Genomic DNA, 70,123 nt, shown 5'->3' on the forward strand with positions numbered 1-70,123 from the left:
GTGTCAACACACCCACCTAACCACACAATGACCCCTAGAGGGAAAGGGCTACCCCCAAAGCCTTTATCTTCAGAAGAACTCTATCTGAGGGCTTAAAAGAAAAGAAAGTGAAACTCAACATCCAGACAATGAGATCTGGCTACATGGAGAGTTCAGAATCTGCCACTTAGGAAATGCTGCCAGAGCCCCTGGCAGGTGCAAAGATGGCAAAGAGGGAATCCATTCAGCACAATGCAGAGTCCCACAGGCTTTCATTTACCTGGCCTTTTCCTTCTCTAGGGCATTGACAGAAGCCTGCAATTCTGAATTTTGCGGTGCCACTTCTTCCCATTGACTCCTTTCCCTCTCCATGTTCTGCAGATGCACTTGAAGCTCCTTGTTCTGATGTTGTGCCTCCTCCAGCAGCTTCTGGGTCTGCTCAAGCTCCAACAGCTTCTGCCTGGACTCTTCCTGGGCCTCCCTCACATCTTGCTGGGCTCTCTGTGCAGTCCTTTCCTGGCACTCTTGGGAGGCTGCCAGCTGAGATGTCAACTCTGCCACCTCCAGTCAAACAGAACAAAGCAGTCAGAGGCTACAGCCACAGCTTCTCACACTCAGCCACAGCACAGGCTGTGAGCAAAGGTAAAGGACAACTTTCCACTCCTCCCTGTCCTGAGAGTACCAGATTCACAAAGGATATGGACAACTTGTTTCACTCTCTAAGTGGCCCACCCGCAAGGGCACCTGAGAAAGCACCTGCCAAAGCAAGGCTAGCAAGAAGAGGCCAGCAGGAATCCATGCTGCTGCTTGCTGGCCAGCAGCACAGAGGACTAGCCCAGCTGTCCAGAGCAGCAGCTGACATTCAGCAGAGCCCTGAGTGTCCTTCAGAGCAGCTGCCATGGAGCCCCCAGAGCACGAGACAGCCCCAGGGCTCACCCCAGCAGCTGCTGCTCTGCCATGGAAAAGCAAGAAGGCCACAGACCCCTCGCTGCATGACTGCAGTGCCACTGCTCTTTCCCTCACCTGCTTTTCTAGAGCCTCCCTCTGCTCAAGGAGGAGATTCCTTTCCTCTTTGAGGCCTTGTAGCTCTTCCTCATGCCTCCTCTGAGCTGCCTGGGCTTCACTGTGTGCTTCCTGCAGCTCATCTTGCAGATTTGCCTTGATGGTCTGGCAACAAAACACAGAGCAACTTCCTGGGACCTGCCCTCAGGCTCAGCTTTTTCCACTTGCTGCCTCAAAATGCCATTCCCTCAGCTGCTTCTTTTGGCTGCTCTACCCAGCTCTGCTTCCACTGCAAGCCTTCCTTCCTGGGGCTGAGCTCTGGAGCTTACCAGGCTCTGTGCTCCCAGGGCCTGAAGCAGCCCTTGCTTCCTCAGTCCCAGGAGCTGCCTTTTGTGCCCTTGTCACTGCCCTGCCCTCTGTTGCCTGCCTACTCACACTTACCTGCCCCTTCTCCTGCTGCTCTGTCACCTCCTGCCTGAGCTGCTGCACCTGCTGGCGGGCTCGGCTGAGCTCTCCCTGAGTTTGGAGCAGTGCCTCTGATAAAGCATTCTTCTCCTTCTGCTCTTCCAGCAGGACCTGCACAGGAGGAAAGAGCAGAGGGCTTCACGCTCCTCCTGCAGCATCCGTGTGGCAATGGGCAAAGACTGATGGGCTCACGTGCTCTCAGAGCACTTGGCTGCTGCTCCCCTGGGCCACTGCCTGCCCTGGGGGAGACACAGCTTCCCAGGAAGTGACTTAAAACACAGCCCAGAAGACATCTCTGCGTTACTGTTCAGAAATACTCCAGGCAAGCCTTTTAAAAGATTTTTCTCTTGTCAGCGTTCCTGCTGCACCCTTCCCATGCCCACAAAAGAAAAGTCCTACAAACTCACCTTGGCCATGAACATCTACCAGTACACACCAAAAGGGCAGCAGAAGGAGAACAGTGAAGATACCCTGAGGTGCATCTTAGAACAACAGAGCACAAGAGCAGCACAAAAATCTCAGCTGACAGCTGATGTTTCTGCCTGGCTTCCTATGAGAGGGCTCATTCCTGGGGCCAAAGACAGCCCTGTTCAGCTTTCACCTCCCCTAATTCAATGCAGGAGACACGGAGGGCATGCTCCACACAGCCCCCTATCCTGCCATCTCCCACAGCTCCAGCCTTGCAAAAAATCACACCAGCTCTCCTCTCACAATCATTACCTCTTGCTTGGCATTCTCAAATCTCTTTAGCTCTTCTTGTTGGGCCAGCAGGGTGGCAACTTTCTGCCTCATCTCAAACAGCACCTTCTTGTGCTCCTGCTCTCTCTCTGCCTTCTCTTTTTCCCATTGCTCCAGCGTCTCCTCCATTTCTGCACGGTGCCTTTCACGCTCACTTGCCTGAGGAGGGGAGGAAAAATTTGCAAGATGAAGCCCCAGGCAAGCTCCTGGCTGAAAGATGTGAAGCTCCATCCCTCCCACAACCCCCAACTGGAAAAGACAACAGCACTGGCTTTCTGCACTCCAGAAGCTGTGTCCTGTCAGGGAATTCAAAAGGAGGCTCAGCAGGTGCAAGAATCACAGACTTGTGGAACCTCTTCTGCTGGCAAAGACCTTCCCAAGCACCGAGTCCAAGCACTCAGAGGAGGAGGTGTCACCTTCCCCTCTCTGATGCCCCAGTCACAAGGACTGAAGGACCAGGAACAAGGGGCCTGTTCCATTTGCTTCCAGCCCAAAGCTAATCCCTCTGTCCACCATGGAAGCACAGGGAGAAAGGAAACGAGTTCCCACGCCTGCAGCCAGCAGCACTGTTGGCATCTGCTCCACGCTGGCATCTGCTCTGTGGCAGGTGGCACTCGGGGATGATCCTGCCCTGGGCTGCCACGCTTTGGGTTGGCACTGCCCAACCTGCTCTGGAACTCCTCTTACACCCTCACTGAAGCCATGGCTGCATTTACTGTCCCAGCACCATCCTGGGGGCCTTCACACTCCTCCAAGTCTCAGCTGCTGGCTCTGCTGCCCGGCCAGGCAGCGGGAGGCCTCTGGCAGAGGATTGCTGCCCTTTCACACCCTCAGCCTCTGCTTGTGCTGCACCAACCCACAGGGCTGGCTTGGACAATTCAGAAGCATATGGTCCCCTACCAGGTCTTGCAGGAGCTTCTTTATTTCCAGTTGCTGAGCAGTTCCCTGAAGCCTGAGGCGTTCCTGATGCTGCTGCTCTGCCTGCAAGAGCTGTTGAGCTGTGTCTTCCTGTTCCTGCCTCCTGAGAGCTCTCTCTGCTTCCAGCTCACCTTGCAGGCACTTCACTTCTCCTGCAAACATGACCAACAGCAAGATTCACATTCTTGACTGACTTTACTGACCACAGGCCCTTTCAGTGCCTCCAGCCCCACTACTCCTCAGAAGTTCTGTGGACAGAGACAGCTTTACAGGGTGCTCAGCTTCTCTAGTCAGGGGCAGCAGCACAAACAAAGCACACGAGGTTCTCACCTTCTATCACCACTTTGTCCTGTGTGACTGTGAGCACTCGAGCTTCCAGATGGTTCCTGGTGATCTCCAGCTGTGATATCTGCTGCTGAGCAGCAAACAGCCTGGATTGCAGGCTCTCCTTTGCTGACCTACAAGTTGCAAAGATGGACAGACATGAGTTGCTTGCTCCAGACACCCACAGCCGGTTATTCCAGGACGACGTGGCTCAAGATCCCCACGCCTGAGGATGGAAAATGGCTCAGCTGGAAACTCGTCCAGCGAAGGCACATCTGGGCCATTTCCAGAGCAGAGCAGGGCCTGTGAGGGACTGCCCAGGCCTTCCTTATGGCCTGCCCTAGCACAGACAGCCCAGCCCAACTTGGCCTCAACAGCCAAACCTTCACTTGCTGCTCCTGACCTATGACTCTGGGTAGCTGTGCCCAAACAGGCTGGAGCAACAAGCAAAAGCCCAGCCCCTGCTCACAGCCCTTCTCTCATCAGCACTTCCAAGCTGCTCTGCAGGGGGACAGAACAGACTCTTGTCCTGGCTGACTCCTGACATTTTAATGCTCTTGATAATGGACAGAAAGGTACATCATCTTCCAGACACCCGGGATTTAACGAGGCTTCAGAACTACTTGGCAGATACAGTAAAATCTCATGGTCGTGGCAGCACCTGTGAAAAATCAGATCACCCTTTTTTCTGAGCAACAACTACCTGAATGCAGAGACTGCAGTTTCAACTCTTGCAAGGTCCAGGAGTAGACTTGCTGCCTTTATTTGAGTGTTGCTGAACAAGCAGGCAGTAGCCCAAGGGACTTGTCCTTCTTTACACAGTGAGAGGGACCATGCAAAGGCACCTTGGCAGGTTTGGTAGCTGGGTGCCCACCAACAATCAGCAAGAATGCCCAGAGGCTGTTGAGAATTCCAGAGAGCTTTCCCTGCTGCTCTCTAACCAGCTCTACATCCTGTCCCACACTTCTCAAGAGTGTGCTTGGAAGCAGAAATGCCTCAAGATGGTCAGCAGGAGCCTCTGGCTTCACCCTGAATGGCAGCGTGCTACTCCCAACGGGCCAAGGTAAGAGCCTGGAATGCTGAAGATGAGGCTTCCTGGTCTGAAGATCAGGATCATGTCAAGCGACTCAGAAAGGAACGAGGGATGTTCAATGCCCAGAACGAGGAACCAAACCCAAGAGAAACTTGAGGTTTCACTCAGCATCTGCATGGTTCAACTACTCCTCAGTTCAGGGCTGGCTGGATTGCTTTTGACATCCCACAGGAGTGTGCTCGGTGGCACAAACAGGAGCCCAAGGCTCACGAGAGCTTTGCTGGCTTCACATGACAGAAAAACAACCCTCACATTGTGGCTTTTTTTTTTTTTTTCCCTGAGACACTTCCATATTGTGTCCACGGATTGTAAAACCATCTGAAAAGATTCAACTCCCTGCCTTTACCTGGTCTCCTCCAGCTGCCTGGCAAGGTCTTGTCGGAGCCACTCGGTGGCTGCCAGTCGGCCCTCAAGGTCAGCCTTCTGGGCCAGCAGCTCCTCCTCTCGCCACGCCTGGGCCACTTCATGCCCTTGGCCAGAGGCTTCCTGGCTCAGCAGCTCCAGAGACCAGCTCGATGACTCTTCTTCCTCGGAAACCTGCAAGTGGGACAAGGTACAGCTGGAGCCCTTCCTCGGGAGCCCTGTGCAGAGCCAGCCAGTGCCACCTCACAGGCAGCCAGAGGACAAAGAGCACCTGTGCCCTGGCCTCAAAGTTTCACAGCATCTGCCCCATGCAGCTCTGATAGCCTGGCCTGCCAAAAGCTTCTGGCACTGTTCCCTTGGAAGTGCTGTGGCAGGCCCTGCTGCCTTGCCCGGGCCCAGACAGCTCCTTCCCAACAAACATCCCTACTGCAAACTCTGTGTTGCCACCCAAAACCACTGCATCTTCCACAACCGCCAATATAATTGACTCTAAGTACCAGCTGTGCTGAACATTTTCAGCCATTACTCCAAAACTCAACTGGCATTAGTCCATCACTCTGCTCACCGGCTCCATTCCTTCCCACACCCAATCCAAACCCCCATGTGTTGCCTCTTCATGTGTGGGCACAGGAGAAGCAGCTCCCCATGCCCAGCTTTTGGCCTGGAGCTGCTTTGAACAGCAAGCTCCAGAGCTGGATCAGTCATTCTGGGTGTGCCAGGAATCAATCTGGCAGTCAGTGGCCTCTGGCTGGAGCCAGGCAGACAGACAAGGCTCTTTACCCAAGCAGGCCTGCACTGACAGGGATAGAGACCCACCTCTTCATGGGAAACATCAATGAAATATTTCAGGGGCACTGGAGTGGACTGAAGGACAATGCCAGTGTCTGCCGGGATCTTTTCCTGCAGGATGTCCAAGTGTTGCTTCAGAACCCCTTTGGCAAGTTCACTCTTGTTCAGTGCAGCACTCAGTACTTGAGTCTTGTCCCTCGATTTCTTCAAAGCAGCAGCCCCATGCTCCAAATCTTCTTGCAACTCTTCCCTCTCCACTTGTAATTCTTGATTATTTCCCTTATGATTGCTCATCTCAGGTGCATGCATTTGATTCTTCTTTTCCAGATATCTCATCTGCTGCTGGTACAATTCCCTTTCATGCTGCCAAAACAGGGAGAAAAAGGATCACTCATTCCCTCTCTTGCTTTGCTTTTCATACCAGATCTGGACTCCTGCTGCAGGGGCAGGCACAGGCTGCCCCTCTCTCTCAGCCTCTCAGCATGCTGCAGAGATTTGCTGGGCCCCCCTCCCCTTGATGCTGCATCTTTCCCAGCTCACTCAGCCCATCCCAGCTTCCCTTCTGCCCTTGCCTGACCTCCTGCAGCTCCACTCCAGGGCTCCTTTGGGGAGGAGCTGCCAGAACTGCAGCCAGGATTTCAAGTGCCCGCTGAGCAGGATTCAGGCAGTGCCACGAGGATGTGCTCTCCATCAGGGAGGAAGGGAAGAGCAAACAGCCGCAGCCTTTCATTCCCTGGGGCTGGGCTGACAGCAGTGCTTTTCCACCTCTCCTGTGTAGAGTTCCCATGGCTCCATGCCCCAGAGCCCCTCTGCCCTCTCTGGGAGCAGCAATGGCCAGATCAGTCTGTCATTCTCTGCTGCCACTCAGGACCAGTTCTCCCCTTGCAGGCACACGTCCTGCTGGGGATCAGACCTTGGCTTTCCTCTCCTCTCTCCCCACTGGCTGCTCTCCCATGGCCAAGGCCAAACACCTTTCTATTAACAGCAAACTTTGTGTTCTCCTCCCTCTTTCCACATCCAGATATTTAGAAAGCTGAACATGGCATTGGACACCAGGAATTCCCCAAACCATGCAATGTCAATAGGGACACTGAGGACATTGAGAACTAAAGGTTCTAGAGCACAGAAGCCCAGCAGGGAGGAAAATCAGCAGCCTCAGCATTAACTGGCTTTGCCATGACTACAACATCTTCTCCTCTTTTTTCAGAAAAATGAAATTGGAAAAGTTAAAATGGAAAAGGATGCTTCTTAGAAATATGGACACAAGGCCCAACCCTAGGTATAAAATGGCGCTCTGTGGCATCTGCCAATCTCACCAGCACATCTTTCCTTTCCTCCTGCAGGCTCTGCAATTCATTCTCCAGAGAATGACGAAGAACCAAATCCTCTTCCTTCACAGCAATGGCATCTTTCTTCTGGGAATTTTCATGAGAGATTTTCTGGTGTTCTGCCCTCAACATTGCTGGAGGAGGGGATGGGAAGGAGGAGGGGAAAAGAAAAGTCAAGTTAAACTGATGTGCATCCTGCAGAGACAACAGCACTGTCTTCTCTACCTGCCTGTGTTTGCCAGGCCCTAAGCCCACAAAGGCTCCAAAGCGGACAGAAATGAAGGAAACTTCCGGGCAGAGAAAAAGGCAGGAATGAAAGGGGCAAGGATAAGAGGGATAGAAAAGTGTGTTTGCTCTTGGCCTTGTGCAGAGTGAGCAATCTAAGAGAGACAAAGCACAGGGGATGCCTGTGCAGCCCTGCTCCAGAGAGGCCAATAGCCTGGAGGCTCTGGCAGGGCCTGGAGTTTGGGGGGAATGGAGCTGAGGCATCCAGCTACAGCTCCTTAGCACAGACACGGAGCCTGAGAGGCACCAGCTGTGCACGGGATCAGCCCTAGCACAGCCAGAGGGCACTGCCAGCCACAGCACCTTTCTCAAGAGAAAACTTTCACTGGCACGTGGATGGAGAAATCTCCTGCTGGCTGTTTTTCTCCTCTGCCATCTCTGGGCACTTTTCCTCTGCGAGGCATCAGTGAGATCCCCACAGGTCAGACAGCATGGGGCAGTGGATGGGAGAGGAGAAGCTGTACCTTGCTCACTTTGCTCCACCTGTTTCAGCAGCTCCTTATTGCGAGCCCTGAGATTGTCTCTCTGAGCCTGTCTCTTCCTCAGCTCCAGCTCCATGGCCTTACACTCTGTGGCCATGGCCTCTGCTCTTTCCTCAGAGCTCTGGAGCCTCACACGCAGCTCAGACTCCTCAGTTTCCAATTGCTTCTGTCGAGTTTCCAAGAAAGCTGCCTTCTCCTTCACTGCCTCCAGCAGGGCCCAGGCCTGGAAGATGGATGCACAGAGCCTCAGGGACAGGGCTGCTCCTGAGGCTGCACAGCGGGCCACAGGGAGAGCAACGAAGGAGAAATGACTTCAAGCCAAACGCAGAAGGCACAGAAGCAAGGATGCCAATGGAGACAGATGGAGAGAAAACAGGGAAAGGGAGGCAATGGGCATCCTTGGGCTGCAGCTCTGAACAGCGGCTGAACTGGCTGTGCTGGAAGTGCCCTGCCCAGCCTGCCACAGCCACCTCTGTGTCCCCACATTGCTCAGTGCCTGGCACAGGCACCAACTCTGTCTGGGACAACACTGCCAACAGAGGGACAGAGAAGCTCCAGAGGAGTCTGCTGCTGCTTCTCCTCCCACATTTCCTGCTGGGACCCAGGAGAGGATGGGGGAAAACTTCTGCAGCAGAGACCAGATTCAGGCTCAGCCTCAGGGTGCAGCAGCAGCCCCGGGCAGAACACGACAGCTGTGGATGCTGCTGGCAGGGGAAAGAGGCTGGGGCCTGCAAGGCAAAGGTGCTGTTGTGTGTCCCTGGAGAAGAGGATGCCACTGCACAGCTTACCTGTGTGTTGAGCCCCAGCAGTTCTCTTCTATGCTCAGAATAGAGCTGCTCTGTCTCCTGAAGAGCAGATTGACACTGAGACACCTGATTTTGCAGTGCCAAGTTCTGCTCTTCCAGTGTCCTGAGGCACACATTCTTTTCTTCAAGAGACAGAATCAGCCTAGAAGGAAAGCAAGCAACACATTACTAAATGATATCACCTTTTATCAACTCTTAGGACTCACACCACCTCAGGGGGAAACTGCTCTGCCTGATGAGGTTTCTCTCAACAATATGGCTGTTTAGACTTGACTGTTCCCCCTGCAGTCCCTGACCAGCATGTGCCTACTCTGCTTTTGTCCCAGAATGAACAGCGAGTTCCTGCCTGCATGCCATACGTTCTTTCTGAGATGGGAATGTGAATACAAACCTAACAAAGTCTTGCAATGCAGACATTAGGGGAGAGGAACAATTTTCTTCTGACTAACCAGGCTCCAAAGCAGGGAGGCTTGGTCAGCATGGAAGAGACATTTCCTTCCCCCATCTTACACATCCAGGTAGCAGGAGCAGCACCCTAGAGCCAGGGAATCTCTGGCAAGTTCCCGAAGATTTACCAGCACCCATCCTACTTTCAGCTGGAGAAACAAAGGCCAAAAGGGCAACTGAGGCTTGGAGCACAACCTGATGGAAGATGCAGAAGGCTCCAGGCAAGCAGGAGTGCCCTGCATTTGCTTTGTCTTCTTCTTGGAGGAAGAATCCTGTGGCACTGAAGCCTGGCAGGACTTGATCGGCTACATGAGCCCCCCATAGCTTGGTCCTGTTCCTTGCATTCTTTGCACAGTCAGAAATGCCTGTGACTGTGCAGGGTGGCAGGGACCCTGCTTGACCCCCTGCAGGCAGCGGGGGACATTGGATGAGGAACCATGCAACAGAGACATTCTTGTTTCTGGGCTGCCTCCAAGGCCAAGCTGGCCTAGAGCAGCACTCAGGGCCTTAAGATGGTTCTGCCCAGAAAAAGCATCAGATGCCAGGCTGATCCAGACCCCAAAGGCTTCAAGTTACAGGATCCAAGGTAGAGCTGATGGATGTATGCAGCTCCTTACAGTGCACCTCGGGCAGTGTCAACACACCCACCTAACCACACAATAACCCCTAGAGGGAAAGGGCTTCCCCAGAAGACTTTGTCTTCAGAAAAACTCTATCTGAAGGCTTGAAAGAAAAGAAAATGAAACTCAGCATTCAGATAATGAGACGTGTCTGCACGGGGAGTGCAGAACCTGCCATGTAGGAAATGCTGCCAGAGTCCCTGGCAGGTGCAAAGATGGCAAAGAGGGAATCCATTCAGCACAATGCAGAGTCCCACAGGCTTTCATTTACCTGGCCTTTTCCTTCTCTAGAGCATTGACAGAAGCCTGCAATTCTGAATTTTGCTGTGCCACTTCTTCCCATTGAATCCATTCCCTCTCCAAGTAGTCCAGATGCACTTGCAGCTCCTTGTTCTGATGTTGTGCCTCCTCCAGCATCTTCTGGATCTTCTCAAGCTCCAACAGCTTCTGCCTGGACTCTTCCTGTGTCTCCCTCACATCTTGCTGGGCTCTCTGTGCAGTCCTTTCCTGGCACTCTTGGGAGGCTGCCAGCTGAGATGTCAACTCTGCCACCTCCAGTCAAACAGAACAAAGCAGTCAGAGGCTACAGCCACAGCTTCTCACACTCAGCCACAGCACAGGCTGTGAGCAAAGGTAAAGGACAACTTTCCACTCCTCCCTGTCCTGAGAGCACCAGATTCACAAAGGACATGGACAACTTGTTTCACTCTCTAAGTGGCCCACCCGCAAGGGCACCTGAGAAAGCACCTGCCAAAGCAAGGCTAGCAAGAAGAGGCCAGCAGGAATCCATGCTGCTGCTTGCTGGCCAGCAGCACAGAGGACTAGCCCAGCTGTCCAGAGCAGCAGCTGACATTCAGCAGAGCCCTGAGTGTCCTTCAGAGCAGCTGCCATGGAGCCCCCAGAGCACGAGACAGCCCCAGGGCTCACCCCAGCAGCTGCTGCTCTGCCATGGAAAAGCAAGAAGGCCACAGACCCCTTGCTGCATGACTGCAGTGCCACTGCTCTTTCCCTCACCTGCTTTTCTAGAGCCTCCCTCTGCTCAAGGAGGAGATTCCTTTCCTCTTTGAGGCCTTGTAGCTCTTCCTCGTGCCTCCTCTGCGCTGCCTGGGCTTCTCTGCGAGCTCCCTGCAGCTCCCCTTGCAGCTCTGCCTCCACACGCTTCCAGGTCATCTCCAGCTGAGCCATCTGCTGGTGAGCAGCAAACAGCCTGGATTGCAGGCTCTCCTTTGCTGACCTACAAGTTGCAAAGATGGACAGACGTGAGTTGCTTGCTCCAGACACCCACAGCCGGTTATTCCAGGACGACGTGGCTCAAGATCCCCACGCCTGAGGATGGAAAATGGGTCAGCTGGAAACTCGTCCAGAGAAGGCACATCTGGGCCATTTCCAGAGCAGAGCAGGGCTTCTGAGGGACTGCCCAGGCCTTCCTTATGGCCTGCCATAGCACAGGCAGCCCAGCCCAACTTGGCCTCAACAGCCAAACCTTCACTTGCTGCTCCTGACCTATGACTCTGGCTAGCTGTGCCCAAACAGGCTGGAGCAACAAGCAAAAGCCCAGTCCCTGCTCACAGCCCTTCTCTCATCAGCACTTCCAAGCTGCTCTGCAGGGGGACAGAACAGACTCTTGTCCTGGCTGACTCCTGACTTTTTAATGCTCTTGATAATGGACAGAAAGGTACATCATCTTCCAGACACCCGGGATTTAACGAGGCTTCAGAACTACTTTGCAGATACAGTAAAATCTCATGGTCGTGGCAGCACCTGTGAAAAATCAGATCACCCTTTTGTCTGAACAACAACTACCTCGATGCAGAGACTGCAGTCTCAACTCTTGCAAGGTCCAGGAGTAGACTTGCTGCCTTTATTTGAGTGTTGCTGAACAAGCAGGCAGTAGCCCAAGGGACTTGTCCTTCTTTACACAGTGAGAGGGACCATGCAAAGGCACCTTGGCAGGTTTGGCAGCTGGGTGCCCACCAACAATCAGCAAGAATGCCCAGAGGCTGTTGAGAATTCCAGAGAGCTTTCCCTGCTGCTCTCTAACCAGCTCTACATCCTGTCCCACACTTCTCAAGAGTGTGCTTGGAAGCAGAAATGCCTCAAGATGGTCAGCAGGAGCCTCTGGCTTCACCCTGAATGGCAGCATGCTACTCCCAATGGGCCAAGGTAAGAGCCTGGAATGCTGAAGATGAGGCTTCCTGGTCTGAAGATCAGGATCATGTCAAGCGACTCAGAAAGGAACGAGGGATGTTCAATGCCCAGAACGAGGAACCAAACCCAAGAGAAACTTGAGGTTTCACTCAGCATCTGCATGGTTCAACTACTCCTCAGTTCAGGGCTGGCTGGATTGCTTTTGACATCCCACAGGAGTGTGCTCGGTGGCACAAACAGGAGCCCAAGGCTGACGAGAGCTTTGCTGGTTTTCGGTGCAAGAAAAACAACCTTCACATTGTGGCATTTATATTTTTTCCTTGAGACGCTTCCACATATTGTGTCCACGGAATGTAAAACCATCTGAAAAGTTTCAACTCCCGGCCTTTACCTGGTCTCCTCCAGCTGCCTGGCAAGGTCTTGTCGGAGCCACTCGGTGGCTGCCAGTCGGCCCTCAAGGTCAGCCTTCTGGGCCAGCAGCTCCTCCTCTCGCCACGCCTGGGCCACTTCATGTCCTTGGTCAGAGGATTCCTGGCTCAGCAGCTCCAGAGACCAGCTCGATGACTCTTCTTCCTCGGAAACCTGCAAGTGGGACAAGGTACAGCTGGAGCCCTTCCTCGGGAGCCCTGTGCAGAGCCAGCCAGTGCCACCTCTCAGGCAGCCAGAGGACAAGGAGCACCTGTGCCCTGGCCTCAAAGTTTCACAGCATCTGCCCCATGCAGCTCTGATAGCCTGGCCTGCCAAAAGCTTCTGGCAGTGTTCCCTTGGAAGTGCTGTGGCAGGCCCTGCTGCCTTGCCCGGGCCCAGACAGCTCCTTCCCAACAAACATCCCTACTGCAAACTCTGTGTTGCCACCCAAAACCACTGCATCTTCCATAACTGCCAATATAATTGACTCTAAGCACCAGCTGTGCTGAACATTTTCAGCCATTAGTCCAAAACTCAACTGGCATTAGTCCATCACTCTGCTCACCGGCTCCATTCCTTCCCACACCCAATCCAAACCCCCATGTGTTGCCTCCCCTTTTGTGGGCACAGGAGAAGCAGCTCCCCATGCCCAGCTTTTGGCCTGGAGCTGCTTTGAACAGCAAGCTCCAGAGCTGGATCAGTCATTCTGGGTGTGCCAGGAATCAGTCTGGCAGTCAGTGGCCTCTGGCTGGAGCCAGGCAGACAGACAAGGCTCTTTACCCAAGCAGGCCTGCACTGACAGGGATAGAGACCCACCTCTTCATGGGAAAAATCACTTGAATAATTCAGGGACACTGGAGTGGACTGAAGGTCAATGTCTCTGCCTGCCTGGATACAAATCTTTCCCTTCAGGGAGCCCAAGTGTTTCTTCAGAGACCCTCTGGCAAGTTCACTCTTGTTCAGTGCAGCACTCAGTACTTGAGTCTTGTCCCTCGATTTCTTCAAAGCAGCAGCCCCATGCTCCAAATCTTCTTGCAACTCTTCCCTCTCCACTTGTAATTCTTGATTATTTCCCTTATGATTGCTCATCTCAGGTGCATGCATTTGATTCTTCTTTTCCAGATATCTCATCTGCTGCTGGTACAATTCCCTTTCATGCTGCCAAAACAGGGAGAAAAAGGATCACTCATTCCCTCTCTTGCTTTGCTTTTCATACCAGATCTGGACTCCTCCTGCAGGGGCAGGCACAGACTGCCCCTCTCTCTCAGCCTCTCAGCATGCTGCAGAGCTTTGCTGGGCCCCCCTCCCCTTGATGCTGCATCTTTCCCAGCTCACTCAGCCCATCCCAGCTTCCCTTCTGCCCTTGCCTGACCTCCTGCAGCTCCACTCCAGGGCTCCTTTGGGGAGGAGCTGCCAGAACTGCAGCCAGGATTTCAAGTGCCCGCTAAGCGGGATTCAGGCAGTGCCACGAGGATGTGCTCTCCATCAGGGAGGAAGGGAAGAGCAAACAGCCGCAGCCTTTCATTCCCTGGGGCTGGGCTGACAGCAGTGCTTTTCCACCTCTCCTGTGTAGAGTTCCCATGGCTCCATGCCCCAGAGCCCCACTGCCCTCTCTGGGAGCAGCAATGGCCAGATCAGTCTGTCATTCTCTGCTGCCACTCAGGACCAGTTCTCCCCTTGCAGGCACACGTCCTGCTGGGGATCAGACCTTGGCTTTCCTCTCCTCTCTCCCCACTGGCTGCTCTCCCATGGCCAAGGCCAAACACCTTTCTATTAACAGCAAACTTTGTGTTCTCCTCCCTCTTTCCACATCCAGATATTTAGAAAGCTGAACATGGCATTGGACACCAGGAATTCCCCAAACCATGCAATGTCAATAGGGACACTGAGGACATTGAGAACTAAAGGTTCTAGAGCACAGAAGCCCAGCAGGGAGGAAAATCAGCAGCCTCAGCATTAACTGGCTTTGCCATGACTACAACATCTTCTCCTCCTTATTCAGTAGAATGCAATTAGAAAAGTTTAACTGGGAAAAGGTGCTCTTTAGAACTATGAGCACAAGGTCCAAACATAGCTAGGAAAGGGCCCTTTGTGGCATCTGCCAATCTCACCAGCACATCCTTCCTTTCCTTCTCCAGGTCCTCTAAATTCCTTTGCAAAGAGTGACAAAGAGTCACATCATCTTCCTTCAGGGCGATGGCGTCTTGCTTCTGGGAATTTTCATGAGAGATTTTCTGGTGTTCTGCTCTCAACATTGCTGGAGGAAGGAAGGGGAAGGAGGAGGGGAAAAGAAAAGTCAAGTTAAACTGATGTGCATCCTGCAGAGACAACAGCACTGTCTTCTCTACCTGCCTGTGTTTGCCAGGCCCTAAGCCCACAAAGGCTCCAAAGCGGACAGAAATGAAGGAAACTTCCGGGCAGAGAAAAAGGCAGGCATGAAAGGGGCAAGGATAAGAGGGATAGAAAAGTGTGTTTGCTCTTGGCCTTGTGCAGAGTGAACAATCTAAGAGAGACAAAGCACAGGGGATGCCTGTGCAGCCCTGCTCCAGAGAGGCCAATAGCCTGGAGGCTCTGGCAGGGCCTGGAGTTTGGGGGGAATGGAGCTGAGGCATCCAGCTACAGCTCCTTAGCACAGACACGGAGCCTGAGAGGCACCAGCTGTGCACGGGATCAGCCCTAGCACAGCCAGAGGGCACTGCCAGCCACAGCACCTTTCTCAAGAGAAAGCTTTCACTGGCATGTGGATGGAGAAATCTCCTGCTGGCTGTTTTTCTCCTCTGCCATCTCTGGGCACTTTTCCTCTGCGAGGCATCAGTGAGATCCCCACAGGTCAGACAGCATGGGGCAGTGGATGGGAGAGGAGAAGCTGTACCTTGCTCACTTTGCTCCAGCTGTTTCAGCAGCTCCTTATTGCGAGCCCTGAGATTGTCTCTCTGAGCCTGTCTCTTCCTCAGCTCCAGCTCCATGGCCTTACACTGTGTGGCAATGTCCACTGAGATTTCCTCAGAGCTCTGGAGCCTCACAAGCAGCTCAGACTCCTCAGTTTCCAATTGCTTCTGTCGAGTTTCCAAGAAAGCTGCCTTCTCCTTCACTGCCTCCAGCAGGGCCCAGGCCTGGAAGATGGATGCACAGAGCCTCAGGGACAGGGCTGCTCCTGAGGCTGCACAGCGGGCCACAGGGAGAGCAACGAAGGAGAAATGACTTCAAGCCAAACGCAGAAGGCACAGAAGCAAGGATGCCAATGGAGACAGATGGAGAGAAAACAGGGAAAGGGAGGCAATGGGCATCCTTGGGCTGCAGCTCGGAACAGCGGCTGAACTGGCTGTGCTGGAAGTGCCCTGCCCAGCCTGCCACAGCCACCTCTGTGTCCCCACATTGCTCAGTGCCGGGCACAGGCACCAACTCTGTCTGGGACAACACTGCCAACAGAGGGACAGAGAAGCTCCAGAGGAGTCTGCTGCTGCTTCTCCTCCCACATTTCCTGCTGGGACCCAGGAGAGGATGGGGGAAAACTTCTGCAGCAGAGACCAGATCCAGGCTCAGCCTCAGGGTGCAGCAGCAGCCCCGGGCAAAACACGGCAACTGTGGATGCTGCTGGCAGGGGAAAGAGGCTGGGGCCTGCAAGGCAAAGGTGCTGTTGTGTGTCCCTGGAGAAGAGGATGCCACTGCACAGCTTACCTGTGTGTTGAGCCCCAGCAGTTCTCTTCTATGCTCAGAATAGAGCTGCTCTGTCTCCTGAAGAGCAGATTGACACTGAGACACCTGATTTTGCAGTGCCAAGTTCTGCTCTTCCAGTGTCCTGAGGCACACATTCTTTTCTTCAAGAGACAGAATCAGCCTAGAAGGAAAGCAAGCAACACATTACTAAATGATATCACCTTTTATCAACTCTTAGGACTCACACCACCTCAGGGGGAAACTGCTCTGCCTGATGAGGTTTCTCTCAACAATATGGCTGTTTAGACTTGACTGTTCCCCCTGCAGTCCCTGACCAGCATGTGCCTACTCTGCTTTTGTCCCAGAATGAACAGCGAGTTCCTGCCTGCATGCCATACGTTCTTTCTGAGATGGGAATGTGAATACAAACCTAACAAAGTCTTGCAATGCAGACATTAGGGGAGAGGAACAATTTTCTTCTGACTAACCAGGCTCCAAAGCAGGGAGGCTTGGTCAGCATGGAAGAGACATTTCCTTCCCCCATCTTACACATCCAGGTAGCAGGAGCAGCACCCTAGAGCCAGGGAATCTCTGGCAAGTTCCCGAAGATTTACCAGCACCCATCCTACTTTCAGCTGGAGAAACAAAGGCCAAAAGGGCAACTGAGGCTTGGAGCACAAACTGATGGAAGATGCAGAAGGCTCCAGGCAAGCAGGAGTGCCCTGCCTTTGCTTTGTCTTCTTCTTGGAGGAAGAATCCTGTGGCACTGAAGCCTGGCAGGATTTGATCAGCTACATGAGCCCCCCATAGCTTGGTCCTGTTCCTTGCATTCTTTGCACAGTCAGAAATGCCTGTGACTGTGCAGGGTGGCAGGGACCCTGCTTGACCCCCTGCAGGCAGCGGGGGACATTGGATGAGGAACCATGCAACAGAGACATTCTTGTTTCTGGGCTGCCTCCAAGGCCAAGCTGGCCTAGAGCAGCACTCAGGGCCTTAAGATGGTTCTGCCCAGAAAAAGCATGAGATGCCAGGCTGATCCAGACCCCAAAGGCTTCAAGTTACAGGATCCAAGGTAGAGCTGATGGATGTATGCAGCTCCTTACAGTGCACCTCGGGCAGTGTCAACACACCCACCTAACCACACAATAACCCCTAGAGGGAAAGGGCTTCCCCAGAAGACTTTGTCTTCAGAAAAACTCTATCTGAAGGCTTGAAAGAAAAGAAAATGAAACTCAGCATTCAGATAATGAGACGTGTCTGCACGGGGAGTGCAGAACCTGCCATGTAGGAAATGCTGCCAGAGTCCCTGGCAGGTGCAAAGATGGCAAAGAGGGAATCCATTCAGCACCATGCAGAGTCCCACAGGCTTTCATTTACCTGGCCTTGTCCTTCTCTAGAGCATTGACAGAAGCCTGCAATTCTGAATTTTGCTGTGCCACTTCTTCCCATTGAATCCATTCCCTCTCCAAGTAGTCCAGATGCACTTGCAGCTCCTTGTTCTGATGTTGTGCCTCCTCCAGCATCTTCTGGATCTTCTCAAGCTCCAACAGCTTCTGCCTGGACTCTTCCTGTGTCTCCCTCACATCTTGCTGGGCTCTCTGTGCAGTCCTTTCCTGGCACTCTTGGGAGGCTGCCAGCTGAGATGTCAACTCTGCCACCTCCAGTCAAACAGAACAAAGCAGTCAGAGGCTACAGCCACAGCTTCTCACACTCAGCCACAGCACAGGCTGTGAGCAAAGGTAAAGGACAACTTTCCACTCCTCCCTGTCCTGAGAGCACCAGATTCACAAAGGACATGGACAACTTGTTTCACTCTCTAAGTGGCCCACCCGCAAGGGCACCTGAGAAAGCACCTGCCAAAGCAAGGCTAGCAAGAAGAGGCCAGCAGGAATCCATGCTGCTGCTTGCTGGCCAGCAGCACAGAGGACTAGCCCAGCTGTCCAGAGCAGCAGCTGACATTCAGCAGAGCCCTGAGTGTCCTTCAGAGCAGCTGCCATGGAGCCCCCAGAGCACGAGACAGCCCCAGGGCTCACCCCAGCAGCTGCTGCTCTGCCATGGAAAAGCAAGAAGGCCACAGACCCCTTGCTGCATGACTGCAGTGCCACTGCTCTTTCCCTCACCTGCTTTTCTAGAGCCTCCCTCTGCTCAAGGAGGAGATTCCTTTCCTCTTTGAGGCCTTGTAGCTCTTCCTCGTGCCTCCTCTGCGCTGCCTGGGCTTCTCTGCGAGCTCCCTGCAGCTCCCCTTGCAGCTCTGCCTCCACACGCTTCCAGGTCATCTCCAGCTGAGCCATCTGCTGGTGAGCAGCAAACAGCCTGGATTGCAGGCTCTCCTTTGCTGACCTACAAGTTGCAAAGATGGACAGACGTGAGTTGCTTGCTCCAGACACCCACAGCCGGTTATTCCAGGACGACGTGGCTCAAGATCCCCACGCCTGAGGATGGAAAATGGGTCAGCTGGAAACTCGTCCAGAGAAGGCACATCTGGGCCATTTCCAGAGCAGAGCAGGGCTTCTGAGGGACTGCCCAGGCCTTCCTTATGGCCTGCCATAGCACAGGCAGCCCAGCCCAACTTGGCCTCAACAGCCAAACCTTCACTTGCTGCTCCTGACCTATGACTCTGGCTAGCTGTGCCCAAACAGGCTGGAGCAACAAGCAAAAGCCCAGTCCCTGCTCACAGCCCTTCTCTCATCAGCACTTCCAAGCTGCTCTGCAGGGGGACAGAACAGACTCTTGTCCTGGCTGACTCCTGACTTTTTAATGCTCTTGATAATGGACAGAAAGGTACATCATCTTCCAGACACCCGGGATTTAACGAGGCTTCAGAACTACTTTGCAGATACAGTAAAATCTCATGGTCGTGGCAGCACCTGTGAAAAATCAGATCACCCTTTTGTCTGAACAACAACTACCTCGATGCAGAGACTGCAGTCTCAACTCTTGCAAGGTCCAGGAGTAGACTTGCTGCCTTTATTTGAGTGTTGCTGAACAAGCAGGCAGTAGCCCAAGGGACTTGTCCTTCTTTACACAGTGAGAGGGACCATGCAAAGGCACCTTGGCAGGTTTGGCAGCTGGGTGCCCACCAACAATCAGCAAGAATGCCCAGAGGCTGTTGAGAATTCCAGAGAGCTTTCCCTGCTGCTCTCTAACCAGCTCTACATCCTGTCCCACACTTCTCAAGAGTGTGCTTGGAAGCAGAAATGCCTCAAGATGGTCAGCAGGAGCCTCTGGCTTCACCCTGAATGGCAGCATGCTACTCCCAATGGGCCAAGGTAAGAGCCTGGAATGCTGAAGATGAGGCTTCCTGGTCTGAAGATCAGGATCATGTCAAGCGACTCAGAAAGGAACGAGGGATGTTCAATGCCCAGAACGAGGAACCAAACCCAAGAGAAACTTGAGGTTTCACTCAGCATCTGCATGGTTCAACTACTCCTCAGTTCAGGGCTGGCTGGATTGCTTTTGACATCCCACAGGAGTGTGCTCGGTGGCACAAACAGGAGCCCAAGGCTGACGAGAGCTTTGCTGGCTTTCGGTGCAAGAAAAACAACCTTCACATTGTGGCATTTATATTTTTTCCTTGAGACGCTTCCACATATTGTGTCCACGGAATGTAAAACCATCTGAAAAGTTTCAACTCCCGGCCTTTACCTGGTCTCCTCCAGCTGCCTGGCAAGGTCTTGTCGGAGCCACTCGGTGGCTGCCAGTCGGCCCTCAAGGTCAGCCTTCTGGGCCAGCAGCTCCTCCTCTCGCCACGCCTGGGCCACTTCATGTCCTTGGTCAGAGGATTCCTGGCTCAGCAGCTCCAGAGACCAGCTCGATGACTCTTCTTCCTCGGAAACCTGCAAGTGGGACAAGGTACAGCTGGAGCCCTTCCTCGGGAGCCCTGTGCAGAGCCAGCCAGTGCCACCTCTCAGGCAGCCAGAGGACAAGGAGCACCTGTGCCCTGGCCTCAAAGTTTCACAGCATCTGCCCCATGCAGCTCTGATAGCCTGGCCTGCCAAAAGCTTCTGGCAGTGTTCCCTTGGAAGTGCTGTGGCAGGCCCTGCTGCCTTGCCCGGGCCCAGACAGCTCCTTCCCAACAAACATCCCTACTGCAAACTCTGTGTTGCCACCCAAAACCACTGCATCTTCCATAACTGCCAATATAATTGACTCTAAGCACCAGCTGTGCTGAACATTTTCAGCCATTACTCCAAAACTCAACTGGCATTAGTCCATCACTCTGCTCACCGGCTCCATTCCTTCCCACACCCAATCCAAACCCCCATGTGTTGCCTCCCCTTTTGTGGGCACAGGAGAAGCAGCTCCCCATGCCCAGCTTTTGGCCTGGAGCTGCTTTGAACAGCAAGCTCCAGAGCTGGATCAGTCATTCTGGGTGTGCCAGGAATCAGTCTGGCAGTCAGTGGCCTCTGGCTGGAGCCAGGCAGACAGACAAGGCTCTTTACCCAAGCAGGCCTGCACTGACAGGGATAGAGACCCACCTCTTCATGGGAAAAATCACTTGAATAATTCAGGGACACTGGAGTGGACTGAAGGTCAATGTCTCTGCCTGCCTGGATACAAATCTTTCCCTTCAGGGAGCCCAAGTGTTTCTTCAGAGACCCTCTGGCAAGTTCACTCTTGTTCAGTGCAGCACTCAGTACTTGAGTCTTGTCCCTCGATTTCTTCAAAGCAGCAGCCCCATGCTCCAAATCTTCTTGCAACTCTTCCCTCTCCACTTGTAATTCTTGATTATTTCCCTTATGATTGCTCATCTCAGGTGCATGCATTTGATTCTTCTTTTCCAGATATCTCATCTGCTGCTGGTACAATTCCCTTTCATGCTGCCAAAACAGGGAGAAAAAGGATCACTCATTCCCTCTCTTGCTTTGCTTTTCATACCAGATCTGGACTCCTCCTGCAGGGGCAGGCACAGACTGCCCCTCTCTCTCAGCCTCTCAGCATGCTGCAGAGCTTTGCTGGGCCCCCCTCCCCTTGATGCTGCATCTTTCCCAGCTCACTCAGCCCATCCCAGCTTCCCTTCTGCCCTTGCCTGACCTCCTGCAGCTCCACTCCAGGGCTCCTTTGGGGAGGAGCTGCCAGAACTGCAGCCAGGATTTCAAGTGCCCGCTAAGCGGGATTCAGGCAGTGCCACGAGGATGTGCTCTCCATCAGGGAGGAAGGGAAGAGCAAACAGCCGCAGCCTTTCATTCCCTGGGGCTGGGCTGAGAGCAGTGCTTTTCCACCTCTCCTGTGTAGAGTTCCCATGGCTCCATGCCCCAGAGCCCCACTGCCCTCTCTGGGAGCAGCAATGGCCAGATCAGTCTGTCATTCTCTGCTGCCACTCAGGACCAGTTCTCCCCTTGCAGGCACACGTCCTGCTGGGGATCAGACCTTGGCTTTCCTCTCCTCTCTCCCCACTGGCTGCTCTCCCATGGCCAAGGCCAAACACCTTTCTATTAACAGCAAACTTTGTGTTCTCCTCCCTCTTTCCACATCCAGATATTTAGAAAGCTGAACATGGCATTGGACACCAGGAATTCCCCAAACCATGCAATGTCAATAGGGACACTGAGGACATTGAGAACTAAAGGTTCTAGAGCACAGAAGCCCAGCAGGGAGGAAAATCAGCAGCCTCAGCATTAACTGGCTTTGCCATGACTACAACATCTTCTCCTCCTTATTCAGTAGAATGCAATTAGAAAAGTTTAACTGGGAAAAGGTGCTCTTTAGAACTATGAGCACAAGGTCCAAACATAGCTAGGAAAGGGCCCTTTGTGGCATCTGCCAATCTCACCAGCACATCCTTCCTTTCCTTCTCCAGGTCCTCTAAATTCCTTTGCAAAGAGTGACAAAGAGTCACATCATCTTCCTTCAGGGCGATGGCGTCTTGCTTCTGGGAATTTTCATGAGAGATTTTCTGGTGTTCTGCTCTCAACATTGCTGGAGGAAGGAAGGGGAAGGAGGAGGGGAAAAGAAAAGTCAAGTTAAACTGATGTGCATCCTGCAGAGACAACAGCACTGTCTTCTCTACCTGCCTGTGTTTGCCAGGCCCTAAGCCCACAAAGGCTCCAAAGCGGACAGAAATGAAGGAAACTTCCGGGCAGAGAAAAAGGCAGGCATGAAAGGGGCAAGGATAAGAGGGATAGAAAAGTGTGTTTGCTCTTGGCCTTGTGCAGAGTGAACAATCTAAGAGAGACAAAGCACAGGGGATGCCTGTGCAGCCCTGCTCCAGAGAGGCCAATAGCCTGGAGGCTCTGGCAGGGCCTGGAGTTTGGGGGGAATGGAGCTGAGGCATCCAGCTACAGCTCCTTAGCACAGACACGGAGCCTGAGAGGCACCAGCTGTGCACGGGATCAGCCCTAGCACAGCCAGAGGGCACTGCCAGCCACAGCACCTTTCTCAAGAGAAAACTTTCACTGGCATGTGGATGGAGAAATCTCCTGCTGGCTGTTTTTCTCCTCTGCCATCTCTGGGCACTTTTCCTCTGCGAGGCATCAGTGAGATCCCCACAGGTCAGACAGCATGGGGCAGTGGATGGGAGAGGAGAAGCTGTACCTTGCTCACTTTGCTCCACCTGTTTCAGCAGCTCCTTATTGCGAGCCCTGAGATTGTCTCTCTGAGCCTGTCTCTTCCTCAGCTCCAGCTCCATGGCCTTACACTGTGTGGCAATGTCCACTGAGATTTCCTCAGAGCTCTGGAGCCTCACAAGCAGCTCAGACTCCTCAGTTTCCAATTGCTTCTGTCGAGTTTCCAAGAAAGCTGCCTTCTCCTTCACTGCCTCCAGCAGGGCCCAGGCCTGGAAGATGGATGCACAGAGCCTCAGGGACAGGGCTGCTCCTGAGGCTGCACAGCGGGCCACAGGGAGAGCAACGAAGGAGAAATGACTTCAAGCCAAACGCAGAAGGCACAGAAGCAAGGATGCCAATGGAGACAGATGGAGAGAAAACAGGGAAAGGGAGGCAATGGGCATCCTTGGGCTGCAGCTCGGAACAGCGGCTGAACTGGCTGTGCTGGAAGTGCCCTGCCCAGCCTGCCACAGCCACCTCTGTGTCCCCACATTGCTCAGTGCCGGGCACAGGCACCAACTCTGTCTGGGACAACACTGCCAACAGAGGGACAGAGAAGCTCCAGAGGAGTCTGCTGCTGCTTCTCCTCCCACATTTCCTGCTGGGACCCAGGAGAGGATGGGGGAAAACTTCTGCAGCAGAGACCAGATCCAGGCTCAGCCTCAGGGTGCAGCAGCAGCCCCGGGCAAAACACGGCAACTGTGGATGCTGCTGGCAGGGGAAAGAGGCTGGGGCCTGCAAGGCAAAGGTGCTGTTGTGTGTCCCTGGAGAAGAGGATGCCACTGCACAGCTTACCTGTGTGTTGAGCCCCAGCAGTTCTCTTCTATGCTCAGAATAGAGCTGCTCTGTCTCCTGAAGAGCAGATTGACACTGAGACACCTGATTTTGCAGTGCCAAGTTCTGCTCTTCCAGTGTCCTGAGGCACACATTCTTTTCTTCAAGAGACAGAATCAGCCTAGAAGGAAAGCAAGCAACACATTACTAAATGATATCACCTTTTATCAACTCTTAGGACTCACACCACCTCAGGGGGAAACTGCTCTGCCTGATGAGGTTTCTCTCAACAATATGGCTGTTTAGACTTGACTGTTCCCCCTGCAGTCCCTGACCAGCATGTGCCTACTCTGCTTTTGTCCCAGAATGAACAGCGAGTTCCTGCCTGCATGCCATACGTTCTTTCTGAGATGGGAATGTGAATACAAACCTAACAAAGTCTTGCAATGCAGACATTAGGGGAGAGGAACAATTTTCTTCTGACTAACCAGGCTCCAAAGCAGGGAGGCTTGGTCAGCATGGAAGAGACATTTCCTTCCCCCATCTTACACATCCAGGTAGCAGGAGCAGCACCCTAGAGCCAGGGAATCTCTGGCAAGTTCCCGAAGATTTACCAGCACCCATCCTACTTTCAGCTGGAGAAACAAAGGCCAAAAGGGCAACTGAGGCTTGGAGCACAAACTGATGGAAGATGCAGAAGGCTCCAGGCAAGCAGGAGTGCCCTGCCTTTGCTTTGTCTTCTTCTTGGAGGAAGAATCCTGTGGCACTGAAGCCTGGCAGGATTTGATCAGCTACATGAGCCCCCCATAGCTTGGTCCTGTTCCTTGCATTCTTTGCACAGTCAGAAATGCCTGTGACTGTGCAGGGTGGCAGGGACCCTGCTTGACCCCCTGCAGGCAGCGGGGGACATTGGATGAGGAACCATGCAACAGAGACATTCTTGTTTCTGGGCTGCCTCCAAGGCCAAGCTGGCCTAGAGCAGCACTCAGGGCCTTAAGATGGTTCTGCCCAGAAAAAGCATCAGATGCCAGGCTGATCCAGACCCCAAAGGCTTCAAGTTACAGGATCCAAGGTAGAGCTGATGGATGTATGCAGCTCCTTACAGTGCACCTCGGGCAGTGTCAACACACCCACCTAACCACACAATAACCCCTAGAGGGAAAGGGCTTCCCCAGAAGACTTTGTCTTCAGAAAAACTCTATCTGAAGGCTTGAAAGAAAAGAAAATGAAACTCAGCATTCAGATAATGAGACGTGTCTGCACGGGGAGTGCAGAACCTGCCATGTAGGAAATGCTGCCAGAGTCCCTGGCAGGTGCAAAGATGGCAAAGAGGGAATCCATTCAGCACAATGCAGAGTCCCACAGGCTTTCATTTACCTGGCCTTTTCCTTCTCTAGAGCATTGACAGAAGCCTGCAATTCTGAATTTTGCTGTGCCACTTCTTCCCATTGAATCCATTCCCTCTCCAAGTACTCCAGATGCACTTGCAGCTCCTTGTTCTGATGTTGTGCCTCCTCCAGCATCTTCTGGATCTTCTCAAGCTCCAACAGCTTCTGCCTGGACTCTTCCTGTGTCTCCCTCACATCTTGCTGGGCTCTCTGTGCAGTCCTTTCCTGGCACTCTTGGGAGGCTGCCAGCTGAGATGTCAACTCTGCCACCTCCAGTCAAACAGAACAAAGCAGTCAGAGGCTACAGCCACAGCTTCTCACACTCAGCCACAGCACAGGCTGTGAGCAAAGGTAAAGGACAACTTTCCACTCCTCCCTGTCCTGAGAGCACCAGATTCACAAAGGACATGGACAACTTGTTTCACTCTCTAAGTGGCCCACCCGCAAGGGCACCTGAGAAAGCACCTGCCAAAGCAAGGCTAGCAAGAAGAGGCCAGCAGGAATCCATGCTGCTGCTTGCTGGCCAGCAGCACAGAGGACTAGCCCAGCTGTCCAGAGCAGCAGCTGACATTCAGCAGAGCCCTGAGTGTCCTTCAGAGCAGCTGCCATGGAGCCCCCAGAGCACGAGACAGCCCCAGGGCTCACCCCAGCAGCTGCTGCTCTGCCATGGAAAAGCAAGAAGGCCACAGACCCCTTGCTGCATGACTGCAGTGCCACTGCTCTTTCCCTCACCTGCTTTTCTAGAGCCTCCCTCTGCTCAAGGAGGAGATTCCTTTCCTCTTTGAGGCCTTGTAGCTCTTCCTCGTGCCTCCTCTGCGCTGCCTGGGCTTCTCTGCGAGCTCCCTGCAGCTCCCCTTGCAGCTCTGCCTCCACACGCTTCCAGGTCATCTCCAGCTGAGCCATCTGCTGGTGAGCAGCAAACAGCCTGGATTGCAGGCTCTCCTTTGCTGACCTACAAGTTGCAAAGATGGACAGACGTGAGTTGCTTGCTCCAGACACCCACAGCCGGTTATTCCAGGACGACGTGGCTCAAGATCCCCACGCCTGAGGATGGAAAATGGGTCAGCTGGAAACTCGTCCAGAGAAGGCACATCTGGGCCATTTCCAGAGCAGAGCAGGGCTTCTGAGGGACTGCCCAGGCCTTCCTTATGGCCTGCCATAGCACAGGCAGCCCAGCCCAACTTGGCCTCAACAGCCAAACCTTCACTTGCTGCTCCTGACCTATGACTCTGGCTAGCTGTGCCCAAACAGGCTGGAGCAACAAGCAAAAGCCCAGTCCCTGCTCACAGCCCTTCTCTCATCAGCACTTCCAAGCTGCTCTGCAGGGGGACAGAACAGACTCTTGTCCTGGCTGACTCCTGACTTTTTAATGCTCTTGATAATGGACAGAAAGGTACATCATCTTCCAGACACCCGGGATTTAACGAGGCTTCAGAACTACTTTGCAGATACAGTAAAATCTCATGGTCGTGGCAGCACCTGTGAAAAATCAGATCACCCTTTTGTCTGAACAACAACTACCTCGATGCAGAGACTGCAGTCTCAACTCTTGCAAGGTCCAGGAGTAGACTTGCTGCCTTTATTTGAGTGTTGCTGAACAAGCAGGCAGTAGCCCAAGGGACTTGTCCTTCTTTACACAGTGAGAGGGACCATGCAAAGGCACCTTGGCAGGTTTGGCAGCTGGGTGCCCACCAACAATCAGCAAGAATGCCCAGAGGCTGTTGAGAATTCCAGAGAGCTTTCCCTGCTGCTCTCTAACCAGCTCTACATCCTGTCCCACACTTCTCAAGAGTGTGCTTGGAAGCAGAAATGCCTCAAGATGGTCAGCAGGAGCCTCTGGCTTCACCCTGAATGGCAGCATGCTACTCCCAATGGGCCAAGGTAAGAGCCTGGAATGCTGAAGATGAGGCTTCCTGGTCTGAAGATCAGGATCATGTCAAGCGACTCAGAAAGGAACGAGGGATGTTCAATGCCCAGAACGAGGAACCAAACCCAAGAGAAACTTGAGGTTTCACTCAGCATCTGCATGGTTCAACTACTCCTCAGTTCAGGGCTGGCTGGATTGCTTTTGACATCCCACAGGAGTGTGCTCGGTGGCACAAACAGGAGCCCAAGGCTGACGAGAGCTTTGCTGGTTTTCGGTGCAAGAAAAACAACCTTCACATTGTGGCATTTATATTTTTTCCTTGAGACGCTTCCACATATTGTGTCCACGGAATGTAAAACCATCTGAAAAGTTTCAACTCCCGGCCTTTACCTGGTCTCCTCCAGCTGCCTGGCAAGGTCTTGTCGGAGCCACTCGGTGGCTGCCAGTCGGCCCTCAAGGTCAGCCTTCTGGGCCAGCAGCTCCTCCTCTCGCCACGCCTGGGCCACTTCATGTCCTTGGTCAGAGGATTCCTGGCTCAGCAGCTCCAGAGACCAGCTCGATGACTCTTCTTCCTCGGAAACCTGCAAGTGGGACAAGGTACAGCTGGAGCCCTTCCTCGGGAGCCCTGTGCAGAGCCAGCCAGTGCCACCTCTCAGGCAGCCAGAGGACAAGGAGCACCTGTGCCCTGGCCTCAAAGTTTCACAGCATCTGCCCCATGCAGCTCTGATAGCCTGGCCTGCCAAAAGCTTCTGGCAGTGTTCCCTTGGAAGTGCTGTGGCAGGCCCTGCTGCCTTGCCCGGGCCCAGACAGCTCCTTCCCAACAAACATCCCTACTGCAAACTCTGTGTTGCCACCCAAAACCACTGCATCTTCCATAACTGCCAATATAATTGACTCTAAGCACCAGCTGTGCTGAACATTTTCAGCCATTACTCCAAAACTCAACTGGCATTAGTCCATCACTCTGCTCACCGGCTCCATTCCTTCCCACACCCAATCCAAACCCCCATGTGTTGCCTCCCCTTTTGTGGGCACAGGAGAAGCAGCTCCCCATGCCCAGCTTTTGGCCTGGAGCTGCTTTGAACAGCAAGCTCCAGAGCTGGATCAGTCATTCTGGGTGTGCCAGGAATCAGTCTGGCAGTCAGTGGCCTCTGGCTGGAGCCAGGCAGACAGACAAGGCTCTTTACCCAAGCAGGCCTGCACTGACAGGGATAGAGACCCACCTCTTCATGGGAAAAATCACTTGAATAATTCAGGGACACTGGAGTGGACTGAAGGTCAATGTCTCTGCCTGCCTGGATACAAATCTTTCCCTTCAGGGAGCCCAAGTGTTTCTTCAGAGACCCTCTGGCAAGTTCACTCTTGTTCAGTGCAGCACTCAGTACTTGAGTCTTGTCCCTCGATTTCTTCAAAGCAGCAGCCCCATGCTCCAAATCTTCTTGCAACTCTTCCCTCTCCACTTGTAATTCTTGATTATTTCCCTTATGATTGCTCATCTCAGGTGCATGCATTTGATTCTTCTTTTCCAGATATCTCATCTGCTGCTGGTACAATTCCCTTTCATGCTGCCAAAACAGGGAGAAAAAGGATCACTCATTCCCTCTCTTGCTTTGCTTTTCATACCAGATCTGGACTCCTCCTGCAGGGGCAGGCACAGACTGCCCCTCTCTCTCAGCCTCTCAGCATGCTGCAGAGCTTTGCTGGGCCCCCCTCCCCTTGATGCTGCATCTTTCCCAGCTCACTCAGCCCATCCCAGCTTCCCTTCTGCCCTTGCCTGACCTCCTGCAGCTCCACTCCAGGGCTCCTTTGGGGAGGAGCTGCCAGAACTGCAGCCAGGATTTCAAGTGCCCGCTAAGCGGGATTCAGGCAGTGCCACGAGGATGTGCTCTCCATCAGGGAGGAAGGGAAGAGCAAACAGCCGCAGCCTTTCATTCCCTGGGGCTGGGCTGAGAGCAGTGCTTTTCCACCTCTCCTGTGTAGAGTTCCCATGGCTCCATGCCCCAGAGCCCCACTGCCCTCTCTGGGAGCAGCAATGGCCAGATCAGTCTGTCATTCTCTGCTGCCACTCAGGACCAGTTCTCCCCTTGCAGGCACACGTCCTGCTGGGGATCAGACCTTGGCTTTCCTCTCCTCTCTCCCCACTGGCTGCTCTCCCATGGCCAAGGCCAAACACCTTTCTATTAACAGCAAACTTTGTGTTCTCCTCCCTCTTTCCACATCCAGATATTTAGAAAGCTGAACATGGCATTGGACACCAGGAATTCCCCAAACCATGCAATGTCAATAGGGACACTGAGGACATTGAGAACTAAAGGTTCTAGAGCACAGAAGCCCAGCAGGGAGGAAAATCAGCAGCCTCAGCATTAACTGGCTTTGCCATGACTACAACATCTTCTCCTCCTTATTCAGTAGAATGCAATTAGAAAAGTTTAACTGGGAAAAGGTGCTCTTTAGAACTATGAGCACAAGGTCCAAACATAGCTAGGAAAGGGCCCTTTGTGGCATCTGCCAATCTCACCAGCACATCCTTCCTTTCCTTCTCCAGGTCCTCTAAATTCCTTTGCAAAGAGTGACAAAGAGTCACATCATCTTCCTTCAGGGCGATGGCGTCTTGCTTCTGGGAATTTTCATGAGAGATTTTCTGGTGTTCTGCTCTCAACATTGCTGGAGGAAGGAAGGGGAAGGAGGAGGGGAAAAGAAAAGTCAAGTTAAACTGATGTGCATCCTGCAGAGACAACAGCACTGTCTTCTCTACCTGCCTGTGTTTGCCAGGCCCTAAGCCCACAAAGGCTCCAAAGCGGACAGAAATGAAGGAAACTTCCGGGCAGAGAAAAAGGCAGGCATGAAAGGGGCAAGGATAAGAGGGATAGAAAAGTGTGTTTGCTCTTGGCCTTGTGCAGAGTGAACAATCTAAGAGAGACAAAGCACAGGGGATGCCTGTGCAGCCCTGCTCCAGAGAGGCCAATAGCCTGGAGGCTCTGGCAGGGCCTGGAGTTTGGGGGGAATGGAGCTGAGGCATCCAGCTACAGCTCCTTAGCACAGACACGGAGCCTGAGAGGCACCAGCTGTGCACGGGATCAGCCCTAGCACAGCCAGAGGGCACTGCCAGCCACAGCACCTTTCTCAAGAGAAAACTTTCACTGGCATGTGGATGGAGAAATCTCCTGCTGGCTGTTTTTCTCCTCTGCCATCTCTGGGCACTTTTCCTCTGCGAGGCATCAGTGAGATCCCCACAGGTCAGACAGCATGGGGCAGTGGATGGGAGAGGAGAAGCTGTACCTTGCTCACTTTGCTCCAGCTGTTTCAGCAGCTCCTTATTGCGAGCCCTGAGATTGTCTCTCTGAGCCTGTCTCTTCCTCAGCTCCAGCTCCATGGCCTTACACTGTGTGGCAATGTCCACTGAGATTTCCTCAGAGCTCTGGAGCCTCACAAGCAGCTCAGACTCCTCAGTTTCCAATTGCTTCTGTCGAGTTTCCAAGAAAGCTGCCTTCTCCTTCACTGCCTCCAGCAGGGCCCAGGCCTGGAAGATGGATGCACAGAGCCTCAGGGACAGGGCTGCTCCTGAGGCTGCACAGCGGGCCACAGGGAGAGCAACGAAGGAGAAATGACTTCAAGCCAAACGCAGAAGGCACAGAAGCAAGGATGCCAATGGAGACAGATGGAGAGAAAACAGGGAAAGGGAGGCAATGGGCATCCTTGGGCTGCAGCTCGGAACAGCGGCTGAACTGGCTGTGCTGGAAGTGCCCTGCCCAGCCTGCCACAGCCACCTCTGTGTCCCCACATTGCTCAGTGCCGGGCACAGGCACCAACTCTGTCTGGGACAACACTGCCAACAGAGGGACAGAGAAGCTCCAGAGGAGTCTGCTGCTGCTTCTCCTCCCACATTTCCTGCTGGGACCCAGGAGAGGATGGGGGAAAACTTCTGCAGCAGAGACCAGATCCAGGCTCAGCCTCAGGGTGCAGCAGCAGCCCCGGGCAAAACACGGCAACTGTGGATGCTGCTGGCAGGGGAAAGAGGCTGGGGCCTGCAAGGCAAAGGTGCTGTTGTGTGTCCCTGGAGAAGAGGATGCCACTGCACAGCTTACCTGTGTGTTGAGCCCCAGCAGTTCTCTTCTATGCTCAGAATAGAGCTGCTCTGTCTCCTGAAGAGCAGATTGACACTGAGACACCTGATTTTGCAGTGCCAAGTTCTGCTCTTCCAGTGTCCTGAGGCACACATTCTTTTCTTCAAGAGACAGAATCAGCCTAGAAGGAAAGCAAGCAACACATTACTAAATGATATCACCTTTTATCAACTCTTAGGACTCACACCACCTCAGGGGGAAACTGCTCTGCCTGATGAGGTTTCTCTCAACAATATGGCTGTTTAGACTTGACTGTTCCCCCTGCAGTCCCTGACCAGCATGTGCCTACTCTGCTTTTGTCCCAGAATGAACAGCGAGTTCCTGCCTGCATGCCATACGTTCTTTCTGAGATGGGAATGTGAATACAAACCTAACAAAGTCTTGCAATGCAGACATTAGGGGAGAGGAACAATTTTCTTCTGACTAACCAGGCTCCAAAGCAGGGAGGCTTGGTCAGCATGGAAGAGACATTTCCTTCCCCCATCTTACACATCCAGGTAGCAGGAGCAGCACCCTAGAGCCAGGGAATCTCTGGCAAGTTCCCGAAGATTTACCAGCACCCATCCTACTTTCAGCTGGAGAAACAAAGGCCAAAAGGGCAACTGAGGCTTGGAGCACAAACTGATGGAAGATGCAGAAGGCTCCAGGCAAGCAGGAGTGCCCTGCCTTTGCTTTGTCTTCTTCTTGGAGGAAGAATCCTGTGGCACTGAAGCCTGGCAGGATTTGATCAGCTACATGAGCCCCCCATAGCTTGGTCCTGTTCCTTGCATTCTTTGCACAGTCAGAAATGCCTGTGACTGTGCAGGGTGGCAGGGACCCTGCTTGACCCCCTGCAGGCAGCGGGGGACATTGGATGAGGAACCATGCAACAGAGACATTCTTGTTTCTGGGCTGCCTCCAAGGCCAAGCTGGCCTAGAGCAGCACTCAGGGCCTTAAGATGGTTCTGCCCAGAAAAAGCATCAGATGCCAGGCTGATCCAGACCCCAAAGGCTTCAAGTTACAGGATCCAAGGTAGAGCTGATGGATGTATGCAGCTCCTTACAGTGCACCTCGGGCAGTGTCAACACACCCACCTAACCACACAATAACCCCTAGAGGGAAAGGGCTTCCCCAGAAGACTTTGTCTTCAGAAAAACTCTATCTGAAGGCTTGAAAGAAAAGAAAATGAAACTCAGCATTCAGATAATGAGACGTGTCTGCACGGGGAGTGCAGAACCTGCCATGTAGGAAATGCTGCCAGAGTCCCTGGCAGGTGCAAAGATGGCAAAGAGGGAATCCATTCAGCACAATGCAGAGTCCCACAGGCTTTCATTTACCTGGCCTTTTCCTTCTCTAGAGCATTGACAGAAGCCTGCAATTCTGAATTTTGCTGTGCCACTTCTTCCCATTGAATCCATTCCCTCTCCAAGTAGTCCAGATGCACTTGCAGCTCCTTGTTCTGATGTTGTGCCTCCTCCAGCATCTTCTGGATCTTCTCAAGCTCCAACAGCTTCTGCCTGGACTCTTCCTGTGTCTCCCTCACATCTTGCTGGGCTCTCTGTGCAGTCCTTTCCTGGCACTCTTGGGAGGCTGCCAGCTGAGATGTCAACTCTGCCACCTCCAGTCAAACAGAACAAAGCAGTCAGAGGCTACAGCCACAGCTTCTCACACTCAGCCACAGCACAGGCTGTGAGCAAAGGTAAAGGACAACTTTCCACTCCTCCCTGTCCTGAGAGCACCAGATTCACAAAGGACATGGACAACTTGTTTCACTCTCTAAGTGGCCCACCCGCAAGGGCACCTGAGAAAGCACCTGCCAAAGCAAGGCTAGCAAGAAGAGGCCAGCAGGAATCCATGCTGCTGCTTGCTGGCCAGCAGCACAGAGGACTAGCCCAGCTGTCCAGAGCAGCAGCTGACATTCAGCAGAGCCCTGAGTGTCCTTCAGAGCAGCTGCCATGGAGCCCCCAGAGCACGAGACAGCCCCAGGGCTCACCCCAGCAGCTGCTGCTCTGCCATGGAAAAGCAAGAAGGCCACAGACCCCTTGCTGCATGACTGCAGTGCCACTGCTCTTTCCCTCACCTGCTTTTCTAGAGCCTCCCTCTGCTCAAGGAGGAGATTCCTTTCCTCTTTGAGGCCTTGTAGCTCTTCCTCGTGCCTCCTCTGCGCTGCCTGGGCTTCTCTGCGAGCTCCCTGCAGCTCCCCTTGCAGCTCTGCCTCCACACGCTTCCAGGTCATCTCCAGCTGAGCCATCTGCTGGTGAGCAGCAAACAGCCTGGATTGCAGGCTCTCCTTTGCTGACCTACAAGTTGCAAAGATGGACAGACGTGAGTTGCTTGCTCCAGACACCCACAGCCGGTTATTCCAGGACGACGTGGCTCAAGATCCCCACGCCTGAGGATGGAAAATGGGTCAGCTGGAAACTCGTCCAGAGAAGGCACATCTGGGCCATTTCCAGAGCAGAGCAGGGCTTCTGAGGGACTGCCCAGGCCTTCCTTATGGCCTGCCATAGCACAGGCAGCCCAGCCCAACTTGGCCTCAACAGCCAAACCTTCACTTGCTGCTCCTGACCTATGACTCTGGCTAGCTGTGCCCAAACAGGCTGGAGCAACAAGCAAAAGCCCAGTCCCTGCTCACAGCCCTTCTCTCATCAGCACTTCCAAGCTGCTCTGCAGGGGGACAGAACAGACTCTTGTCCTGGCTGACTCCTGACTTTTTAATGCTCTTGATAATGGACAGAAAGGTACATCATCTTCCAGACACCCGGGATTTAACGAGGCTTCAGAACTACTTTGCAGATACAGTAAAATCTCATGGTCGTGGCAGCACCTGTGAAAAATCAGATCACCCTTTTGTCTGAACAACAACTACCTCGATGCAGAGACTGCAGTCTCAACTCTTGCAAGGTCCAGGAGTAGACTTGCTGCCTTTATTTGAGTGTTGCTGAACAAGCAGGCAGTAGCCCAAGGGACTTGTCCTTCTTTACACAGTGAGAGGGACCATGCAAAGGCACCTTGGCAGGTTTGGCAGCTGGGTGCCCACCAACAATCAGCAAGAATGCCCAGAGGCTGTTGAGAATTCCAGAGAGCTTTCCCTGCTGCTCTCTAACCAGCTCTACATCCTGTCCCACACTTCTCAAGAGTGTGCTTGGAAGCAGAAATGCCTCAAGATGGTCAGCAGGAGCCTCTGGCTTCACCCTGAATGGCAGCATGCTACTCCCAATGGGCCAAGGTAAGAGCCTGGAATGCTGAAGATGAGGCTTCCTGGTCTGAAGATCAGGATCATGTCAAGCGACTCAGAAAGGAACGAGGGATGTTCAATGCCCAGAACGAGGAACCAAACCCAAGAGAAACTTGAGGTTTCACTCAGCATCTGCATGGTTCAACTACTCCTCAGTTCAGGGCTGGCTGGATTGCTTTTGACATCCCACAGGAGTGTGCTCGGTGGCACAAACAGGAGCCCAAGGCTGACGAGAGCTTTGCTGGTTTTCGGTGCAAGAAAAACAACCTTCACATTGTGGCATTTATATTTTTTCCTTGAGACGCTTCCACATATTGTGTCCACGGAATGTAAAACCATCTGAAAAGTTTCAACTCCCGGCCTTTACCTGGTCTCCTCCAGCTGCCTGGCAAGGTCTTGTCGGAGCCACTCGGTGGCTGCCAGTCGGCCCTCAAGGTCAGCCTTCTGGGCCAGCAGCTCCTCCTCTCGCCACGCCTGGGCCACTTCATGTCCTTGGTCAGAGGATTCCTGGCTCAGCAGCTCCAGAGACCAGCTCGATGACTCTTCTTCCTCGGAAACCTGCAAGTGGGACAAGGTACAGCTGGAGCCCTTCCTCGGGAGCCCTGTGCAGAGCCAGCCAGTGCCACCTCTCAGGCAGCCAGAGGACAAGGAGCACCTGTGCCCTGGCCTCAAAGTTTCACAGCATCTGCCCCATGCAGCTCTGATAGCCTGGCCTGCCAAAAGCTTCTGGCAGTGTTCCCTTGGAAGTGCTGTGGCAGGCCCTGCTGCCTTGCCCGGGCCCAGACAGCTCCTTCCCAACAAACATCCCTACTGCAAACTCTGTGTTGCCACCCAAAACCACTGCATCTTCCATAACTGCCAATATAATTGACTCTAAGCACCAGCTGTGCTGAACATTTTCAGCCATTACTCCAAAACTCAACTGGCATTAGTCCATCACTCTGCTCACCGGCTCCATTCCTTCCCACACCCAATCCAAACCCCCATGTGTTGCCTCCCCTTTTGTGGGCACAGGAGAAGCAGCTCCCCATGCCCAGCTTTTGGCCTGGAGCTGCTTTGAACAGCAAGCTCCAGAGCTGGATCAGTCATTCTGGGTGTGCCAGGAATCAGTCTGGCAGTCAGTGGCCTCTGGCTGGAGCCAGGCAGACAGACAAGGCTCTTTACCCAAGCAGGCCTGCACTGACAGGGATAGAGACCCACCTCTTCATGGGAAAAATCACTTGAATAATTCAGGGACACTGGAGTGGACTGAAGGTCAATGTCTCTGCCTGCCTGGATACAAATCTTTCCCTTCAGGGAGCCCAAGTGTTGCTTCAGAGCCCCTCTGGCAAGTTCACTCTTGTTCAGTGCAGCACTCAGTACTTGAGTCTTGTCCCTCGATTTCTTCAAAGCAGCAGCCCCATGCTCCAAATCTTCTTGCAACTCTTCCCTCTCCACTTGTAATTCTTGATTATTTCCCTTATGATTGCTCATCTCAGGTGCATGCATTTGATTCTTCTTTTCCAGATATCTCATCTGCTGCTGGTACAATTCCCTTTCATGCTGCCAAAACAGGGAGAAAAAGGATCACTCATTCCCTCTCTTGCTTTGCTTTTCATACCAGATCTGGACTCCTCCTGCAGGGGCAGGCACAGACTGCCCCTCTCTCTCAGCCTCTCAGCATGCTGCAGAGCTTTGCTGGGCCCCCCTCCCCTTGATGCTGCATCTTTCCCAGCTCACTCAGCCCATCCCAGCTTCCCTTCTGCCCTTGCCTGACCTCCTGCAGCTCCACTCCAGGGCTCCTTTGGGGAGGAGCTGCCAGAACTGCAGCCAGGATTTCAAGTGCCCGCTAAGCGGGATTCAGGCAGTGCCACGAGGATGTGCTCTCCATCAGGGAGGAAGGGAAGAGCAAACAGCCGCAGCCTTTCATTCCCTGGGGCTGGGCTGAGAGCAGTGCTTTTCCACCTCTCCTGTGTAGAGTTCCCATGGCTCCATGCCCCAGAGCCCCACTGCCCTCTCTGGGAGCAGCAATGGCCAGATCAGTCTGTCATTCTCTGCTGCCACTCAGGACCAGTTCTCCCCTTGCAGGCACACGTCCTGCTGGGGATCAGACCTTGGCTTTCCTCTCCTCTCTCCCCACTGGCTGCTCTCCCATGGCCAAGGCCAAACACCTTTCTATTAACAGCAAACTTTGTGTTCTCCTCCCTCTTTCCACATCCAGATATTTAGAAAGCTGAACATGGCATTGGACACCAGGAATTCCCCAAACCATGCAATGTCAATAGGGACACTGAGGACATTGAGAACTAAAGGTTCTAGAGCACAGAAGCCCAGCAGGGAGGAAAATCAGCAGCCTCAGCATTAACTGGCTTTGCCATGACTACAACATCTTCTCCTCCTTATTCAGTAGAATGCAATTAGAAAAGTTTAACTGGGAAAAGGTGCTCTTTAGAACTATGAGCACAAGGTCCAAACATAGCTAGGAAAGGGCCCTTTGTGGCATCTGCCAATCTCACCAGCACATCCTTCCTTTCCTTCTCCAGGTCCTCTAAATTCCTTTGCAAAGAGTGACAAAGAGTCACATCATCTTCCTTCAGGGCGATGGCGTCTTGCTTCTGGGAATTTTCATGAGAGATTTTCTGGTGTTCTGCTCTCAACATTGCTGGAGGAAGGAAGGGGAAGGAGGAGGGGAAAAGAAAAGTCAAGTTAAACTGATGTGCATCCTGCAGAGACAACAGCACTGTCTTCTCTACCTGCCTGTGTTTGCCAGGCCCTAAGCCCACAAAGGCTCCAAAGCGGACAGAAATGAAGGAAACTTCCGGGCAGAGAAAAAGGCAGGCATGAAAGGGGCAAGGATAAGAGGGATAGAAAAGTGTGTTTGCTCTTGGCCTTGTGCAGAGTGAACAATCTAAGAGAGACAAAGCACAGGGGATGCCTGTGCAGCCCTGCTCCAGAGAGGCCAATAGCCTGGAGGCTCTGGCAGGGCCTGGAGTTTGGGGGGAATGGAGCTGAGGCATCCAGCTACAGCTCCTTAGCACAGACACGGAGCCTGAGAGGCACCAGCTGTGCACGGGATCAGCCCTAGCACAGCCAGAGGGCACTGCCAGCCACAGCACCTTTCTCAAGAGAAAACTTTCACTGGCATGTGGATGGAGAAATCTCCTGCTGGCTGTTTTTCTCCTCTGCCATCTCTGGGCACTTTTCCTCTGCGAGGCATCAGTGAGATCCCCACAGGTCAGACAGCATGGGGCAGTGGATGGGAGAGGAGAAGCTGTACCTTGCTCACTTTGCTCCACCTGTTTCAGCAGCTCCTTATTGCGAGCCCTGAGATTGTCTCTCTGAGCCTGTCTCTTCCTCAGCTCCAGCTCCATGGCCTTACACTGTGTGGCAATGTCCACTGAGATTTCCTCAGAGCTCTGGAGCCTCACAAGCAGCTCAGACTCCTCAGTTTCCAATTGCTTCTGTCGAGTTTCCAAGAAAGCTGCCTTCTCCTTCACTGCCTCCAGCAGGGCCCAGGCCTGGAAGATGGATGCACAGAGCCTCAGGGACAGGGCTGCTCCTGAGGCTGCACAGCGGGCCACAGGGAGAGCAACGAAGGAGAAATGACTTCAAGCCAAACGCAGAAGGCACAGAAGCAAGGATGCCAATGGAGACAGATGGAGAGAAAACAGGGAAAGGGAGGCAATGGGCATCCTTGGGCTGCAGCTCGGAACAGCGGCTGAACTGGCTGTGCTGGAAGTGCCCTGCCCAGCCTGCCACAGCCACCTCTGTGTCCCCACATTGCTCAGTGCCGGGCACAGGCACCAACTCTGTCTGGGACAACACTGCCAACAGAGGGACAGAGAAGCTCCAGAGGAGTCTGCTGCTGCTTCTCCTCCCACATTTCCTGCTGGGACCCAGGAGAGGATGGGGGAAAACTTCTGCAGCAGAGACCAGATTCAGGCTCAGCCTCAGGGTGCAGCAGCAGCCCCGGGCAGAACACGACAGCTGTGGATGCTGCTGGCAGGGGAAAGAGGCTGGGGCCTGCAAGGCAAAGGTGCTGTTGTGTGTCCCTGGAGAAGAGGATGCCACTGCACAGCTTACCTGTGTGTTGAGCCCCAGCAGTTCTCTTCTATGCTCAGAATAGAGCTGCTCTGTCTCCTGAAGAGCAGATTGACACTGAGACACCTGATTTTGCAGTGCCAAGTTCTGCTCTTCCAGTGTCCTGAGGCACACATTCTTTTCTTCAAGAGACAGAATCAGCCTAGAAGGAAAGCAAGCAACACATTACTAAATGATATCACCTTTTATCAACTCTTAGGACTCACACCACCTCAGGGGGAAACTGCTCTGCCTGATGAGGTTTCTCTCAACAATATGGCTGTTTAGACTTGACTGTTCCCCCTGCAGTCCCTGACCAGCATGTGCCTACTCTGCTTTTGTCCCAGAATGAACAGCGAGTTCCTGCCTGCATGCCATACGTTCTTTCTGAGATGGGAATGTGAATACAAACCTAACAAAGTCTTGCAATGCAGACATTAGGGGAGAGGAACAATTTTCTTCTGACTAACCAGGCTCCAAAGCAGGGAGGCTTGGTCAGCATGGAAGAGACATTTCCTTCCCCCATCTTACACATCCAGGTAGCAGGAGCAGCACCCTAGAGCCAGGGAATCTCTGGCAAGTTCCCGAAGATTTACCAGCACCCATCCTACTTTCAGCTGGAGAAACAAAGGCCAAAAGGGCAACTGAGGCTTGGAGCACAAACTGATGGAAGATGCAGAAGGCTCCAGGCAAGCAGGAGTGCCCTGCCTTTGCTTTGTCTTCTTCTTGGAGGAAGAATCCTGTGGCACTGAAGCCTGGCAGGATTTGATCAGCTACATGAGCCCCCCATAGCTTGGTCCTGTTCCTTGCATTCTTTGCACAGTCAGAAATGCCTGTGACTGTGCAGGGTGGCAGGGACCCTGCTTGACCCCCTGCAGGCAGCGGGGGACATTGGATGAGGAACCATGCAACAGAGACATTCTTGTTTCTGGGCTGCCTCCAAGGCCAAGCTGGCCTAGAGCAGCACTCAGGGCCTTAAGATGGTTCTGCCCAGAAAAAGCATCAGATGCCAGGCTGATCCAGACCCCAAAGGCTTCAAGTTACAGGATCCAAGGTAGAGCTGATGGATGTATGCAGCTCCTTACAGTGCACCTCGGGCAGTGTCAACACACCCACCTAACCACACAATAACCCCTAGAGGGAAAGGGCTTCCCCAGAAGACTTTGTCTTCAGAAAAACTCTATCTGAAGGCTTGAAAGAAAAGAAAATGAAACTCAGCATTCAGATAATGAGACGTGTCTGCACGGGGAGTGCAGAACCTGCCATGTAGGAAATGCTGCCAGAGTCCCTGGCAGGTGCAAAGATGGCAAAGAGGGAATCCATTCAGCACAATGCAGAGTCCCACAGGCTTTCATTTACCTGGCCTTTTCCTTCTCTAGAGCATTGACAGAAGCCTGCAATTCTGAATTTTGCTGTGCCACTTCTTCCCATTGAATCCATTCCCTCTCCAAGTAGTCCAGATGCACTTGCAGCTCCTTGTTCTGATGTTGTGCCTCCTCCAGCATCTTCTGGATCTTCTCAAGCTCCAACAGCTTCTGCCTGGACTCTTCCTGTGTCTCCCTCACATCTTGCTGGGCTCTCTGTGCAGTCCTTTCCTGGCACTCTTGGGAGGCTGCCAGCTGAGATGTCAACTCTGCCACCTCCAGTCAAACAGAACAAAGCAGTCAGAGGCTACAGCCACAGCTTCTCACACTCAGCCACAGCACAGGCTGTGAGCAAAGGTAAAGGACAACTTTCCACTCCTCCCTGTCCTGAGAGCACCAGATTCACAAAGGACATGGACAACTTGTTTCACTCTCTAAGTGGCCCACCCGCAAGGGCACCTGAGAAAGCACCTGCCAAAGCAAGGCTAGCAAGAAGAGGCCAGCAGGAATCCATGCTGCTGCTTGCTGGCCAGCAGCACAGAGGACTAGCCCAGCTGTCCAGAGCAGCAGCTGACATTCAGCAGAGCACTGAGTGTCCTTCAGAGCAGCTGCCATGGAGCCCCCAGAGCACGAGACAGCCCCAGGGCTCACCCCAGCAGCTGCTGCTCTGCCATGGAAAAGCAAGAAGGCCACAGACCCCTTGCTGCATGACTGCAGTGCCACTGCTCTTTCACTCACCTGCTTTTCTAGAGCCTCCCTCTGCTCAAGGAGGAGATTCCTTTCCTCTTTGAGGCCTTGTAGCTCTTCCTCGTGCCTCCTCTGCGCTGCCTGGGCTTCTCTGCGAGCTCCCTGCAGCTCCCCTTGCAGCTCTGCCTCCACACGCTTCCAGGTCATCTCCAGCTGAGCCATCTGCTGGTGAGCAGCAAACAGCCTGGATTGCAGGCTCTCCTTTGCTGACCTACAAGTTGCAAAGATGGACAGACGTGAGTTGCTTGCTCCAGACACCCACAGCCGGTTATTCCAGGACGACGTGGCTCAAGATCCCCACGCCTGAGGATGGAAAATGGGTCAGCTGGAAACTCGTCCAGAGAAGGCACATCTGGGCCATTTCCAGAGCAGAGCAGGGCCTCTGAGGGACTGCCCAGGCCTTCCTTATGGCCTGCCATAGCACAGGCAGCCCAGCCCAACTTGGCCTCAACAGCCAAAACTTCACTTGCTGCTCCTGACCTATGACTCTGGGTAGCTGTGCCCAAACAGGCTGGAGCAACAAGCAAAAGCCCAGCCCCTGCTCACAGCCCTTCTCTCATCAGCACTTCCAAGCTGCTCTGCAGGGGGACAGAACAGACTCTTGTCCTGGCTGACTCCTGACTTTTTAATGCTCTTGATAATGGACAGAAAGGTACATCATCTTCCAGACACCCGGGATTTAACGAGGCTTCAGAACTACTTTGCAGATACAGTAAAATCTCATGGTCGTGGCAGCACCTGTGAAAAATCAGATCACCCTTTTGTCTGAACAACAACTACCTCGATGCAGAGACTGCAGTCTCAACTCTTGCAAGGTCCAGGAGTAGACTTGCTGCCTTTATTTGAGTGTTGCTGAACAAGCAGGCAGTAGCCCAAGGGACTTGTCCTTCTTTACACAGTGAGAGGGACCATGCAAAGGCACCTTGGCAGGTTTGGCAGCTGGGTGCCCACCAACAATCAGCAAGAATGCCCAGAGGCTGTTGAGAATTCCAGAGAGCTTTCCCTGCTGCTCTCTAACCAGCTCTACATCCTGTCCCACACTTCTCAAGAGTGTGCTTGGAAGCAGAAATGCCTCAAGATGGTCAGCAGGAGCCTCTGGCTTCACCCTGAATGGCAGCGTGCTACTCCCAACGGGCCAAGGTAAGAGCCTGGAATGCTGAAGATGAGGCTTCCTGGTCTGAAGATCAGGATCATGTCAAGCGACTCAGAAAGGAACGAGGGATGTTCAATGCCCAGAACGAGGAACCAAACCCAAGAGAAACTTGAGGTTTCACTCAGCATCTGCATGGTTCAACTACTCCTCAGTTCAGGGCTGGCTGGATTGCTTTTGACATCCCACAGGAGCGTGCTCGGCGGCACAAACAGGAGCCCAAGGCTGACGGGAGCTTTGCTGGCTTCACATGACAGGAAAACAATCTTCACATTGTGGCATTTATACTTTTTCCTTGAGACGCTTCCACATATTGTGTCCACGGAATGTAAAACCATCTGAAAAGTTTCAACTCCCTGCCTTTACCTGGTCTCCTCCAGCTGCCTGGCAAGGTCTTGTCGGAGCCACTCGGTGGCTGCCAGTCGGCCCTCAAGGTCAGCCTTCTGGGCCAGCAGCTCCTCCTCTCGCCACACCTGGGCCACTTCATGCCCTTGGCCAGAGGATTCCTGGCTCAGCAGCTCCAGAGACCAGCTCGATGACTCTTCTTCCTCGGAAACCTGCAAGTGGGACAAGGTACAGCTGGAGCCCTTCCTCGGGAGCCCTGTGCAGAGCCAGCCAGTGCCACCTCACAGGCAGCCAGAGGACAAGGAGCCCCTGTGCCCTGGCCTCAAAGTTTCACAGCATCTGCCCCATGCAGCTCTGATAGCCTGGCCTGCCAAAAGCTTCTGGCAGTGTTCCCTTGGAAGTGCTGTGGCAGGCCCTGCTGCCTTGCCCGGGCCCAGACAGCTCCTTCCCAACAAACATCCCTACTGCAAACTCTGTGTTGCCACATAAAACCACTGCACCTTCCACAACTGCCACTGGGCTAACAAAATTTCTCTTTGGATCTATTTCAGTGAATCAAGGGAAATTCAGCTGAATCAAGGGAAAATATACAGGACTTCTCCCTAATAGAAGAAAACCCGCATCACAGTGTCACCTCTTCACATACTCCAAGCAATTCTCTGCAAGGAGAGGATGCTTTACTGGGAAACGGCTCTTGTGACGAGCAGATATTTAGTGACTGATGGATGTCTGGCTGATGTGGCCAAAGCAAAACCTCTGCTGTGCATTTGCCAAACCTACCACATTGTCCAGACCTGAGAGTGTCTGACAGAGACCCTCTGAAACATAGCCTTCTCTTGCAGCTATCCTGTAACATCCAATCCAAACCTCCCCTGCCACAGCTTGGGACTGTTTCCTCTTCTCCTGTCCCTTCTTCCCTGGAAGCAGAGCCTGACCCTCACCTGGCTGCAGCTTCCTGTCACAGGGACTTGGAGAGAGCAAGAAGGTGCGCCCTGAGCCTTCTTTTCTCCAGGCTGAGCCCCCCCAGCTCCCTCAGCTGCTCCTGGTCACACCTGTGCTCCAGACCCTTCCCCAGCTCCCTTCCCTCTTTTAGAGGCTCTGTGGCTGCCCCAAGCAACACATTTTGCAGAAGCATGCAACACTTTGCTGATGAACATGCATATCCCTGGCTAAGAAATGCGTGTGCCCTCTTGAGCCAGGTGTGCACAGCACTGTGCCTGTCTTCTAGTGCCTGAAAGAGCATCAGGCTGATCTGGCTGCCACAACTCCCACTGCCACAGGTGCTGCCTAGCAATAAGGTGTTCAGAGCCCTGCTACCATCATCCCTCCCTTGCTCCAGCACATCCCTCTGAAGCTGCAATTCCTCCAAAGTCTGCCTCTTGACTTCCAGCTCCCTCTGCAAGGATGGCCCTTCTCCCTCGAGTGCAGCCAAGTCCTCCACTGTACAAGAAGGGGCAAGACGAGTTTTCAAGGGAAAACCATCTCATTTCCAAAACCAACCTCCATCCAGTCCTGCTGTTCTGCCTCTTCTGCCTGGACTGACGCTTCCTTCTGCTGCTTGGTGTTCTGCTGCTGCAGACAAAAGGCTGCTGTCTCCGGGATTCCAGTGCATTGCCGCAGCATTTCCTTGGACTTCTCAATTTTTGCACAGTCACTGCAGAGACAAGGCCCAGTCAGAAGAAGCAAGAGGCCTGAAGAGTCAGCAATGCCATTTTCAGCACACCAGGATGGAGCTGGGGGCAGTGGGCTAAGGAAGACCTTGCTCTTTCCCTCCCAAGGAAATCCTCCAGAGGCAAAGGGAAAGGAAGGCAGGATTTTGCCTTCCTTCAGTGACAAGCAGTGGCTGGGCAGGGGCATGCAAGGAACAGAATTCAGGAAGCAGCACGGCAAGAAGAAGGAGTCTTCTATTCCAATATGGCTCTGCATCTCCCAGACAGCCTTGGGAGTCACAGTAGAGCATCCAAAACCCAGACAGGACATTGCTCGAGATCCACACTGAGGCCTACACATGGTAGGCAGGTGATTTCTTCATCCAGGACACCTCTGACCTCCCAGACCTGGAAGCAGATTGCCTCTGGAATGCAGGAGGAGGAGGAGGAGGAGGAAATGCTCACCTACAGATTTCTTCTAGCAGAGAGTCTATGATCTGGTATTGGCTTCTGATCCTCTGGGTTCTCTCCTCTACTTGATCAAACTGTTGCCACATGCGCTCACAATTCTCTGTAGCTTCCCGAGCCAGTTCAAAGGGATGCTGTTCATCAGTGGATGTCAGAGTTGAGAGGATGTTCCCAGGATTGTCGGTGCAGATGATGGAATTGGCCATGCTGTCACCGCCGTCTACCAGCACCTGAAAGGCCACATCCAGCTGTTAGTCAGGTATTCTGTTCCTGTTCCAAAGTAGCACTGAGATGCCTCTTCTGATCCCACAAGAACCAGTGTCCATTCATGGAGAACCAGTTTCAAAAGACCAGCCAGCTCAGCACAGTTTACTCACCTGAGGGGCTCTGGAGGAACGTCCCTGGTGAGAAAGCCCTCGAGCTCCCTGCAAGTGCACAGGCAAGAGCACACTCAGACTGCATGGCTGCCCCTCAGGCAGTTGCCTCTAAGTGCTTCCCAGCCTGTCCCAGAGCACAGCACTTCCAGCTGAGCTCCTCCTCCCTTCCTTGGCAATATTTTCAGCCCAGGAGTTTGACAGCAGTGCAAACAAACATGCTGCAAGGTGTCTGATCACTTCTAAGAACACCAGAAGGGGAGCTGCCCAGAGCCCAATCCAACCTGGCCATGAACACTCCCAGGGATCCAGGGGCAGCCACAGCTTCTCTGGGCAACCTGTGCCAGGGCCTCAGCACCCTCAGAGGGCAGAATCCCCTCCCAATATCCCATCCATCCTTGCCATGTCTCACTGGGAAGCCTTGTCCTGTCCCTGCAGGCCCCTGGCTTAAGTCCCTCTCCAGCTCTCTTGCAGCCCTTTCATGCATTGGAAGGGACTCTAAGGTCACCCTGGAACCTTCTCTAGTCAGGAAAACCCCAACTCTTGCATCCTTTTCCCTTGGCACAGGTGCTCCAGCCCTTGCAGCATCTTCCTATCATCCTTGTGACCTCCTCTGGGCCACTGGGGATCATTTTGGAGATGTCTGGGAGCAACTCATTCTTGACTCTGGGAAGCGCTGAGGCTGCGCTGTAATTTGGGTGAGGGGAAGGCAATGAAAAGCTGCTCCCTTGTTTGTGCCCACGGCCTCCAGTGGGACAAAGAGAGTGGAGGAGATGTGGCTGTGCTCTGGGATAGCCAGGAGCCCCCCATTCCCTCCCAGGCCTGTCCCCAGGGCAAGCACCACAGCTGCTGCCAGCTCTGGAACAGCCAACTGTTAATCCCTTGCAGATCCCAAAGGGAACTGTTCCCTAAGGCACAGCCCAGGCCCACCCAGGTCCCTGCTGGGCTTGGCACAAGGAGAGCAGCGGCTTTGTCACTCACCCTCCGGGTCTCCATCCGCCCCTCGCACGAAGAGACAGATAATATCAGAGACAGATAATATCAGTGACCAAAGGCCCTTGGTCTTTGCAGGGTCGAAACCCCAGTGACCAAAGGCCCTTGGCCTTTGCAGGCTCTAAACCCCAAATATCCAAAGGCCCTTGGCAATTGCAGGGTCTAAACCCTGATATCCAAATGCCCTTGGCCTTTGCAGGGTCTAAAGCCCAGTGCCCAAAGGCCCTTGACCTTTGCAGGGTCTAAACCCTGATATCCAAAGGCCCTTGGCCTTTGCAGGGTCTAAACCCCAAAAACCCAAAGGCCCTTGGCCTTTGCAGGGTGTAAACACCAATATCCAAAGGCCCTTGGCCTTTGCAGGGTGTAAACACCAATATCCAAAGGCCCTTGGCCTTTGCAGGGTGTAAACACTAATATTCAAAGGTTCTTGGCCTTTGCAGGGTCAATAGCACACAATCTAAGTGCCGTTGGCCTTTGCAAGGTCCAAGCCCCAAAGTTCACGAGCTGTTGACAGCTCCAGGGTCCAAACCCCAATAGCCAGGAGCTGTTGATTGTTGCCAGGATCCAACCCCCAGCATTCCATGGCCTTTGTGACACTTGCCAGGGTCATACCCCCAATGTTCCATGGCCTTTGTGATGGCTGCCAGGGCCCAAAGCCCAGCATTCCAGGGGCTGTTGGGAGGCCCTCCCTGGCTCTTCCCCCATCCCTGCTCCCTGCTGGTCCTGGCACTGGCCCTGCCTCCCCCATGTCCCCAGAGCCCTCCTGGGCAGCTGGGCAGGGACCTGGCTCAGAAGTCAGTTTTAAGGCTCAGCATTCTCAAGACTTGCAGGCTCTTTAGGGATGCACTTCATTCCTGAGTCACAGGAATTCTTCTGTCTTCTCTGACAAAGGGCACATGAAAGAAAAAGCCTAAAAAGGTTCTTGGTGCCTACAAATATTCATGGAAAATAAAGCTTTGCCTTTAGAACAGCCATATGAGGAGGAAGAATGGTGTTTCAGGGGCTTTTCAAATTTCTACAGAGAAATGCTGAGAGCTGCAGTTTTTAAGGCTCATAAAATGAGACAACCACGAGTACATTTTTTTCTCTGCTCTCTGTTTGGCAATATATCACTAGGTCTTGTAGGCAGAAGAAAATCTTGCTGCTTCCATCAAAGATTCCTCACTAGGAACAGATCTTCAAGAACCAAATGGGTCTGCTTGCAGAAACTTTGGCAGGTATTTTTGCCCTCATTTTTGGTTGCATTCATCTGTGTCCTAGGGAGGATTTTTGTGCCCGCGTTGACAGGAATTGGCTTCTGAGCAGGGCACAAATCCTGTGTGGAAGAGCAGAGCTGCAGCTGCCTTCTGTAAGGCCTCTCTCTCCAGAGAGAGAGATGTCACTGCCCAAGGATGTCACTGCCAAGTTAAGGTTCAGAGAGTGATGCAGCTTCAAGTCTCTGCTTCCACAAGAGCAGCTTTGGGCTCCTTGCACAGCTGCAAAGGAGCAGCACAGCTCCTGGTGAAGGTCTGACAGCTCCTGCCTGGTCCTTGCGCAGCTCTCAGTGGAGTTCTGCCACTGCTGTCGCTCTTGGGCCAGCTGTGACTGCAGCAGGGACACCTGAAAGAGGCACAAGGCCCGGCTCAGACAAGCCCACGCTGGCAGGAGCACCTGCAGCCCCACGTGAAAAACAAGGTTCACTCTCCAGTAAAAATTTAAAAGTTGAATAAAGGACAATAAGAGACAAAGAGAATAAAGCAATGTTTTTGTGGCCAGGTGCTTGGCATTCAGCCAAGAGCACACGTGCTATTTCAGAGATGTCCTTTACATATCCTTTCTATTACATCAGTCTACTGCATAGTCATAAGCAATTATGCATATTTAAACTTTTCCCCAAATTACTTTACATGTTCTAAGAATTGTTTAGCATGTCTCCTCTTTGGGCCCACCTTTTCAGAGCCTGTGCATTTTGTGGCGGTGATTTGAGTTCGCCCTTGTTATCACCTCCTGTTTGGGCTTTGGTCCATTTTTTCTAGAGATGGTGGGTGCTGATAATTGGCATGTCAGCAGCAGGGGTCTCCATCATAGGTTTATTGAATGTTATCCCAACCAAGCAGGCAGTTTAACACAAACATGCTATATCAGCTATTTAACTACTATGTCTAGGTTTAGTTAACAACAGAAAAAACCCTATGTTTTTATAGCAAAGTTACTCTAATACACATATAGAATCCATCTTAATATTTGCAAAAAGCCAATATTGTAATATGTATTTATAACAAAACTTTCCCCAACAGCACCCATATCTGCACCCCTGATAGGTGAACAGAGGGGTGGGGGTTGGTTCCACAGGGGTCCTGCAGAAATTTTGGACACAACGTATTACATATCAGTGCCCCACATGCCAATGCAAAGTGACTCTGAAAGGCAAAGACATCGTCTGAACAGGACTCAGTGACACTGGTGATAAGTGTGACCGTGTGACAGAGACAAGGAATGTGTGAGCCAGAGCACAAATGCTGCTCTGAGCCCTGGGGCCCAGGGAGCCCTGATATCAGCAGGTGTGGCAGAGTCCCTGCCAAAGCAGAGTCCCCCTGAGCCCCTGGCAGTGCTGGTGCCCATCTCCTGCCCCAGGGACCTGTGCCTCCAGAGGGCTTCTCTGCCAGAGGGCAGCCAAAGCCGACTTTGTGCACTGGGGCCTGGGCTCCATCTTACAGGGGCTCTTGGTAGGAGCACCTGGAGCAACTGGTGGCAACACTTGGAACGTGTCAGATGATGTTGCTGCTTCCTGGAATGATCTTTTCAAGGAAGGGATTAGCAGTAGCACAGAAAGACCAGTAGCTACAGAATTTCACAGGACAAAGAGACTCCACCAAAACACTGTCATGTTCCTTTTGCTTTTTTGTCTTTCTTGCATTCTGAAAGAAAAAGAATTGGCCCAGCCTCTGCTATTCAACGCTCCACTTACTGTGTGTCTTCCTGTGGCAGCTCACGTGCAAACACAACTGGCTGCCTGCTGAGCATGGCAAAGGACGGCCACAAACAGGGAGGTCCCCGGTGAACATCAAGACAGACACCTGGGGAAGTGCAGAGGATAGGGATAACTCTGGGAGGAGAAGCTGTTCTGTGTCTCTGATGATGCTGCCAGCCCCCTGAAGGCACGGCCAAGACAAGTGCTGGAAGCAGCCATGTCCTGCTCTTTTCTGCTCTCAGATGCACACGGGACAGACTTGTTGCCCACAGGTCCACCAGACTTGATCCAGGAAAAAATGGAAGCCCCTGCATTGGTAGGGAAGGGGCTCCAGCAAGAGCAATGCAGGATCTTCCAGCAGAAAAGCCTGAGCTTGTGAAGCGAGCCATGTCCTCAGCAGACACCAAAGTGCTTCCCTCCAGCCCTGAATGTTGGCCACAAGTGCCTGCCTTTCTTCAGCGCCTGCTACTGCTTCCTTTGTTCCAAGCCCATCCCGGATTTAGGTTGGAAGCTCATGCACATGTTTTTAAGGTGCCTGCACAGAGGAGAGGGACGGCAGCTGCAGCGCAGGGCTCGTGCTGCCTCTCACGATGGCATCAATGCCGCTGCCTTGGGACGCCTGACAGTGGAGGGCGAGTCTGCCCTCAAGCACAGTCACTGTAGTCAGTCAGGGGCCCAGGCTGCAGCGGCAGCTGCCAAGCATTGCCGTGAGGCTGGCAAGCCAAGGGAAAGCCATTGTGGCTGAGTGCGCTGAAGGCTTTTGCTAAATCACACGCAATAGTGCCCAGAGTATGGCCCCTTTGGAATGGCGGCTGCTGCAGACGCCTCCTGGAGCAGGTGCCGGCGTTGGGGCTGCTGCTGTTCCTGTGTGCGCTCTGGTGCTGTTTCTGTGGTGTCCAGAGCCGCTTTGGCATCAGCGACTCAGCAGCCCTGCTTGAGGAGACATCGCCGCCCTGGCCACAGAGGCAGAAGCTCTGTGGGCCCAGAGCTCTGTGTCAGCAGGGCCTCATCCTCAGCACCATGGCCTGGGCAGCCGCGGGGGCCTGGGCTGGCCGCCAGCCCTGCTCTGCCCACTGCCCTGGCAGCAAGCAGTGACCGTGCCCCGGCAGGGCCCCCTTGCCCTCCTTGTCCCCAGCCAGGCCAGTCTGGACACCTCGGGGGGTCCCCATCCTCCTGCTGAGGCCCAGCCTCCAGGGCTTCTGCCCGAGGCGTGGGAGCCTCTCTGGGGAAGCGCCCGGCTGTCAGGAACAAGGCTGACACCCAATTCCTCAGGGCTTCCCAGCAGCCCGGCCCCTCAGGGGCCTCCTGTCCCTTTGGAGCCTCCTGCCAGCCACTCCCTCCCACAGGGCCCTCGTGCCTTCCCAGCTCCTTGTCCCATCAGGGCCTCTGCAGCACCTCATCCCTTCATGGCCTCCCATCACCCCGTCATCCCCTCAGGCTCTCCCCCAGCCCGGCCAAGCTGCCCGGCAGTGGAACAGCCCCGAGGGAGCTCCAGAGGAGCCACATCGAGAGGCACCTCAGAGGCCTCAGCAATGCAGCCAGCAAGACACGGGCAGGAGGACACACATGGCCCTTCCTGGCTGGGCAGGAGGGCTTGTGGCCATCTCCAGGCACCAGTCCGGCAGGGATCCCTGCAGCTCCGGCCCCTGCCCGGCCGCTCTGTCGCCAGCACAAAGGCTTCAGCAGAACCACCCAAGGCCAAGGGGCTTCTGGCCATTTCTCCTTTCCCACTCCACACCAGGGCTGCTCGCTTGGCACAAGGACCCCTTTTCCCCTCTTCCCCCGTGCCCTGCAGACATTGGGCACCAAAGAGAGCTCCTGGGAGTCTGGGTATTAGAACACATTCTATATTTATATCCTAAAGAACAACAAAAAAGAAGGAATAAAGCAATCTTAAAGAAAAGAAAAATCGCCCCTGGGGCTCAGATGGCCCCAGCAGACAGAGAGCCTCTCAAATCAGCTCTCCTCAGAGCTCCAGTAGCACAGCCAGCTGTGGCCCCAGGGACAAGGCCGTTTCTTGCGGGCCCTGTGAAACTGATCTTGCAGCTTCTGCAAGATGGAGCCTGGAGCTGGGAGCTCTCTCCACAGCCCGGAGGACAAAGGCTGTTTCGAGAGCCAGGCTTCTGGTGGCAGGGCTGATGTCCTCTGCCTTGTCTTCAAGGGCTGCGAGAGAGAGGAACAGAGGCACGGTCAGATCCCGGATCTTTAGGGAGCCAAGGAGACCCCTGAGGCAGGGCCATGCCAGCCAGCTCTGGCCATGGCCAGGAGGGAGCAGGGAGCAAAGGGATGAGCCCGAAGCTAGCGGACACTATTGCCCCACGTGGGCCTGAAATCAAAGTGTGTGCTGTGGCCACGGCAGCCCTGCTGCGCACAGGGAGCAGAGCCCTCGGCACCGGGGCAGGGATTGCAGGGCAGAGTGGGGAGGGGCAAGGTGGGGTTTGGTTGCGTGGAGTAGGACAGGGCAGAACAGGGCAGGGCAGGATAGGGCAGGCTTAGATGGGGTTGGGTTGGGGAGGAAGTTTGGGGCAGGGCACAGGAGGGCAGGGCTGGGTGGGGCGGATAATGAAGGGGATCTTAGGCTTGTGGTTTCCTGATGAACCTGATGCCTTCCTGTCACACGATCTCCTGTGGGCTGTCCAAGTATGGCAGGGCTTTGTGCAAGTGCTCAGCCCTTCGGCTCCTCTCCTCTGCCAGCTGGAGAGAGCTCCAGGAGGGTGCATGTTGCAGTGTGGGCTGATGGTTGGTTGCTGCAGTCTTCCTAAAGTGTCCCCACAAGGAGAGCGCACCACCAAGCACACAGCAAATACCACGCTCACACACAGCAGCTTAATATCGACGATGGCAGAGGCAGGAAGGGTCATTGTTTAGGTTTCCAGTGGTAGTTTATTTCACCTACACTCTGAAAGGGTCCAGGAACAAAGACAGTGGGATATAGAGGTCCAGGGTTATATACTGCTATAAAGGGGCAGAGCCAACAGCAACAACCAATTGAATCATCATTTTAAATGGTTAAGATTTCAGCTGAGGGTTAGAGCCAATTCATATTGAAGTTAGATACACCAGCGATAGGTTAATGATTATTAGATGCTTAACCTAAAGCTAATTGTTATATTATGAGCTCATTTGTAAAAGAAAGCGGAGCAAGTGAACCATTATAGGAGCCATTATTGAAACCAACAGGACAATGCCCATCACTTGGACTCTATGTCAATCCATCATGAAGCAGAGGGGCTTGGATCATGCCAGAGGGTCCCAGAGACCTGACAAAGACTTTCCTGACTTAATCCCTGGGACCACTGACCCAGTTTGAGATCACCCACCCAATTCAAGGGAAGAATTGTGGAGGCATGAAGGACTAATAAACTCATTTTAATTACAGAGAGGGGATTGGAGGTGCTGGGGGTATGCATATGTATTATTTTGGGAAATAATGGAAGGCAAAAATCCTTGTGTGGCACAATCACACATTTGGGGACGATCCCCACGGTGCCACCCTCTGGCGTAATAAACATAGCACTTTCTAACTTTGACAAGTTAGAGAGTCTTTGTCTGTGATTTTCGGTTTTAACGATTCAATTGGCGAGCCAAGGCAGGAGGAGACATTGCTCAGCTGTGAGAGCAGCTCAGGACATGGACGTCCTCGGGGTAAGCCCAGGGATATTCCTGGAAGAGCAGCCTCTGCTGCCCAGCCTGTTCATCCAGCAGGAGACAAGGACTCCTGACTACTAAAACTCTGAACAAAACGGTATGTTTAAAAATTTAAACAGTTTTGAGTAGTGATCTCTAAGGCGTACATGTGGTCAGGAAAGGCCATTTGGTAAGCTGTGGGAGACGTTCCATGCGCAACTTGTGCCTCTGCAGTGTGCTTGCAGGCTGAAGTTGCAGTTGAAATCTGGTTGTCAGCAGAAAGAGTTGTTGAACCATTGTACTGAGCTTGGGCTTTTGAAAGAAGGGGATTTTGCCATTTGTTTCATCGTAGAGGGCTCAGTTGGGTAGCAATTGGGGCTACCAGTCATAAGGGCAAATCCTGGTCTAAAGTGGTTCTGTTGTTGTGAATGTGTCCTGACAGTGAGAATGATTGTGAGAGCATTTGTTGAGACGTGCTGTTAGCATGATGCAAGTTTGGGCCCACGGTTCCCTTTTTGGGCGACTGAAACAGCTGGGGAAAAACAAAGTGAGTGGGGTGCATGATCCTTAATAAAATCCCCTCCCCACTGTGACTGTGTGTGTGTCTGCGTTTTAGTTATGGGGGACAGAATTTATGGTAACAGGTGGAGTTCATGGTAAAAGGGTGTTTATGTTTGTGGAATTGAAATATACAAGTTGAGTGCTTTAGTGTAATGTATTTCTATATTGTTAGATTGTATGAAGTGTTTCCCGCGGGAATAAGAAGATTGTGTTGTTGTAGTCGCGTTTGGAGCTGTGATGTATTTTTGAGGCAACATTGCCAACCTGTGCCAAAAGTTGTAAGTGTAGCACACGTTGAGTGTGAAGTTGTTCAACTGGTTTGTTTGGAGCCTTTGCTAAGGGCTCACTTGTGGTTTTAGGTACGGGGTTTGTGTTTGTAATTATAATAGGGATAGTTTTGGTCTGAGAATCCAATCTGGCCAGACAGACAGGAGGAACTCCTTTGCTTCATTGGTTTGGGCTCGATGGGAAGCAACCAGAGTAAAGAGATCCCCAAAAGTAGTCCTTTAGGGTGTATTTTGACACACTGGAAGGAACTAGTAGGGTATGGAGGGATAGAAAATAAAAGGACCCTTGTGAAATTTTCCACACAGTGGAAGCCACTCTATAGGCTCGAAGAGGGGGTCAGATGGCCCCCGACTGGAACCCTACATTATGAGACTTTGTTACAGCATATGTTGTTTTTGAGGCGGGAGCAAGAATGGGAAGAGGTGATGTATGCTGACATGTTTTTCTCCCAATTACCCTGAGTGGCAGAGGGATTTTGGACTCAGGTCTCCCTCTAACCCCTTTGTGTTGGCCCTGGAAAAAGATAATGAAGCTAACAGGGGAAGGCTGAAATGGTGTTGTAATGCATGCTCCATAAATCAGTGCTGCACACACCCAGACGAGGTATACCCAGCTGACTCACTGAAGCAAGAGTTGGGGGATCTGTTTGAACCACCCCCTAGGAGGCAAGGGGGACAGAGAGAGGCAGCAAATTTGGGAACAACCTCAACCTCAACTCCAACTCTTATTCTACCTTGTGAGACTACACCTTCAACTCCAACTCCAGCTTTTGTTTCACCCCCTGACATCCCTGTCTGGACTTCAGCTTTTGTTCCACCCGCTAAGACTTCACCCTGAAGTCCAACTCCAGCTCTTGCTCCACCCTCTAACACCTCTGTCCAAACTCCAGCTCATATTCCATCCCCCACTCCAATTAAAGCCACTACTATTTCAGCCCCAGCTCCAGCTTTAAACAAAGCTATTACTATTTCAACTCCAGCTCTGATTTTAAGCCCAGCTGAACCAGCTCCGGCTTCTATCTCAAGTTCAACTCCCGTTTCTATTCTATCCCCCACCTCAACTACTCCTCAAGTTTTCCAACTACCCAGCAGAGACAGCGAACGAGAGGAGTCCCCTCCAGAGGGTCCTATAGCCTCCTGGACTTGGAAACACACTAAGGAAATGATACAAGCACCTTTGAGGGAGGCACTAAGCCCTGAAGGGAAGACAATGTTAGTGAAAATTCCTTTTTCTACAATGGATTTGGAGGGTTGAGGAAAGCTTGCTAAACGTTATCAGAGTGACCCGATAGGTGTTGCAAAGGAATTAAAGTTTATGATTCAACAGCATCGACTTGATTGGTCAGATCTCCAGTTGTTATTGGATGCCTTAACTGCAACAGAAAAACAATTGATGTTAAAGGTAGCAGGGGGCTTAGCAGAAGATGCTTGTAGAATATACAGAGTGATAGAAGAGATGACATTCCTCTTCAGGATCCACATTGGAATGCTAATGATGGTAGTGATGTTGAAAGACTAGAGGATTATCAAGACTTCATAGTAAGGGGGTTAGAAAGGGCAATTCCTAAAACAATGAAGTGGTCAGCCCTATATACAATTAAGCCAGGTCCCTCCAAAACACCTTCTGAATTTCTAGAACATTTGTGGGCTGCAATGTGTCATTCTACAACCTTAGATCCTGAATCTGAGGAAGGGATACAACATCTAGTGAGTTTATTCTTAGGACAATCTGCAGGGGACATTAGATACAAACTTCAGAAGATACAGGGTCTGACAGCATGAGATTTAGAGACTTTGCTAGAGGAGGCATGGAGAGTATTTAGTAACCAGGAAGAAAAGTGCAAAGAAGGGATGAAAAAATTATTAGCAGTAGTAAGGGAAGAAGAAAAAGGGAAATGTGGACAAAGGCCACAAAGGCAGGGAGCACCTTGGCTAAGGAGAGATCAATGTGCATTCTGCAAGAGAGTTGGACACTGGAAGAACCAGTGCCCGGAACAAAGAAAAGGTGATGGACAAAGAAGAGATCAAAAAGGGGGGTGGTGGTTGCCCATGTTAAGGAAGACTGATATGGACCCGAGGATCTTACCCTAGGAGACCCTCTGGTTATAATGAAACTTGGGAACAAAGAAAAGGAAATGGATTTCCTGATGGACACAGGGGCAACATATTTAGTGCTAAATAAAGCTTTAATGCCAATAACAGATGATGATGTCATGGTAAAGGGGCCAACTGGCCAATTTGAAAGAGCTTATTTTTGTAGGTCATTGAAATATAAACTTGGGAAACAGTGGGGAATTCACAAGTTTTTATATTTACCCAATACTCCATCAGCACTTTTGGGTAGAGATCTATTGGAACAATTAGAAGCAAATGGACAGATTACTGTGGAGGTTAAGGAGGTTAAGTGACACTGTTGAGTCAGGGACGGAATGAAAGACTCCAGTCTTCAGAAGATGAATCAGAAGACAATTTAATGAAGGCAGCAGGTCTTTTATAATGTGACTCGCTAAGCTGAGACTTGATTGGTCTCAAAGTAAAAACCTCTCACACTATTGGTGAACCGTGAATAGAACACTCTGGAGAACCATATCTATAAACAATGGTTACAGAGAGAGAGAGAGAGAGAATAATTGTTTTAAATCTTTTCTCTAAGTTTCCCAGGCTCAGCCTGGGAGAATTTATCTCTGTTCTTTCTTTGACTGAACTGAGAATATCCACAGTTAAGGACCAACAATATGTTAAGCCTGATGCTAATAACCAATGAGGCTAAAGTTGAAAGTGAAGATGAGATTCATAGGAAAATTCTGGATCAGGCATTTCCTGGGGTGTGGGCTTCTAACATACCAGGGAGAGCAAAGAATGCACCCCCAGTGCAAATTAGGCTTAAAGAAGGAAGACAACCGGTTAGGGTCAAGTAGGACCCTTTGAGAAAGGAAGACAGAGAAGGGATTAGCCCAGTAACTGAACACTTTTCACAGATAGGGCTATTGAAAGAGTGTCAGTCTGAGTTCCACACTCCTATTTTACCTGTTAAAAAGCCTGATGGATCATACCAAATAGTTCAAGATTTAAGAGCTGTTAATAAGATAACTGAGGATTTATACCCGACCCCTACACTCTGTTAACTCGTTTAACATCTGAACCAACATGGTTTACTGTTTTTGAGTTGAACGATGGTTTCTTTTACCTTCCTCTCCATAAGGGAAGCCAGAAAATTTTTGCATTTGACTGGGAAAATCCCAAAACTGGACACAAAACCCAGCTCACATGGTTAGTTTTGCCTCACGGCTTCAAGAACTCCCCTACAACATCTGGGGAACAACTTGCAAAAGATCTGGAATCCTGGGAAGCTCCATCAGAAGAAGGAGAGCTGTTACAGAATGTGGACAACCTTCTGGTAGCTACCAAAACTCAAGAGCCATGTATAGAATGGATGGAAAGTCTCATAAACTTTTTGGGCCTACAGGGGTATTGAGTATCCCAGAAGAAAGCCCAAATGGTGAAGCAAACAGTTGTTTATTTGGGCTACGAGGTTAGTGCTGGACAAAGAACTTTAGGACAGGATCTCAAGGAAGCCATATGCCAGACCCCAAAGCCCCAGACAGTAAAGAACTGAGAACCATTTTAAGCATGACCGGGTGGTGCAGGCTGTGGGTTTGTAATTACTGACTGTTAGTCAAACCCCTGCATGCCTTGATCACGGAAGGAATCAGAGATCTCCAATGGACAAAAGAAGCAACACAAGCCTTCAGCCAACTGAAGAAGGCCCTCATGTCAGCTCCAGCCCTGGGACTTCCAGATGTGAGCAAACCATTCTTTTTGTTTTCTCACAAAATGCAGGGAATTGCTTTGGGAATGCTGACACAAGATCTGGGCCCGTAGCACAGGGCAGTCGCCTTCCTCTCTAAGCAACTGGATGCAGTGGCTAAGGGATGGCCAGGATGCCTCAGAGCGGTTGTAGCAGTGGCAGTGAACATCCAGGAAGCACGTAAACTCACCCTGGGCCAGAAGAGGACTGTGCTAGTGTCCCACACAGTGTCTGCAATGCTGGAAGTAAACGGGGTATTAAATATTGGACCCCGAATGTTTCTGGGTGTGTCCTGCCTGGCTTTGTCTGGCCTTGCTGCTGGACCAAAGGCGGCAGCTGTGGTGTTTTCACCACAGAGATACCTTTGGCCGGCTGGGTGCTGCAGCTGGGCGCTCAGAACAAATCCAGGCAAAATAGGAACTCAGTTTACCTTTGATGGAAAAGGTTCAGATGGTGAAGAGAAAAGAAGCGGGTTCTGCCGTACAGCTTAAATCCAGAGTTTTCTTTCAGCATGGTAGACTTCTGAATGTGGTAACAGCTCTCAGACAGACACACCGGCCGCATGGTCTCGTATCCTTTTAAGCCCCGGGGACAGCGGGAGGGGAGGGACAGGTGAGGGCCAACAAGGTGTGAGGAGGGGAAGGCTCAGGGGATATACAGGCCAATGAGCCCGGACCTGGGGGCATCTTTTGAAATTCTGCCAACCATTTGATGCCTTGCTGGAATGTTAAGATTGATGGACAGCTCTTAGGCAGGAGGGCAAAAGGGGGAGGAGGAAAGGTTGGCGCACCTGAGGGGGCTGGGACGGGTCAAACAGGAAACCGCACTGCAACAACGGGGGACATTGGGTCTCCCCACAGAGATTCTTGAAATACCAAGCCATAAGGGTAGAACAAGATGATGTAGAAACTGTGGAATCTAACATTATGATACCCAGCTTCTTTCCTCAGTGGTAGTATGGGAGAACCAGTGATCCATGATTGCCTGGAGACTATGGAAGCTACCTACTCCAGTCACCCAGATCTGATGGACATCCCTCTCAAGGACACTGAGACCTGGTTTTCTGATGGAAGCAGCTACGTTGTCAGCGGAAAAAGGCACGCTGGGTATGCAGTTACCACAAGGCAAGAGGTAATAGAGTCTGGATCCTTACCAACCAACACCACGGCACAGAAGGCTGAAATAATTGCCTTAACCTGGGCTTTAGAGGTGGCAAAAGGAAAGAAAATCAATATTTACACAGACTCGTGGTATGCGTTTGGGGTAGTCCATGCACATGGAGCTATCTGGAAGGAAAGAGGACTTGAACTCACAAGGAAAGAGCATTAAACATGCACAAGAGATAATAAAACTGTTAGAGACAGTCCAGTTACCTGAAAAGGTAGCCATCATGCCCATCAAGGCACACCAAAAAGTGTGCTCTGAATCAGGGAAGGAAATGAGCTGGCCAACAGAGAGGCAAAAGAAGCAGCTAAAGATGAGGTTGTTGAGACACATGAGGCAGCGTTAATCATAGATGGACTAAATTCTATTGAAGGTAAGCCAAGGTAGAGTAAAAAAGAAAAAAGGCTGATTGAGAAAGAGAATGGAAGTTATAATCAAGAGGGATGGGCTGTTACAGATGAAGGGAAAGGAAGGCTTGTGATCCCCTCTTCCATGCTTTGGTCATTAGTCAAAGACGAACATGAGAAAATACACTGGGGAATAGATGCCTTGTATAATTACTGGAAAGACAGAATCCTAGCCAGAAACTTGCAAAGTACACTGATTCAGATGACTCGTCAATGTACCCTTTGCCTCCAAACTAATCTCAGAAATATTCCTGAACCAAAACTTGGGCAAATTGGGAAAGGCTATGGACCTGAGGGCAGCAATGGCAAATTGATTTTTCAGAAGTGCCCAGGAAAGGGGGGTACCGATACCCATTGGTGTTAACAGATACCTTCTTAGGGTGGCCAGAAGGTTTCCCTACGAGAACTGCCAAAGCGCGGGAGGTAACCAAAGCATTGTTACAAGAAATAATACCGCATTTTGGAGTCCCAGCCACAATGTCCTCAGCTAGAGGGCCACATTGTATTTCAAAAATTGTGCAGCAAACTAGCCACCATTTAGGCATAGACTGGGAACTTCATACTCCATATCATGCTCAGTCAAGCGGTCAAGTGGAAAAAATGAATCACTTGATAAAGCAGCAAATAATAATACTGAGACAAGAGGTGCAGTTACCTTGGCCTCAGGTTCTTCCATTGATGGGGTCTCTGAGGTCGAGATGACCCCGAGGTGTTAGAATGTCTCTTTTTCCCAGCCCCGAGACCGAAGAAGAAGAAGGGATTCCTTGGCTCTCGTTCTCAAGGTTGTTCATTTTTTCTTATCTCTAACACTCTTTCTCTGACCCGCTGAGGTCTGTCTAGCGGGTCGGGTTCAGGCACACTGACCGCCCTCAGGGTGGTGCTATCTTATTATACTAAAAACTAGGTGCACTTTATTTACAATAATTTTCCAATACCTGTCACCTATGTTAGACAGTTTGTCTCTACTCTAATAAAGCAATGCAAAAGTGCCACCATCACAGCAGAAGATGGAGGCTAAGAAGAAGAAGAAGGAGAAAGACAGAACACGCCCAGATTCCTCCATCTTGCTTCTTGAACCCCCATTCTAAAAACCCCCAAATTCTACATTTTTACCCGGTGCTAAATTCACTATCATTCTATTCAAACTCTTGTGGCCTGTACATCTTTGCACAAAGTTGGTAATTGTTTCCATGGGTTAAAGTTGAAGGCATGGGTGTCTTTGACTTCATGCCAAGGTCTCTGAGCCCCCTGCCAGGGTCTCGAGTCCTTCAGGGCAGTCAGAGGAATATCCTGGGTTCTGACATTCCATTAGCATTATTATGAATCCAGACCAAAGCAAGAGTAAAGGAGAAACTGAGTGCCTTTGAAATACTGTATGGAAGGCCATATGGAATTCAAGAAGGGACAACACCCACTCAAGCAGGGGAAGAAAACCTACACAAATATGTGGTGGCCCTAAACAAACAACTTAGAGAAATTGAGAAACATGTGGCTGGGGCTCGAAGCAGAGAATTAGATGGACCAGTATATGATGTACAGCCTGGGGATTATGTATATGTGTCCCAGGGTGAGGTTATGATGCTTGTATCCCCATTCATGTGTTCTATTAATGTTGGATATTATGTTCTGTACCTTTAAGACTGGCTCTGAAGAGGGAAAGTTTTGTTTTGGTTTTCTTATCAGCCTGGTGGGACACAGAGACTACAGCTCTTGCTTTTTCTGCTTTTGCTTTTCACTTTGCTCTCTCTCGCTCTTGCTTGCTTCGCTTCTGCTTGCTTCTGCTCATTAGCTAGTTTAGCTAAACTGTCCAATTTCTTCCTGGACTGTTTCTCCTTTCCTTTTTCTGACCATTTCGAACCTGCTCCGGACTGGGACCTTGGAAATGCCAAGATTCTGCACCTTGTGGCCTGCAGCAGCTGCCCCAGCGCCGGAGGAACTGAGAACAGAGTGACCACCCCCCCAAGAGAGACGTTCTGAATTTGTCATCTCTTTTCAGAGCGGTGTCATCCGATATTGTTCATTTTGTGTGCTGGGTGTGCTGTGCCTATTACATAAACAGGTTCTTTCCACTCCTCTCCGAGGAATCCTTCCCGAACCGGTTGGGGGGAGGGGCTGTGTGGGTTTGCTTACTGGAGGGGCCCTAATTTGGACATTCTCCTCCAAATTTGCCCTAAACCACGACAATATGTTAAGTCTTTTGCAGAGAAGACTCTGGAACTGCAGTGGGAAGGACCATTCCAAGTGCTCCTCACCATCTTTACTGCAATCAAGTATAAGGAAGAGAGTGCCTGGATCCATCATTCCCAAGGGAAGAAGGCTCCCGAGGGACTCTGGAAAGTTACACCGGGTGACAGCAAACTGAAATGAAAACTTTCTCGGGAGAATAAATAAGGTGTGAGTAATATGATAAGCATAGTTTAAGAATAAAAGTTTGTAGTTATAATGGATAATCAGGGGAGTGTAGCCTGGAGAGTTGGGGCATATGTGATTATCATTATAGCCACAGCTAATGCAGTATCACTTTTATGTAATGTGACTGGTATAGATAAGTGCCACGTGAAAGCCTATGGCTCTGACTCCTGTAAGTCTCTGTATCAGATGCTAAAAGTTACAAATACAAGTGTGTGGGAAAGGAGAAATATTTGGGGATGGGAATACGTGTTTGTCCAGGATGGGTTCCATGAATTTCATCAAAAATCCATGAAACTTATTCAGATTGGCCCTGGATGCTGTGACAAATGCTTAACCAATTGCCCAAAATTTAGACTCATAATAGAAGGTTGTGCAATCAAGGATTTTAAGATTGATTATATTATAACTCAGTTTTGTACTGCTTCCCAAATGCATAGGGTTAAAATTACTCAACCAGTACCAACACTGAGAGAAACCATGACTACTCAAATCACCCTAGATCCCATGGTTCCCATAATGACCAAAACTGGACCGTATACTGTTAAGAAGGCTGGAATTCAAAAATTGATTATTAAAATAGGGTAGAGATGGCAATGCAAGTAAATGCCTCTGCCATTTGGCCTGAGTGTGCTCCATTTTTAAGAACTGATTTTATGGACTGGACTATGTGGCTGCAGAAGCGTATGCTTTATATGTCCAGAGAGAAGAAAGACCTTACTGGATTATTGGGAACGGGACTAGGGCTTCTAAATACAATGGATTCTGAAGTATTAATGAAGAAATTGACAGCACCTGGTAGTGATATGCTTAAGTTGCAACAACCTTTGCAATCTTCCTTGTGGGCATTAGGTACCAGCCAGGGGAAATTATCCAAAATATTGCCAGAATGGGAAAATACAGAAAGGACAAGATCATCAATTGATAATTGATACTTTAGGCACAGCTATTTTATGTTTTGGTAAATGAATTGAAATTTGCCCTGGGTAGCTGTCAAGGGTGAACTGGAGGTGTTCGTTGGTCTGGAGCAAAGTGTCCAGACTACTTAAAGTAGCGTTCTAAGTTGCAAGGCAAGATGTATTCTATTACTATCTGTGTGGGAGTTGTCTTTTGTCAAGTGGGCAGTTTGTCTTATCTCTCTTCTGAGTGATCACAACCACTACTCCCTTGGGAGGAGACATCTGCTGATAACAGGCTATTGAATGGCACTGCATGACTGATAAAAACCATAGCATCCCATTGTGAGATGCTCCACCCAGAGGGAGGAGCCAAGCATTGCTACACAGATATAATCCAGAAGTTCTGAAACACCAGCACAGCTTCTCCACTAAATTTCCCAGAAGAACAGCAGCTGCCTCTTCTTCCACTAGATCTTCAGAAAAAGCATACACCCTTTTCTACAAGATCCCCTGCTCCAACAGAACCACACCTGACACTTCAAGAAGTCTGCAGCCACATTTCCAATTAGACTGCTACCAACACCCTGACCAACAGGGTGTCGAGTTCTGACTCTGTCAGTGTTGTTCTAGTGTATTGCATTGTTTTATATTATCCTTTTATTTTTTCTTCCCTATCAACGAACTGCCATTTCCTCCTCCCATATTTTTTGCCTGAGAGCCCCTTAATTTAAAATTCATAGCAATTCAGAGAGATGAAGAAGATTTCCATTTTCCATTTCAGGGGAGGCTCCTGCCTTCCTTAGCAGGCACCTGTCTTTCGAAACCAAGACAAGTAGCCAATGGGATGTAGATGCATGTAAAGTCACATCCCGCTAGGGTCCAGAGATGAGCTGTAGCTCTTATAATGGGTTGAGCCATCACTTCTTGTGCTGTTGTTATACTTTTGATTGGCTGATGGGACCTCAACACCCAATCAGTGATTAAGAGTTGATCTTTTAGGGTGGGATCCCATTGAAAAGTCAATCCATGAAATCTGGGTGACATACCCAGAACTACAAATTGAAATGGTAAAGCAGGATCCACCCAATGAGCCTGCCTCATGGATGGGGCATGAGATACCTTTTGGATAGATTCCCAGGCCTCTGGTGTGATGGGTCCTCACAACCTCGCAGGATGTTAAAGAGTGGTGCAAGGTCCTCCATTGTGATTCCCAGCAGTGGACAAACCAAACTTCTGCTCTGCACAGTTGATGTAGGTCCCTTAGGGTTCTTGTGTTGTCCTTGATGGAGAGTTGCTGGGGTGCCATGGTCTGCTCGCCAATTTCAAGTTGCAGGTAGGTCCATGGGCGGGTACGCTGGATTTTTCCCTTGGCTCAGGAATCCCTGCTTCTTTGGTAGTTTGAGTAGTCCTTTTGAGCACAAGCTCAACATAAGAGCTAGGAGTTAGTCTCGGCACAGATTAGGATATCATCCATATAATGTAAAATTATTGCATCTGGAAATGTTTCTTGAATAGGTGAAAGGATGTGGGCCACATGCATTTGGCAAATGGCTGGTGAATTCTTCATTCCTTACAGAAGAGCTAACCAATGCCAATGTTTGAGGGGGGCTTGTCTATTTCAAGATGGTCCTGAAAAAGCAAATCTTAGCACATGTCAGGGATGGAGTGGAATATTAAAGAAACAGTCCTTGATGTCAATAATGGCTAATTTCCAATCCCGGGGCAACACTGAGGCTGAAGGCAGGCCAGGCTGGAGGGGGCCCATGTCCTCGATGATGGCATTGACTTTACGAAGGTCCTGTAGGAGCTGCCATTTATTTTTTCCAGGTTTTTTGATAACAAAGACTGGAGTATTCCAAGTGCTATTTGATGGAACAATATGCCTTTTGAGTAACTGTTCTTCTATCAGGGTTTTGAGTGCCTTTAGCTTGGTTTCAGTGAAGGGCCACTGAACCACCCAAACTGGATCATCTCTTTTCCATGTGAGCAGAGGAGTGGCGTGCTCTGCACTGTCCCCAGCTAGAAATCCTGTGGTGGAGAAGGGATTTCTAGCCTGGTACCCCATTGTGATAGTATGTCTCTGCCCCACAGCGTGACAGTTGCCCTCACTAGAAACGGTCCAACCGTACCAATTTGGCCGCCAGCTCCTTCCCTGAAGACTGTTCTTTTACTTCTCATAGAAGTGGCTGCTCCTCCAGTTCCTGAGATGACACTATTTGTGGGGACAAGCTCCCATTCTTCTGGTCACACAGAGCGGGCGATGATGGTGGCATCTACTCCAGTGTCCACCACTCCTAAGAGAAAGACTTTAACCCCTTTGTTAAATAGGCCACATTCTGTGATGGGTCTGTCATGGCCCACAATCTCTGCCCAGAAAGCAGTAGGATTTTCAGGGACAATATCAGTAGAATCCGGTAATAAAAAAGCCTGAGCAATAGGTGTATGTTGAGGCAAAAACCAAGGGGGACTAGTGCATGCAACAGTCACTGTAATTTCATCATTCCATTGTACAGTTTGAACCTCCAGTAACACTTGTAAATAATCAAGTCAGAAACTAGAGTCCCCAATAACTAAAACGTCCCTTGGTGTTGTGAAATGGCCAGATTTACCAGTTGGAAGGTGGTAAATGATTTCATTAGAGAAATGGATTGCAAATGTGCTTACCAGTATGCTTCAGGTACCTGGTTGAACTTTTGGATAGCATTCCTGGAGTTTGAATTCCTTTTTATAGTAGGTGTCATCATAAATTACTTCCCTGCATGTTGGCTCTCTAAGGTGGTCAGGAGAGAGGTGTGAAATGGCTTGGCATTTGTTATTGTTGCACAGGCCCACCCGGCACTCAGCTGAAAGTTGCCCAGACGGCGTTGATGATTTGGTTGGTAAGCTGGCTGATGATAGAGCTGTTGGTGGCTTTGAAAGTGGGGACAGTATTTATAATGTTCTCTACAATCGGAACAAGATGCAGATGGACAGTTTGAGGAGGGGTGCCGCTGAACAAAATCACTGTTACATTCGGACCCTTAATTGCTATTTCCACAATGACTCCCACAAAAGGAGTTCAGTAGGCAAGAGGAGGAGAGACATCATGTGCTGGACGTCATGCGGCACAAGAGCATGGGCTGAGAAAGTCACATTAAGTAAATTTTTTAAGTAAGGTGACCTCCATCCATAGTCTTTGCAAGCCTTGCAAAGCTCTTTTAATTCCTTGTAAGGCATTGCTTCCCATTCTGGGCTCCTTCCCTGTTTGAACACAACTGGTGCGGCTAATTTCCCAGCTATCTCCCAATTTCCATCCCAAGCAGCAAACTTCCGCACCTCTGTCCAGTTATCCACAGGCTCGGTATCAGAGCTTGAGGAATCACTGGACTCCTCTGTAGAGGGGGGTGTTCGAATAAGAGGGGTGCAGGGCCTGCAGTTGACCGCTAAGGCTCAATGCCACGGGGTGCCGGTAACCAAGATGGCTTCCTTCCACTCACCATCATATCTACTTCCAGTCCCAGGGACATGGGAACCAGAAGTGTCATTGTTGCTAAGGGTGGAGCTGGAGGAGGGAAGGGAGACAGGGCCCGCATTGGAAAGGGAGGAGCCCGACGGAAGAGTGGGAGTGGGAACAGGAGGAGGGTCACGTACGCTATTTTGATGTGACAAGGTGAGAAATGTTGGTGAAGAAGGGCTCCAAATGGCAGATCCCCTCATGAGATCAGTGCCATTTTGGGCAGCAGGATTTGGCAGAATTCAGTCAGAAGGGCGGGTCCCCTCACGGGCCGGTACCCATTTTGACACATAAGAATCGATGGAGAGAAAGGGTAAATGGGCAGAGGAAGGAGGTTTAGGTTAGAACCCAGGATGGGTTGTACGGGCCCATCCTGAGAAGGGGACAGAGGAGGGCAGGAGATGGCAGAAGGCTGGTGGCACTCCTGCGCCTTTGGGCGGGTTCCAACTCCTGGCCTCTCCTGAGGGGACAAGGGTGATGGTACATGGGGAGAGGGATACAACAACTGGGGCTGTAACCGGCATGTAGAACTATTAACAGCTGCCAAACTTTTCCCCAAGCCTGCAATCATGTCATAAATTAAACGAAAAATAGGGTAAAACTTCCCAACTTGAAAATTCCCCTCTGATTGTAAGAGATACAATTTCCTCCCCATTATTTATATCCCACAAACTAAGTGAAAGAACAGAATTCCGTGTTGCATCATTAAAATGTTTGAAGACTCAACAAATAAAAGCCCTTAAATTTGCCATTGAAAAGTTAACATTGTTATCTATCATGGTCTTTTTAACTTGTATATAAACTTCCTGCTATGAGAGGGAAAGACTGGAACCCATCTCACACACTCTGCCCCCTAAGATATTAAAAGGAAACAAGAAAAATTGACCCCAACCAAACCAACACTCACCACATTGGTGGGTCAAAGGAAAAAATCTCCTAGAGGCTCCTGAGGAAGGAACCGGTCTTCTGCTTCCTCAGGAACTTACAGGAATGTTGGTCACCCCCTCCGAAAAGTCCACAGAAAATTGGAAATCTTTGGGGATCAGGAGCACCGAATGGACCGTGAAAATCCCAGGGCCATGGCCTCTTGGAGAGGCTTTTTAGGGACACTGCAGAACGGGTCCAGGTTTGGGGCTCCAGATGGCTCCACTCTGAAAGGGTCCAGGGACAAAGACAGGGAGAGGTAGAGGAGCCAGGATTATATAGTGGTACAAAAGGGCAGAGCCAACAGCAACAAGCAATCACCTGAAAGTGTGAGCGGGAAAAGGATTACAGTGACCAAAAGGGAAACACAAGGATAAACAGACAAGGGTACAGGCCAATGAGGGTACACAGAAACTGCTACAAGCTTGACCATATATGGTTAACAGGCGGTTGAATAGTCAATGGACCAACAGGTGGAATGGCACTAGGGTTGATTGACAGCATGTCACATGAGCCCATGCGAGGGGTTAAAATCTAGAGGACATTCTTCCAGGGCATAGTTTCAGGAAGTCACCTGGCAGGCCCAGAGGTCTCCACAGGTGCAGTGGGTGCAGGCTCAGCCCCTTGGCCAGGCGCTCCATGCAGCCAGCACTGGCCTCTCCTTGCCACACAGCCCTGGAGCCAGGCTCTGGAGGGAGCAGCAGACTGGGCTGGGGCTCCATCGGCGCCCGCCTCGGGGCCACAGGAGCCTGGAGCAGAGCCCGCGCGGCCCAGGGAAGGCAGCGGCGTGTGGGGCGCAGGCTGGCGGCCCTGGCTGCAGCGCTGGGCAGGGGCGCAGCTGCCAGCTGCACTCACTGAGCAGCGCGGCCAGGGGGCTTCTGCAGCCCGAGGCTGGGGCTTGCAGGCCGTCCTTACCAGGCCCTCGCCGAACCTCCAGGTCTGATCCAGCCGCAGCACGTGTTGGAGATCCTTCCTGTGCAGGAATGTGGCTGAACAATGCAGTGTTTCCCGGGAGGCCTGGAGAGCAGCAGAGACCCCAAAATGGCACCACAGCCCAGGGCACAGGACCCGCACAGGTGCCCCTGCCAAGGCCAGGAGGAGGCTGCAGCCCACAAGGTGCCAGAGCAGGAGGCAGGCTTCTGGTGGAAGGGCTAATGTCCTTGTCCTTTTCTTCAAGGGCTGCCAGAGAGGGTAACAGAGCCACGGTCAGATCCTGGATCTGCAGGGAAATGAGGACACCCCCTGTGCCTGGGCCATGCCAGCCAGCTCTGGCCATGGCCAGGAGGGAGCAGGGAGCAAGGGGATGAGCCCAAAGCTACCGGACATTATTGCCCCACGTGGGCCTGAAGTCTGTGCGTGTGCTCTGGCCTCACCAGGCAGGGCGTGGCAAGGTGGGGTGGGGAGGGGCTGGGTGGGGCAGGGCATGGAGGGGAGCCCATGTTTGTGGCCTGGGAGAGGCTGGGCCAATGAGGATGGAGCACAACAGGGTGGAGCAGGGTGGGTTTGTGTGGGGCAGAGTGAAGTTGGGTGGGGTGGGGTGTGGCAGGGTGTGGCAGGGCTGGGTGGGGCAGGTTGTGGAGGGAAGCCAAGGCCCATGGCTCACCAAAGAACCTGATAGCCACCCGTCACAGAGACACCTGTGGGCTTTTCAGCCACAGCAGGGTGTGGCACAGGTACTGGACTTCTTGGCTCCTGTCCCCTCACAGCTGGAGAGAGCGCCAGGAGGGTGTGCTTGGTGCAGGCTCAGCCCCTTTTCCAAGGGCTCCGTGTGGTCAGCACTGGCTTTCCCTCCCTTCACAGCCCTGCCAGGCAGTCAGCAGCCGCGGGCACTGGGCTCTGGAGGGGGCAGCAGGGCGGCTGCTGCCCGGGGAGCCGCGATGCCACCCTCCCCACAGCCCAGCTGGGCCAGGCTCCATTGGCACCCAGCTCAGGGCACAGGAGCCTGGAGCAGAGCCCACAGTGAAAGGAGCTGATGAAGAGGTAACTCATGTGTGCATGATTTCAGTATTAATGGTCAGCAATATTAAGCAGCTGCCAAAGAAGCAAGATGTGCTTTTGCCATTTTATGATAAGAGAAAGAGAATGCACCAAGCTAAGAGGAACAGAATGTGTTGAAACCACTGAAACAGCCAACGATGGACTGTGCATGCTTCAGAACGAAAGCTGATAAGTGCAGACTGAATAAGACTGTTGGCCTTCATTGGAATGACCCCAGTGTAAGACTCGGAGCCTTCTTCAGTGGCACCACCAGAGTACACTGAACTTGCTGTCACGTATGCTAATGATATTAATGTCTTTTGGGAAGTAATTTTATAACCTCTCCTAACCAAGGAATGGAATGAATGTACTTGAAGTGGAACCATATATTGTGCTGTGCAAAGTGCTGAGTGTGCCTGTTATGAGGAATGCTGGAAAATCCCAGCCTTACAGAGATGGGGCCACTGAGAGGCATTTTAAAAATTTTATTCCATTACCAGTCTCACAGAAGGGTGAGACATAAGAGATGGAAAACCTAACACCATTCTATCAGAAGCCACCCTGTTTCCTGGTTACAATTCCTTATCAATGTTTTTCAGCCACTTCCTTTTGCCACACAGTGCTGCTAATACTTCTAACCCCAACCACCTATTATTTTACCCCACGTGGTCTTGCTGCAATGCATCTTTCACAGTTCTAGTTGTCCAAAATATCAGGTCTTTTTGCAAGGCCATCTTTTGAAACTTGTTTCTAGTTCAATCTCTCTCTCAACAATGTCATCTTTATTCCATGGCCTTCCTAAGACAGCACACCTTATCTCAGAGTTTGCATACAGATGTACAAGAGCCTGTGAGCTTTCAGTCAGGTTTTGAGAATCCTTTACAAATCCATTTCTCACAGAGGAGCAATCCCCACGTAGCCAGTGCCAAATAAAGCAAATGCCCACCTCACTGAGTCAGTCTCTTTGGTGGCTCTCGGCTCAGTGTTGGAGCCAATCAGTTCTTTTCTCAAAATGTTAAAACCAAGTTGTATCTATGAACTAAAGCACAGCATCTGGTTGTGGCAAAACAAACACATTGCTTGTCCTTCCTTCAACCTTTGTATTTGTGGACAGGTTTGTTTTCTTGATTGCTGGATTAGGTACACACTCTTACATACACTGCAATGATGAAGACAAAGCCCATCCCAGTCAGTGCCAGTATCACAACTGCAGGATGTAGCTTAGGCTGGAAAAGCCTGGGGCAGTTGGGGACCATCCAAGCGAGTTTTCCCACCAGTGATTCTCTCCATGCCTCTTCATTTGTTCTAGGACATGATGTGCCTTTTCTATATTGTGATGCACGCTGATCAGTGTCTTCTGACTTTTCTTCTTCCGCTGTTGTAGCAGTTTGTGCAGGCCACGATGTTCCAACAGTTTTTTGACCATGGTAATGTTCATTTCAATTGGTGGTGGAGAAAAGTTGACGTGTAGGCTCTGTAACACAGCTTCTGGTAGGTAATAGTTGAAATCACATCCTGCTCTGTTAGTAAAGTTACAAATACTGACTTCTGAGTGCTTGGCAAGCTGGATGTGTTACCTACTGTTAAGTGGTCACTGGGGGTTCTGAAACACAGACGTCCTTGCCTTATCCATACGAGGATGGATTCAGGGTCATTGTTGGAGGAGATTTCCATGTGACAGACCCTTTGTTCTGGGCTTTCAGAGGGTTACTTTCACCTAGTCTTGAAGGGTGTCTTGTGGTGAGGGGGAAATCTCATGGTCATTTGTGCCAGGAACTGTCCCTGTTTCCTGCCCTGGGACATCCACAGCTTGGGGGACATCAGGACAGGTGTAAGCCCCACCTGGGATCCCACCGAGGGTGGGGCCAGGGCTGCCTCTTCCCTTCCAGGGCAGGAATGGGAGGGGTGGCTGTGGGGGTGTTGGGGTGCTCATGTTTATCTAGCCGGGGGTATGGCTGCGTTTTAACTTGGCACTAGAATCGGATCTGCCTTCCTTCAAGGTTTCTGCTGGCTGCCGGTGGGTGATCCTGAGATCCACTGCTGCTTGATCTGATCTGCCTGCCCTCTCTGTTTTCTGCCTGCTGCTGCTGATGGTGCTGAGACTGCTTGCTGCCCGTGGAAGCAATTGCTCCCCAAAGGAGCAATTTCCCCTCTTCCCCCTCACCCGAGACTCCATCACAGCTGGGAATGGTGCCGCGCTCCCGTTGGAGCGCCCCCTGCTGGCTGGGGGGAATCATTGCACCTGCCCGGCCTCCCTGGGGCCTGCCAGCGCCCTCTGCCGGCTGTGCTTGTAACTACACCAAAGGGGAAAGTGGTGCTTGACGGGTGGAAAACTCCTGTTATTGTTTTCTCTTGTACTTTGTTGTTCATTCTGCTTTATATATATATATATATATATATATATATATATATATGTGTATATATATAGCAGAGAACTGTTATTCCTTTTCCTTTCTTTTTGCCTGGAAAGCCTGTAATTTGGAAGTTGTAATAATTTGGCAGGAAGGGGTCATCTTCTCCGGTCCAGGAAGGTTCTAGCTTTGCTTGGCAGACATCTGTCTTTTAAAACCAAGACAATTACTTGTGCCCAGTATATGTCAGGAAAGCATGGAGAGGAAATGTGAAAAGAGAATAACAGCTCTTGGATAACCCATTTTCATACAGGATAAAGAACCTCCTTAATTGGCACCATGTGGTCTG

The 70,123-nt window shown here is 51.7% G+C and overlaps 1 protein-coding gene across 1 annotated transcript; it reads right to left on the reverse strand.

Moving 5' to 3' along the window:
* Window positions 1-2,008: 2,008 nt before the first annotated feature.
* Window positions 2,009-44,920, reverse strand: LOC139599311 (trichohyalin-like). The gene is made up of 40 exons (XM_071446513.1): window positions 44,906-44,920; window positions 43,928-43,975; window positions 43,548-43,780; window positions 42,934-43,087; window positions 41,455-41,645; window positions 39,930-40,149; window positions 39,187-39,467; window positions 37,831-37,990; window positions 37,025-37,265; window positions 36,264-36,409; window positions 34,136-34,326; window positions 32,611-32,830; window positions 31,868-32,148; window positions 30,512-30,671; window positions 29,706-29,946; window positions 28,945-29,090; window positions 26,817-27,007; window positions 25,292-25,511; window positions 24,549-24,829; window positions 23,193-23,352; window positions 22,387-22,627; window positions 21,626-21,771; window positions 19,498-19,688; window positions 17,973-18,192; window positions 17,230-17,510; window positions 15,874-16,033; window positions 15,068-15,308; window positions 14,307-14,452; window positions 12,179-12,369; window positions 10,654-10,873; window positions 9,911-10,191; window positions 8,555-8,714; window positions 7,749-7,989; window positions 6,988-7,133; window positions 5,699-6,034; window positions 4,866-5,056; window positions 3,433-3,560; window positions 3,085-3,254; window positions 2,167-2,343; window positions 2,009-2,014 (listed from the first exon to the last, which is right to left on the reverse strand). The coding sequence occupies exons 1-40, from the start codon at window positions 44,918-44,920 to the stop codon at window positions 2,009-2,011; spliced, it is 7,653 nt and encodes a 2,550-aa protein (XP_071302614.1).
* Window positions 44,921-70,123: the final 25,203 nt, after the last annotated feature.

Source organism: Agelaius tricolor, unplaced genomic scaffold (genome assembly GCF_023055355.1).
Source record: "Agelaius tricolor isolate 1412-34295 unplaced genomic scaffold, bAgeTri1.0.p SCAF_23, whole genome shotgun sequence".
In the NCBI taxonomy this organism is placed as follows: Eukaryota; Metazoa; Chordata; class Aves; order Passeriformes; family Icteridae; genus Agelaius; species Agelaius tricolor.

Coding starts and splice junctions, on each gene's coding strand:
- LOC139599311 (XM_071446513.1), bottom strand. Junction 37,991..39,186: donor CTAGAGAAGGAAAAGGCCAG/GTAAATGAAAGC, acceptor CTTTCCTTCTAG/GCTGATTCTGTCTCTTGAAG. Junction 14,453..15,067: donor GCTGGAGCAAAGTGAGCAAG/GTACAGCTTCTC, acceptor TCCTTCCTCCAG/CAATGTTGAGAGCAGAACAC.